A 72,089-nucleotide genomic window follows, 5' to 3' on the forward strand; every position below is an offset into this window, starting at 1 on the left:
CCGTAGTTATTCAATTTTTTTGTATATCTATATAAGAAACTACTAAATATAACATTTTATATTCCTACGTGACATGTAAAATCTTCTGCTTCCCATGACTGTACTTGCCTTTTTTTTTTCCCCTACAGGTTGCTTCTGAGTTATGCAGGGTCACCCCTAACCCCACTGGAAATGAACTCAGTTCATTTAAAGTGCTACATTGCAGAGCAAACAGCAAAAAAGTACTAGGTTCTTTTCCTAAGCTCTACTTCCTAAGGAGAGGGATTTGGGGGTCTTGATTTTTCATCTGCCAAATGGAAAACTTTCTTCTTCTATACACCCAGGAATTGCTGACCTGAAGATTAGAGAATTTAGTGCTCGGTTGTCATAATAAAACAGTTCCCAGCAGAGGTCTATTGATATTGTGACAAGGACAGACCAAGATTATCTAAGTACTTTTACGTACAGTTGCTATACTGAACTTCAACTTTTGGTAATAAAGTATATGCTGAGAGTTTAGAGTGATTTTAAGAAATGCCTGAATAATTCTACACATGACTAATCAAAGAAAAAGCTTGCTTGTCTAGCCTTAAATTCAAGAGTGAAGATATTTCTTTTAATTAATATGTATTTTTTACTCTGTCCACAAACCAATATTATAATAAATGAATTTTTCTCAACCATGTTTTTTAGAATTTATTTTTAATTTTTTCAACTATTCATTTTGAAATATTTTCATACTTAAGAGAAAGTTGAGAAAAAATAGAAGAATTCACATGTGCTCTTCACCCAGCTTCTACAAATGTTAACATCTTGTGTAACCACAGTACCATTTTCTTTTTTTTTTTTCTTTTGTGGTACGCGGGCCTCTCACTGTTGTGGCCTCTCCCGTTGTGGAGCACAGGCTCCGGACGCGCAGGCTCAGCGGCCACGGCTCACGGGCCCAGCCGCTCCGCGGCATGTGGGATCTTCCCGGACCGGGGCACGAACCCGCGTCCCCTGCTCGGCAGGCGGACTCTCAACCACTGTGCCACCAGGGAAGCCCCACAGTACCATTTTCAAAACAGGAAATTAACTTGACATAGTACTACTAAGTAATCTGCAGACCTTATTCAAATTTTGTCCTGTCCTACTACTTTTTTTGCTCAGGATTCAATCCCAGATCTTAGACTGCATTTAGTTTTCATGCTTTGTTAGTCTTTAATCTGGGCCAGTCCTCAGTTTTTCTTTGTCTTTCATGACAATGAAACAGTAGTTTTTCTTTGCCTTTCTTTGACTCTTTGAAGAGTATTGGCCAGTTATTTTGTAAAATGTTGCTCATTTAGGTTTGTCTGATGTTTCCTCATGATTATATTCAGGCTATGAATTTTTGGCAAGAATGTCACAAAAGTGACATCGTGCCCTGCTCAGTACATTCTATCAGGAGGAATATAGTTGACGTGTTCCATCACTGGTGATGCTAACCTTGATCACTTAGTTAAGATGGCATTTTGCCAGGTTTCACTGCTGTCAAGTTACAGTTCTTCCCTTTGAAATTAATTAGCATCTAAGAGAGGATACTTTATGTAAATACTCTGCTTTTCATCATACTTTTGCCCACTCATTTTAGCACTCATTAATTATCTTTGCCTGAAATAATTATTTCTGTTGCTAAATGCTGATTTTCTATTGTCAACATTCCTTCTACATATATTAATTGGGATAATATTGTAAGAAATAGTTCATTCATTCAATTATTTATTTACTATTTATTTATTTTAACATCTTTATTGGAGTATAATTGCTTTACAATGTTGTGTTAGTTTCTGCTGTATAACAAAGTGAATCAGCTATATGTATACACGTATCCCCGTATCCCCTCCCTTTTGCGTCTCCCTCCCACCCTCCCTACCCCAACCCTCTAGGTGGTCACAAAGCACTGAGCTGATCTCCCTGTGCTATGCAGCTGCTTCCCACTAGCTATCTGTTTTACATTTGATAGTGTATGTATGTCCATGCCACTCTCTCACTTAATCCCAGCTTACCCTTCCCCCTCCCTGTATCCTCAAGTCCATTCTCTATGTCTGCGTCTTTATTCCTGTCCTACCCCTAGGTTCTTCAGAACCTTTTTTTTTAGATTCCATATATATGTGTTAGCAAACGGTATTTGTTTGTCTCCTTCTGACTTGCTTCACTCCGTATGACAGACTCTAGGTCCATCCACCTTACTACAAATAACTCAGTTTTGTTTCTTTTTATGGCCGAGTAATATTCCATTGTATATATGTGCCACATCTTCTTTATCCATTCATCTGTTGATGGACACTTAGGTTGCTTCCATATCCTGGCTATTGTAAACAGTGCTGCAATGAACATTGTGGTACATGTCTCTCTTTGAATTATGGTTTTCTCGGGGTATATGCCCAGGAGTGGAACTGCTGGATCATCTGGTAGTTCTGTTTTTAGTTTTTTAAGGAACCTCCATATTGTTCTGCATAGTGGCTGTATCAAAAAAAATCTACAAACAATAAATGCTGGAGAGGGTGTGGAGAAAAAGGAACCCTCTTGCACCATTGGTGGGAATGTAAATTGATACAGCCACTATTTATTTACTTTTAAAATGATCAGTTTGGCTTGACTCTCTAGAGACCATCAGTTAGGAATGGTTTGTGAATGAGAATTAATATGACAACCTTTGGGTACTGTAATCTCCATTCCCCCTCCCCACCCCCCCAAGAACTGCTTCCTTTTGTGATATCTGAGGAGCTGATTTTTTTTTTTAATTGTCGCTGATCTGGAAAAGAACTTGTATGGTTTTGTAGAGAGGATCATTGAGAAGATTCATCTCTCACTATGAATCTGTTTGCATCCATGGATCTGCACTGTGGCTGAACATCTTTCCAAGAAAAAGACCTTGAACTCTGTGAAGGCATATACAACATGTGTGATGGATGTGGTCCTCATGGGGACCAGAGTTTCAGAAGGAACAATGTGGGGCATGAGAGCAAGAGAAAAAGGAGCCTGATCTGGTAAGTCAGACCCAAACAGAGTGCTAGCTTCAGAGGAGGTATAGATTTTAGATCGCTGATGTAGCACTTACCTCTGATGTAGAACACAGACCTCTGGCTTTAGTGTGACTCTTGGTAAAAGTTGCTTAGGGTATTAATGAAAAGAACTGTGTGTGTGGGAGGGATAAATTAGGACTCTGGGATTAAAATATACATGCTATTATATATAAAATGGATTACCAACAAGGACTTACTATGTAGCACAGGGAACTACACTCATTATCTTGTAATAACCTATAACGGAAAAGAATCTAAAAACAAATATATATCTAAAAAAGAATATATATATGAAACCGAATCACTTTGCTGTACACCTGAAACTAACACAACATTGTAAATCAGTTGTATTTCAACTTAAAAAAAAAAAAGTTGTTGAGAGCTGGAATAACAGGCACTCACTCATTGCTGGCAACAGTGTAATATTTTGTTACATAAAAAAAAACCCTCTCAAATGTAGTATGTTAATATTTGCGTAAAAAGAGGGTGAAAAAATAGATGTACATTTTTGCTTGTTACAGGAGGGCAATTAGTGGCTGGAGGACAGGGATGGAACAGGTTTTTCATGGTTTACCCTCTTGAGCCATGTGATCCTATGCACTACTTTTCTTAAACTAAAAAATTTAAGTTTAAAAAGCAAAAGAAGGGCTTCCCTCGTGGCGCAGTGGTTAAGAGTCCGCCTGCCGATGCAGGGGACACGGGTTCGTGCCCCGGTCCGGGAAGATCCCACATGTCGCGGAGCGGTTGGGCCCGTGAGCCATGGCCGCTGAGCCTGTGCGTCCGGAGCCTGTGCTCCGCAACGGGAGAGGCCACACAGTGAGAGGCCCGCATACCGCAAAAAAAAACCCCAAAGACAAACAAACAAACAAAAAAAAGCAAAAGAAGGGGGAAGAGGAGCAGCATTTATTAGCCAAGGTGGAAGCAGCAGTGGCTCCCCACCACTGCAGGGATAGGAGGGCCCAGGTGTTAAGCACACCTCCCATTTGGGGGCCACAGCAGTGATAGCTGGGTCAGCAAGGCCTGGCCTAGACCCTAGGAATCAAAGACATTTCCAGCCAGGCTTAGCATGGTGGTGCTACAAGCATAGGGGCAGAATGTCCCAAGTTAGAGGAAGTAAGAATTGGGTGCATTTCACCTGTATTAGGAATGAACAAACCTGTTCCGATTGATCATTTGGAAAAAGCAAACACTCTGGAGGTGGTGAGTTCCGAAAGCCTCGGTGCGCTTGCATGGACAAACTTCTAGCAGCAGGGTTTTCTAAGTATGGTTCCCTCTGGTCCCCTCCACCATGCTTAACATCCCCTCTGCTTAGGCAGGGTGAAGAGGCACATGTGGGAAGGAGCCCTCAGCATCAGCCAGAACATGTTGGAAACACATCATTTCTTCAATGCTCTCAGGAATCGGTATGGGGTTTTAAAATGGCTCAAAGCTTGACGGGAAGGAATGGGTAGGAGGTGATAGTTCATACTCCTTTTCCACCCAGACACTTGAATTATTATTCATTTTCCTGTCTCAACCTGTTTTGATATTAGGATTTCTTCTGCTTCAGTTGTCAAGTTCTCTTACCAAACAGAGCTCATTGTTCACAGATCAGTGAAGCGCTATTCTCTGCTTGTAACCTTGGAAATGGGGGGAGGGAGTATTTTGAAAATGACACAACAGAGTGTAAAGCTATGAAACAAGAAAGGGAGCCTCAGACAGAATACAACAATCATCTGAGAATTAATAAAAGCCACATGTAGAGAGATACTTTCATTATTTTCTATTTTTCTTTTGGGTTTTCATGCTTTTGATTTTCCCAGTTTAGCCACAGAGAGTGTTTGTGGGCATGGAAAAGCATGTTGGCTGGGTTTCCTATAAGACTTTCAGTTTTTACAAAACAGGCAAACAAAACCAGATTTTGTCATACTAGCATCTCAAGGCCTAGCACCTGGGTCCTTTCTTCACTAAAAAAATTTTAAAAATATATACACACATACATGTATGTATGTTTGGTTGGATGGATGGATAGATAGGCAGACATATATAGATAACATAGAACATTAACTGCTAGGGATCCTATACATCATAGGTCAATGCCTTCATTTCACAGATTAGAAGATGGAGGCTTAAAGAAGTAAAATGAGAAGTAAAATGACCAATTGTAATTCAAACTTCTATCTTCCAGCTCCAAGTTAAGGGCTCTGTCACTTGTGAAGCATTCCTTTTAAGGAGGGGTTTTCTAGTGGAGTTAGCAAATACTGTGATTCCTTGATGGTTTCAGATAAGTCCCAATACCTGATACTCCTTTGGCAGGCACATGGGAAGAGAGTGGTGCAGCAGTTGCTATTTTAACCTCCAGCAGCACAGGAATAAAAGGAGCTGATTCGGACATTCAGCCATTCATCCTTTTATTGAATACATCCTCATGCAGGACTGTGTTAGGTTCTGTGAGGAATAAAAGATGAATAAAATTAATGGTGTATAAGAATATTTATAGTAAAATCCCAGAGAGAGAGGGAGACAAGGAGTGAGTGAGCTTTGCGTATACACCAAAATGTTAACCATGCTCATTCCTAAGAGAGGTAATTAAAGGCTACTCTCTCCTACCTTCTTCTTTCTTTCTTTTTTTGTTAATCTTAAATGTTTACATTCTGCATAATAAACATGCACTGCTTTTGGAATAGGGAAAAAAGTTATTTTTAATTTAAAAAATTGACTAAGACATGCTGTGTGGGTTCTCCAGAGAGCCAAGTGGGCTATGGTTGAAGTGTCCTTGGTGGTCTCTCACCTCCCCCAAAGGTCTGGCTTCTGGGAAGCCCTGGCTGGGTGGAAGCATGGACGAGGAGGGCATTGTTCTTGTATTCCCATGGCCCTATCTTACCCCAGCTACTGCCTCTTGGGCAGCAAGTGCTTTGCATTAATTCTCATGGTCACATTACTCTCTTGATTGTTATACTTGTCCATGCTAAATAAGGGACAAACTGCTGTCACTGGCATAGCATGGAACAACAGAGACACACTCACTGGTTACCTAAAAAAGAAATAAATGAAAGAATCAAAAACATTTAAATAATCTTTTCCTAACTTAGAAAGTGTAAAAGATGAATTTTTTTTTTGAGAGAAAGTCAGCTGTGTTAAATCTCATACAAGTATTTCAGTTTAAAGGCACAATTGTCCATTGTTCACAGGGAAAAACAAAGTGCTTGAAACAACGAGAAACTTTTAAGCATACTTTATGTTATCTTGTTCTTTAACTTTGACATTATAGTGTTATTGGAAATACTGTGTACAGAGTGAAAGTCTTTTTATTTGAAAAAATTAAAACTAGTGCATGTTTCGCTGTCCTTGGTTACTATAAATCATTTACTAGTAGTGCCCTTGGTCTTCCGCAGTCTCTCCACTACATGAAATCGGCAGGAATGGCCAGCAAGCGTTTGGGAACAGAGAGGTACCTCAGTTGCTATACCATCTCCAGCATCACGTGAGAGAAAAGAGCTAGTCACTACTTTCCATCATCCATCAGTTTACTGAACCTACCCTGTAAGGACTGTGTCAGGTACTGTGAATAAAAGAGTTAATGATGTGCAAAAATAAAAATGATGAAGCAATTATTTTTCCTTTAGGTTCCATATAGTTCTGTGGAGTTAGTTTTGCTTTTGGCCTCTGAAAGTTCTCATTTATTTATCTCAAATGTTTACAAAGTGCTAACATAGGATTCAGAAACAACTGGGCCAGTAAACTATTTTCCTTATTCTTTAGTGCAAAACGGAGCAAAAAACCCCAAAAAACAAAACAAACCAAAAAAACCCTTTCATCCCTCCTGCACACAAATTTAATTATATTATAATCAAGATAACAATCTGATTAATAAAGTTTCTTCCAGTTCTAATTGCCTTGATGCCGTCATTTGAGCCACTGCACTGACTTGAAGCAAGACATCTTTTTTGTTTAGCTGCATGATTCAATAAATTCCATTGATGAATTAAGGCAGTTTGAGTTTGATTTTCTAATAGTGTATGTGTGTGTAAGTCAGGATGCTGGCAGGACACAAATGGCACACTTAAACCAGATAATTGAGGAGAGTTTAATGAAGGACCAATTACACAGGTGTGAGTGGGGTTAAGGGAAACCAACAAGAACTAGCAATAGCAGGAAACCTTTTCATCCCCCAGCCTGAAATGACAAGAGGAGGGGCTGGTTTCCCACAATCTGGAACTTAGGAAGGGCCATAGCTGTTGTTTCTAGAGAGGGCTGCCTGACAGGAGCTGTGGGCTTTATGAGGAAAGCAGACTTGCAGGAAAGTAACCCAAGGAATAAATAAACACTCTAACTTATCTTTCCTCCCACTCCCAATGGAGAACATTCGTCATCCTGTGACTCTAACATATTTTTTACAAAGTACTTTGGGATGTTAGAGACAGTGCATAAATAAAAGAATGATCATTATGATCATTGTTACATATAATTCAGTTCCATTTGTTGAGCATTCATTGTTGTGGGTACTTTGAAATAGTGCAAGAAATTTAGATTCCATAGTTGCTTTCAAGGGGCTAATACCCAAAAGAGTGAGATGAGATATTACAAATGAAAAACAAAATTAAGGAGCTAAAATATATGTACAAATTCAGGCTTTAGGGATGAACCAATCTGTATCCAGCTCATAGGTATTGGGCACAGGAGCCAAAGGAATCAATGAAACTGAGTGACTCCCAGGAGTTTGAATCTTATTAGAAGAGACATGCTCTTCCTTTCTATCCTGTGATTTGAGAATATTAGGTCTTGACTGCTAGAGGCATTTCACTATCAGGAGAAGAGGCCCTGGAACTGCTCAGAAGCCACTTCTATAGAACTTAACATTGGAGTCAAAGGAAGGCAGCACAAAGAGAAACTGGATCCTCGCTGACATCATTTGAACTGCTGGATAAGCCTCGCCTGAAGCCGAACATTTAGACTTTTTAGTTACAAGATCCAACAAGCTCCTTTTTATAGTTTAAGCCAGTATGAATTGGGTTTTCTGTCATTTGCATCATAGAATATCCTAATTGATACACCACCCTAAAACAAGATAATTGAAAAATTATTTCAAATTAAAGATTTCAAACATGAAAAGTGAGTCTTCACAAGAATACTTGCATTTTATTGTTATTCTTCATCCTAAATTTTAAAAGAAAGACCTGATTTATGAATTAACAAGTGTTTTAGGGATAGTAATTATAAGAAGTAACCTAAACAGACCATTCACTTTGGAAAGTTCTCTATGAGGGAAGCAATGCTTAGAATCTATTCCGTACATGATTTACCTAAAGAGTTGGTGAGTGTAGACAAAGGCTGGTGAGTGATGATTTTTTTTATGCCTCTAGCATGGCAGCAGTCATCAGGCCTGGAATAAAGACTTTTTTTCATATTCTCCCAGGACTAAAAATGTTGCCTCTTATAGATTTATTCTTTGGAATTGTTGATATCTTTCTTATATACAGCCTATACAACCAGATTTGGGATGGTTCATTCTGATTCCTGTGCTGTGAATATTTATTTGTTTACTCAATTAAATGAGTGGTTTTAGTGGTAGCCACTGGTGTTAAAGCACGAAGAGCCAAGATGATAATTTAGGAAAAGCTGAGTGTTAAAGGATTCTAAACCAACTATTAGACTACAATAATAACTCCAATCTCATTAACACAATGAACCACCTGATCATCATCTAATTCATAAAAAAAAACCTAACATGGACCAAATTTCTTTCTGCAGCTTGGAATGAAGCTGTTTCTATTTATTCAGTGTCTGGGGACCTAAATGTATGAAAAAGGTGTTGCCTTAGTAGAGGTCTGCAACTGAAGTTTTGAAAATGTCAGGGAACTGTTTCCCACTATTTATTAAATTATACAAATGCTTTTCATAAACACTTATCATACCTGTTTTGAAAGTAAAAAAAAAAAATAACTGCAGCAGAGTTCTGTTATCAAGGCAAAACACAGCACTGCATTTGACATAACTCCAACAAATATTGTGCTTCCTTCACAAAACTGGTTGGGTTAGTCTCACAAATGTCAAGAAACAAGTTGAGCGTTCAACAAATTATCTACCTGTCCCATATAGAAAGCACTGAAATTTCTAGCTTCCACAGGACATTATGCAGTGTTCAAAGAGCAGTTGAAAGGCATTTCTAGTCTGTGATTCAAGGCAGTTCGTGGCCCAGCCTATTAGGAGAGAAACATCCTTTTTGAAGTGAAATTAGCTCTTCTCTATATAGGAGTGTAACTGTGAAAAAAAAAGTTCAGAAATTTGGCTATTTCCCCTACCCCAAAAAGACAGAGGGGCATCTGAGATTGCTGACTAATGTTTTAGACATCAAAGAACCCAAGAATGTTGAGAGAAGACTAACAGAAAATGGGCCTATGAAGGTGTTATAAACTGTGTTCCTCCAAAATTATGTTGAAATCCTAACCCCCAATGTGATGGTATGAGGAGGTAGGGCCTTTGAGAGGTCATGAGGTCATGAAGGTAGAGCCCTCAAGAATGGGATTAATGCCCTTCTAAGAAGGGTCATAAGAGTTTGCTCCAGCTTTCTGAGTTCTACCATGTGAGGATACAATGAGAAGTCAGCAGTCTGCAACCTGGAAGAGGACTCTTACCAGAACCTGACCGTGCTGGCACCCTGATCTTGGATTTCCAGCTTCCAGAACTGTGAGAAATACACTTCTGTTGCTTATAAGCCACCCAGTCTATAGTATTTTATTATAGCAGCCTGAACTAGGAAAAAAGGTGATAAATTTGTTTACAGTAACAAGGTATTTGAGATCCTTGCTTTTGGTTTTGTTTCTTTTTTAATTTATGTATGTATTTATTTATTTTTGGCCGCATTGGGTCTTTGCTGCTGCGTGCGGGCTTTCTCTAGTTGCAGCGAGCGGAGTCTACTCTTGGTTGTGGTGCACGGTCTTCTCATTGCGGTGGCTTTTTTTTTTTAACATCTTTATTGGAGTATAATTGCTTTACAATGTTGTGTTTCTGCTGTATAACAAACTGAATCAGCTTTATGTATACATATATCCCCATATCCCCTCTCTCTTGCGTCTCCCTCCCACCCTCCTTATCCCAGCCCTCTAGGTGGTCACAAAGCACCCAGCTGATCTCCCTGTGCTATGCGGCTGCTTCCCACTAGCTATCTATTTTACATTTGGTAGTATATATAAGTACATGCCACTCTCTCACTTCGTCCCAGCTTACCCTTCCCCATGTTCTCAAGTCCATTTTCTACGTCTGCATCTTTATTCCTGTCCTGCCCCTAGGTTCATGAGAACCATTTTTTCTTTTTCTCTTTTTTTTTTAGATTCCATATATATGTGTTAGCATACGGTATTTTTCTCTTTCTGACTTCACTCTATATGACAGACTTTAGGTCCATGCAGTGGACCTTCTCTTGTTGCAGAGCATGGGCTCTAGGCGTGCGGGCTTCAGCTGTGGTATGCAGGCTCAGTAGTTGTGGCTCACGGGCTCTAGAGCACAGGCTCAGTAGTTGTGGTGCACAGGCTTAGTTGTTCTGCAACATGTGGGATCTTCCCGGACCAGGGCTCGAACCCGTGTCCCCTGCATTGGCAGGCAGATTCTTAACCACTGTGCCACCAGGGAAGTCCCTGCTTTTGTTTTATTTGATGAGAATAACTTCTTAGCAAAATGAAAGAGATAATAATCTAATTCAATTAAACAATCAGTAAACTTTTTGTCACTCTAACTAGCAAAATAAAATCCACCCCTTAGGGAATGAGCCATTCCTTAGGGAATGAGGGTGGTAGTGGTGAAATACATTAGAAGTTTAGTTTAAAAAATATATGTGCACAACCTAAAAGCATTCTGATTTTTTTCAAAATAGCACCCAATGATGTTCAAGTGAACTCTTACCTTTCCTGGGGAGATTAACTTTTCACAGCTGTACAATGACATCTCAGGATTCTTAGCAGATACATCGAAGACCTTGGACCTCATGTTGTTGGCTTATGTGAAGACACATTCACTTGGCAGAGGACAGGCTGGAGAAGTACAGTAAATTGACTACAACTCTCTATAAAACAGACCTTTCATATATTTGTAATGAGATGACAATGTATATATTTACCATAATGAGGAATAGCATTTGCTTGAAGTATATTCTTAGTATTGGGCAGAACAAAATATTCCATAAATTAAAAATAACATATGTATTTTTGCATATTCTATTTTATTAAAAAATATTGGAATCCATACATATTGTATAAGATAACTCTTTAGTAAACAGATTTTTAAAAAACTTTTATTGTGGAAAAGTTCAAACATATACAAAAAAAACGGTGAAGAGTACCATGGACCTTATATACTCATATATACTCACAACCCAGCTTCAACAAGTATCGACTCATGGCCAAACTTGTTTCACTATACTCCCACTGACTTACCAAACCCTCATTTCTCAATGGATTTTTTGAAGCAAATTCATGTCATGATATTGTTGGGAGAGAGACTCTTCTTTGGGCCTCTTAAGTTCCTACAGATCTTACTGGATGGACCAAGATGCCAAGGCCCTGACTGCTTTCACCAGGCCCATTGCTCAAGGTTGATTGTGTACTCAGTAACTTTAAGAAATGAGGTAACATCTCCTCCCCACCCCTCCACCCTCCACTCCCACCCCTGGACAAACAGTAGGTCTTTCTTGCTCTTACTGTTTGCTGTAAGACTAGTGAGTTCCCCAAACTCAGTGTTCCACAGCTGTGAAGCAACCCACTGCACGTGCAGCCATCCATCTGTGTTACCCCGGTGGCACCGAAAGCAAGGGGACCCAAAACAAATATGCTAATGTTTGTGCTGCTTATTGTGTCATGAGTAATAAAGTTCTTTGTCTCTGACCCAAGGGTCTTGAGTATTCTGCCAGGCTCCATAAAATAATAAGTGGATAATTTATTAGATTGTAGGTCAAGTAAAATCGAATCCCAGATCCAATATATATCATTTTATCTGTACATATTTCAGTATACATCTCTAAGAGATAAGAACTCAAAAAAAAAAAAAACAACTTAGGTAAGATGACTAAGTTCTAGAGATCTGCTACACGACATTGTGCCTTAACAATATTGTATTGTGCACATAAATATTTGTTAAGAGGAAAGATTTCATGTTAAATGTTCTTACCACAATAAAAATGTCACTATTATTGCATCTAAAAAACAGACAATAATTCTTTAATAGAAGTGAATATCATCAATCATGTTCAAATTTCCCCAATTATTTCTCTTTTTTTTAAACAATATATTCAATAGGCATCCAAATAATTGTATTGGTGATATGAACCTTTAAAAAATTTATTGTGGTAAAATATATATAACATAAAAGTTGTGATTTTAACCAATTTAAAGTGTACGGTTCAGTGGCAATAACAACATTCACAATGTAGCACCACCATCATCACCACCTGTTCCTAAAACTTTTACATCTGGGTGATTTAAATCTTTAGTATCTTTTAATCTATTGGTTTCCCTTTTCCCTTTCTCTGTTTCTCCTTGCAATTTATTTGTTGAAGAAAATCAAGTCATTTCTACTACACAGTTTCCCCCAGTTTGGATTTTGCTATATTCATAACAGTTTCATAAGCTTCCATGAGGAGGCATATAATGTCTGGTTGTTTCTCTTTTTGTGGTGTTAATAGTCATTTATGATCACTGTTTAGGTCCATTAGTTTTTAGGGGTGCAAAGTGGTGATATCTGAATTCTATTATTGCTTTTTTTTTTTTTTTTGCGGTATGCAGGCCTCTCACTGTTGTGGCCTCTCCCGTTGCAGACACAGGCTCTGGACGCGCAGGCTCAGCGGCCACGTCTCACGGGCCCAGCTGCTCCGTGGCATGTGGGATCTTCCTGGACCGGGGCACGAACCCGTGTCCCCTGCATCGGCAGGCAGACTCTCAACCACTGCGCCACCAGGGAAGCCCCTATTATTGCTTTTTAATAGCTGTTTAATACTTCCATAGAGGAACAGTTACATAGTACTCCATTATATGGATGTTTATTCCCCTTGTCTAAACAGAATGTTTCATAAGTCAGAAGAGCCTATTTAGCAAACACATTTTTATTGTGATTGTTTTTCAAACATGAGAGAGAATTTTGTTGTTGTTTTTGCTGTTCTTTATTTTATTCTCCCAAAGGGTACACAGTACAATCAAGACTAAAGTTGAATTTGCAGAAGAGTTAAAAACTATTTCTATATGATAATATGAGTAAAGTTTTCACCCTTCAAAATAATTTTGATTACTAAAGTGGGTCTTTTGTTAAAAGGTACCCTAGAGTCATGAATCTGGAAAGAATAATCTTAGTGTGGACAAGCAACTTCAGTCTCCTTTCCTTCCAAAGAAGAGTGCTTAGAGCTGAGGAGAGCCTCCTTTACGTGGTTCTCTTTTTATGCATGGTTCTAAAATTAAGCACAGTGCTTTTTTTGGTGATAGTACATGCCAGGATGACATAAGGACATTTTCCTTAGAGTAACATTGAGACACATCTGTTCAAGTGAATCAGTTACCAACTCAATTGACTCATTTAGCAGGGAAAAGAAATTCAAAAGCCATCATATGGATGGAATCCCATGATCCCTTTGCCACTAAAAGTATTAATTAAGCTTTCTTTTTATCCCATACCATAACACCTGTTAACTCACGTTTGGCACCTTGTGAAACTTTTATATGCTGGGAATAACAGCAGGTGAAAGGTTATGTGACAAAATAGTTCTTAAAATTTTGAACTTTGAAAGTATTATTTCTCTCTCTGAGCCTTTCTCTCTCTTTCTCTCTCTATCCCCTCAAAGTTACCAATACTCCCTCTTTGGTCCACAAGCATGTTTGATAGTATAATATAATTTTATGTCAGGAAAAAACCCTGTTGTTTTCACATTAAAAATGAAAGAAAGCAAAGATCAACTAAATCAACATGGCTTGTGGGGAAATGACTTCAAAAGCCCATCTTCCAAATCAAAAAGTGAACATGGGAAGCACGCTATCTATGTTTATCAATGCAATTTGTTTGTTTGTTTTAGGAATCTATTGCTACAAAACAAATTATTCCATTAGTGGCTGGAAACAACACATACTTATTATCACAGTTTCTGTGGGTCAGGAACCCAGGAGCGGCTTAGCTGGGGGCCTCTGGCTCAGGGTCAGCCACAGGGCTGCCGTCAAGCTGTGGGCAGGAGCTGGATAGTCATCTCAAGGCTTGACCTGGGGAAGAGTCACGTGGCTATTGGCAGGCCTCAGAAGATCTATTGGCGAGTTCAGTCACACCGTCCTCTCCACAGGTCCGCCTGGAGACAGAAAAGCTGGCTTCCTCCAGAGCGAGCAATCCAAAGAGAATGAGAGAGAGGACCTGTGACAGAAGCCACAGAAGTGACACCCCGTCATGTCTTCCATCTTCTATCCCTTAGAGTCATAACTGCAGCCCACCCCAAAGGGGAGGGGAATCACACAAGGTATCAACATCAGGAAGCAGGGGTAACTGGCATCCATCTTAGAAGCTGCCTACCACAGTTTATATTTTTATTTTATTTTTTCTATTTTTTGGCTGCGCCCCCATGGCGTGGGGGATCTTAGTTCCCTGACCAGGGATTGAACCCGTGCCCCCTGCAGTGGAAGCTCAGAGTCTTAATCACTGAACCACCAGGGAAGTCCCAGTTTGTTTATTTTAAATATAAATTTTAAAAACAGAAAATACGTTCTCATAGTTAAAAATTTTAAATGTACCAGAGGATATATAGTCAGAAGTCTCCCTCACACCGCTGTCACCCAATACCCTCCTTGAGCAAACGCTTATCAGCTCCCTGCAGATCCTTTCACAGTCTTTCTGTTCAATGTGAAGTTGAAAGAGTGGGATTCCACAGGGCACGCGCGGAAGCTGCCGTCATCGTCTCCCCTCGATCTTGCCAGTTCAGTACTGCTTTGAGGAGGTAACTCTTCCCCACCTCTTGGGTGAAATAGGAGGTGGTCACTATGCCCTTTCCTCTCCGTCTCAGGTCATAAGGAGTCCTCCAGTTGTTTTTAGTCATAACATGGTTTCATATCAGAAGGAAAAAGCTGAGTAACAGTCGAACTCTGAACTTTAAGGTTCGAGCTTCTGCCCGTTCCTTTCTCCAGCTTCCTTCAGGCTGAAAGCCTGCCATGAGAAAAGCTGGGGCCTTGTGCTCAGCTCCTCTATTTCTCTATTTTGTACTTCACTTTCTCTTCTTCCTCCTTCTGGCTCCACTGGGTTGCCTCTGTCTCTCTCTGGGCTGGGGGATGGGAAGCCAGTGAAGACAGTTAGGAGCTCTGTTTTTCAGTGTCAGTTTTTCTGGCTTCTGCACAGATATCCTCGTGGAAACATCCAACTATAGCTTTCTTTTTTTTTTTTTGAAAATCAGAAATAGACCTCTTTAATGAAGGTCGTCAAAGGGTACAAACTTCCAGCTGTAAGTACTAGGGATGCAATGTACCACATGATAAATTGAATGAACATGCTGTACCTTATATATGAAAGCTGTTAAGTAAATCCTAAGAGTTCTCATCACAAGGAAAAACTTTATTTCTTTCATTTTGTATCTATAAGAGATGACGGATATTCACTAAACTTATTGTGATAGCTATTTCATGATGTATTTAAGTCATATCATTATGTGGTACACCTGAAACTTATGCAGTGCTGTTATGTCAATAGTATCTCAATAAAACTGAAGGGAAAAAAAAGAAATACACCTCTTTATATATACAAATTTGATGTTTGCAAATTCTATCCTTCATCTAGTATTTGCTTCCAAGGATACGCCTCCAGCCACTTTGTGATGTGGTCACCTCAGGAAGCCTGGGCAAGGCCTCCTCCCCGAGAGCTCAGGAGGGTGGGCTTTCTCTCCCTCTGATCCGCCATCTGGTCCTGGGAAACCCCCACACACCCTTCAGAATATGCCAGACTTTTCAGAAAACCGATTAAGACTGTTCTTGCTCTGTGAGGGTTTTAATTTCTCATAGTATCTCGCTCATTTCTTTTAGGAATGATCATATCCTGGGAACAAGGAACGTCCAGTGTATCACTCCAGGAATTAAAATCCAAAAGAGGGTTTGTATCTGTTGGTTGATTGAATGCTTGTTTCGTGTGGGTAGGAAGTGAAAGACTTTTCTTGTAGAATATACTTTCCATATGCTGAGATACCTTAGAAGACAAAATATAGTAATTACATCTATGAATTCTTTCAATAACACAGCATATTCTGCTAAGCCACAGGTGGCAGGGAGGCTGAGGTAATTTCAGGCATGGGACATCTAGAAGGACACAATTCTAGGATGTGGTGGGCTTTTTCTTTTAGAATCATAGTGTTTACATTGTAAAACTGGATATCAAGGTGGTAGGAGCTTACCAGTTCCTGTTCTTGGTTCTGCTGTGGTTGATCTGCACACACAATTATTTTACTCTGAGTTCACTCTAGCTCCTCCTTTCCCAATGGTCCCACAAGGGTTCCCAGACACCCTACTTCACCTTCACCAACACCCAGCCCGTCCTTCTCCAGGTGAGGCTGGAATTCTTTAGAACCTCAGCACACAACAGGCCTTCAGTGGGCTTAGTGTTGAGACATAAATAAGGCTGCGCTGGCACTTGGTGCCCTAGTACTAACCAGCGGGCTCCTACACAAACCTGATGCCGAGTGGGACCCAGGAGATTTCTATATTGTTCACATTGTTACAGCTCAAACCCCCAGCTCCCTCCATTCTAATATCTTTCTCAAATTCCAGTAACTTTTTCTTCTCCTACCCCTTTCCTTGTGTGCTCAGTCCCGGTCTACCTTCTACGTTTCTGTTCTGGAGGGTAGGTTTCCTTCTTCTTAGCAGTTCTTGCTGTAATGGAATTTTGCCCTTGAGTCCCATTTTGGAGATTGAGATTTTGTTATCCACCGATTCCTGCCTGCTCACCTTCTGGGACGTTCAGATGTTACTCAGAACCTTCCAATTTTCCTGCTTCAATGGGACCCCTGGAAATTCCCAATCCCAAGGACTCTACAACTGTTCTGCTTGGTTGAACATCTGGCATCAGCTGGACCTTCCCCCTCCACCTCCCCCCCACCCCCAGCTTCTGTGGGAGTCCTGTCCTGTTATACTGGTAGATGGGGCCTGGGATATAATAGCTCAGCTGGGCTGCATGGAAGCACTTATATATATCAGATAGGAGCATAAGAATGCTAGCAGCAAGTGAGGAGAAGATTAAGAATGACTTGGGGTTGGCCACATTGTAAGGACAAAGCAGAACAAAAAGTGCAACGAAAGTGACAGACCAAAGCCAAAGAAAATTAGATTTGAGAAAACACTGCAGTGGTACTGTAAGTACTCCAAGAGGTATAGTTTCCTCACGAAAGAAAAATCAATCATTTAAAAGTGAATATTATATTGTACCAATGTTAATTTCTTAGTTTTGACAAATGTGCCCTGTCATGTATTATGTTAACATTAGGAAAAGCAGGTGAATTCTCTGTACTATCTTGGCAACTTTTCTGTATCTAAAGTTATTCCAAAATAAGAAGTTGAAAAAAAGAACATCAATGGAAACACTGAAGTATTTGCATTAGAAATAAAGAACTTCTTTACCCTGAAAAGTTTAGGAAAAATAAAAAGGTTTTTGAAGAACATTCTGGAAACTCAGCTCCTGGTCTAAGCATGTATTGTGAATAAGTAAAGTACTGTATAAATTCTGAAAGAATTAGTTGAGGCTTCTTGGTTTGACTTTTAGGAAACTCACTCTTTCAACAAATAACTATTGACCTATTACGGGTTTTGCACGTTCTAAGGTTGTATCTGTCAACAAAACAGATAAAGATCTCTGCTCTAATGGAGCTTACATTCTAGCGGGGGCAGAGGGAAATCAAAAATAAATATAACAAATAAATAAATTATATTGTGTGACTGAACGTGATGGGTGCTATGGGGAAAAAGAGAAGACCAGAAAAAGGGATAGCAGTAGTATGTATGGGGGCTGGGCCGTGTGCAATTTTAAGTAAGGTGAACCAATCAAACCTCACTGAGATGGTTTGGTGGAGCAAAGATGAAGGAGATGAGGGAACAAAGCATGAGGATGTTGGGGGAAGAGCATCACAGGCAGAGGGGGGAACAGTGTAAAGGTGGAACCTGTCTAGATGTTCGAACAGCATTCAGAGGTGAGTTGACAAAAGCAGTAACTGGCAGGGAGAGACTTAGAAGATGAGGTCAGGAAGGCAAGGGTGGTGATGGGTGGAGAGGACTGCAAATAATATAGGACTTTGACTTGGACTTTGAAAGAAATGGGGAGCTATTGCAGACATTTGAGCAGAAGAGTGACATGATCTGTCTCATGTATTAGAAGAATCATTCTTTACTGCTGTGTGAATACGCTCTGGGTGGGCAAGGGCAGAGCAGGGAGAAGAGTTAGAAGGCTAACGCAGTAATCCAACGAGAGAAGACAGTGCCTTAGACCAGAATGAAGCAGTGGAGGTAGTGATGAGAAGTGGTGCTCTGGAGCTGGCTTGTTCCAGCTCTTGAGACCAATTGTTATAATTTTAGGAAATTTGCAAGCTAATTGCTAAAAATGCCATTATTAAAAATTAAATTATATAAAGTTACAATTAGATATATTATATTGCAAACTAAAGTATTAAATACCCCAAACCTATCACTTAATTATTTTTACCTACTTATTTTACTATAATTGTTTATTATTATCTCTGCTCTTGAGGTTGTTTACACTTGTGCTATCCACATGGTGAAGATAGTCTGAAATGGGGAGCTGCTGTGCACCTCTTCCCAATTCTGTATTCAGTGACGCTGCATGTGGAGTTTGTCAGCCATGGTGGGAGGATTGACACCACAGAAATTGACAAATGCTACGAATTGGGGTTCATTTTTAAAGACAGCAGGTTGTTAAACATTGGCCAGCACACCACTGCTTTGTGCCTTCCCAACCAAAACTAGGAACGTGTACCAATGCCCCGTCCAAAGTTTTCAGGTTCCCTTTTTTTTTTTTTTGCAGTACACGGGCCTCTCACTGTTGTGGCCTCTCCCGTTGCGGAGCACAGGCTCCGGACGCGCAGGCTCAGCGGCCATGGCTCACGGGCCCAGCTGCTCCGCGGCATGTGGGATCTTCCCAGACCAGGGCACGAACCTGTGTCCCCTGCATCGGCAGGCGGACTCTCAACCACTGCACCACCAGGGAAGCCCTCAGGTTCCCTCACTTTTATCATGTCCCCAACAACAGAGGGAAAAAGCTTAATAAAGAGGTATTGTTAATGTTACAACAAGATAAAGGTAACGTATTTCTCTTAAGCTTCATACCATTAACACATGTTTAGTTACGAAAAATCACACTACCTGCGATTGGATCTTTAGTGCCGGCCCCAGCTTTAAGCCCATAGTGCTTCGAAGATGCCCCTCTGTGAGTAATGGCAAAGTTTCTCCATCAATTGCATGATCTTTAAACACCTTATTAAACACAAAAGATGTCAGCTTTGTTTAAATGTCTTTTTTTAAGACCTAACCTATTCTCATGAAAGCAACTTGAGCGACCTTTCTGAAACACAAAGCTAAGCACGCCACTCCTCCTTAAAACCCAGACCGTTTCCGGGATGAAGTCACAATCCTTCAAGTCTCAGTGGCCTGATCCCTTCTCCCTCTTCAGTCCCCTATCCTGCCATCCTCACCTTTCCCACCTTGGCCCTGGCCTCTGGCCACTAAAAATTATTCTCAAACCCCAACCATGTTAAGTTCTCTCTGGCTTCTGGTCCTCACCTGGAAATTCCTCCTTTGCCTCCCTCTCACCTTGTTGCCCCTCAGGTGGTAAACTCCTCACCGTCAGGTCTCACTTTCGATGCCTCTTCCTCTAGGAAACCGTAAGGCCCTCCTGTGTGTTCCTACCATGCCCCGTAGCTGCCCTCTCCAGCATGGTCACGCTGATGTGGAATCCCTTACGGTGCCCCTCTTCTGGACTACAAGCTCCGTGAGAAGAGGAACCATATTTGTCCCATTTCCACTGTGTGTTCCGTGCCTCGGAGGGCATGCCTCAGGACCAGCAGAAAATTGGATTCTTCTTGGGAAACTTCTGTACCAGGAACTTTGTGTTCTAACAGATTTTAGTTATTTACAAACTATATTTATTAAGTAATTATTTCTTTTCCTATTTTAACTGATCAAATTGTAGAATGGCTAATAGAAGTAACTTAATTTGGGCCAAAGCAAAAAAGTGGACAGTTTGGGTTAGTCTCTGTAGCCTTATTTTGGGGAAATGTATGATATTTCTTAGGTTGTCTGTTGTTTTGAAATATTTTGAATAACTTAAGCATACCTTCTACCACCTTTGAGAATTCCTAGGGCCCCAGGTACCCTTGGCCGAAAATCATATGGCCCAATAGCCTCAATGTAGAGTAATTATGATGGAAAGAGCTAGATTTGGAGTCACACACACATTTTTTTAAGCAGTCCTCTAGCCACCTTGAAGTTCAGCTTTACTCAGCTGCAAAATAGAGCTAATATCTCCTTTGCAGAAGTATGGTGTCGATTAAATTTAAAAGACAATCTAAATAATTTACTTAGCACTGTGCCTGGCACATAGTCTGTTGCCAATAAAGAGTAGGCGCTATTATTATGATTTTTTGTAAATGAGAGAACCAGCACAGAAAAGGTTAAGTGAGTTGCCCAAAAATCATAGCTTGCCTGTTAGAGAACCTGTAAAATAATGTATAGTTCATGATTCTGATCCAGAATTTTCCCTGCTTAACCCCACTGCCAATCAGCAAAAGGAGTGCTGATAAAAATAGTCACCTATATTTATGGTAGAAAATTTACCTAATTTCTCCTTCCTTTGTAGGGATTCCATTGAGCAGTGAAGGGACCATGAGAGATCATCCAAAGAAGGAGAAATCACAGAGATAAATTTTCACACAGAGGTAGGCTGGCACCCAGGGCCTGAAATGCATGAGAGCCTAACCTTCAGTCCTGGTGGGTGGACCCTGGGCCTGAGGCAAGGATGCAGAACATGCCTCTGTCATTCAGAAGATACCCTCACTTCATTCTCATGAGAGCAGCTTGGGCCAAGTGCATGGTATAAATATGCATGTATTTTTAATAATTTCATTTATTTTTAGAGAGAATACTTTCACTGCTGACTTATTTGAACTAGACATTGACTTTGAACAAAAAAAATGTGTTACAGGGTATCCTGGATGTCCCTAAATGGCTGAACCACCCATCCTCTCTTCATAGCTATTTAAGATTTCATTTGCAAGGGGCTTTGGATTTTCACTGCGGTTATTTTTTCCTGAATTTCCTTTTTCAACCTGCAGAAGGTGGGTGGTTGGAGGTTGCTGCACCTAAGGCAGAGGTGAGGAAGAAGAGGACAGAGAAGGGGACAGGGGGTGTGGCCCTGAGTAGTCCCAGGGGCTGTGAGTAAAAGCGGATGGCACATTGCAGACAAGGGTTCCTGTGAGAGCTGTGCACAAGCAGTGCTACTTCAGAGTCTGTTGCGCTCAGACGGCACCCAGCTGCATCCAGGGGGGTGCTCCCCATTTCTGTACAGAACACTGTCACCGAACACAGCCTGGTCATGCCCAGCAGAGTGTGGCATCCTTGCTGTTGAGGTCACCAGCAATTGCTAAGAGGGGAACTGACTTTAGTGAGGAAACAAGAGCAGGACTTGATCCTAAACACATTTGAGAAACACTTAGAAATAACTGTACCACTTCTTGGGGTGGGGAAGGAAGCACCAACATCCTGTTGGTAAGAGGTAATGAGTCAGCAAAGTTTGGGGTCTTCGTGTTTATGTGACGTCTTTATACCCATAAGGGGACATCTGGGATTATAAAGTATGAAATACATGTAACATTATTTATTACAAGAGTGGTTATTATAAACTGCATTTTTATGACTGTGAATCACTGACTGATTAAAAATAGTGAGTTCAAACAGATTCAATCCATCAGAAGTCAGTAATCAAATGTTCGTTATACATGGGGTTGCTTCTTTCTGGTTATCAGAATTTGGTAACTTCATTGTACCACTTGAAAAGCGGCATAGATACATTTAAAAAGTGACTTACCCACGGTTAATGACTAGTAATAAAATAATAAGGTTATACTCATTGAATAGGCAAAAATAGAACAAATTTTTTTAGCAGGTATGCAAAAAGACAAAGTAGGTGACTTGAAGAATACAACCTGCCTCATAAGTAACTTGAGATTCTGCTTTCTCTAGAAGCCTCTGAGGCAATGATGAAATTAGAATCTACTGAGTGCCAGGCACTCATTTATGCTTACAACAATCCTTTGAAAATGTATTATACTATTATCCTCATTTTACAGATGAAAAAAACCGAGACACCGAGGAGGGAGGCAATTTGTCTTAGGTCACATGTCCAGAAAGTGGAAAAGCCAGGATTTGAACTTGTACTTTCTGGTTTCATAAGCCATACTCTTAATCACTACTCTATATGACTTTTCCATTGGTCCAATAAAAAGAAAAAAGGAAGAAAAAGAGAAAGGGAAAGGAAGGAAGGGAGGAAGGGAGGGAGGGAGGGAGGGAGGGCGGAAGGAAGGAAAATTTTTAAAAAATTAACAGCATTACACTGAAGAAAATATCACAAAATGAGATCTGAAAAAAGTTATCTCTAACATCAGTTACTTATGATGTAGTTAAATCATAATGTCCTTTTCTTGCTTTGTTTTACTTTAAAATATAAACCAAAGATAGTTATACCAGATTTAGTAGGCACATTGTTGCTTGGAATTGTGTTATTAAATCGCTTGAAAAAGTAAATTATATGCATGAAAATGTAGCACTGACATAAACTTCAAAAACTTGGCAACCCACCATTTTTATCTCCAATTTTCCCATATAAGTGAGGCTAGTTTTACTTTTCAAGTGTCCTGATAGTTCATTATAATTTAAAAAATAGTATTTATCTACCAGATTAAATTATGTGTGTAGGCGTTTTTATATATTGCCCCAGAATAAAAACGGAATTTTAAAATAGTTAATTTCCAACTTTTCAGATGTATTTCCTTCTTGTCCTTTTTAGAATAAAGTATATATTTCTGTTATGTATGATAAGTAGCCTAAAACTTCTGATACAGAAGTACATGCCTCCAAATGTTTGCTAAATGGATGAGCAGGGAATACAGTAGACACCGCTCCTTCTTCTTGGATGTTTGGCCTCTGAACCTCCTAATTCTGGGAGAATTCCACATCTCAGGAGCCTTAATGGGACAGAAACTAAAGCCAGACACTGGCTTTCCCAGCCTCCCCTGAGGCTGGGGTGGGCACATGACCCAAGCTCCACCAATCAGAGGCTTCTGTTCCAGGGGAGCCAATGACATACAAAGGGAGAGATTATTAGGAATGCTCTCTGGGGTCAAAATCAAGTTCAACAGAGCTCATTATGAAGGAAGTATATTTCAAAGTGTCTAACTTTTAAGAAAATACTTAAATGTTGCATCACCTGAGCATAGTCTGAACAACCTGGAAGGCCACTAATGAAGTTGTACACGTCATTCACGGTCCATTTCTGAATATCTTCATCCAAAGATAGATTTTCCTTGATTGTAAGAAGCACATGTGTTCCTTTAAAACAGAAAGAAAATTATTTTGTGGGAAAAGGGAAAAGGGGGAAGCTAAGAGTACAGTTTCATGTATAGTTACATTCATTTCCTCATGTTCTATTACCACAGAGCAGTCCCTTTACATAGATCTACACATAACCCCCTTAAAAGATAGAGTTACTGAGAGATGATTTCTAAAAAAGCTTAGCTACCTCCTTTCTTTTCTTCCTCTAAAGGATCTTTAATGACAACCTTATCATAAATAAAAACAAAGTTCCAGCTTCTCTCAGATTCCAATAGAAATACCCTGTGGATTTCATTCTCCAGATTAATACTACCATGTTCTATGATGTTACATGATTTATCATGCTCTCTAAGCCATGTGAGAATTTAGCTACATCTTCATCAAAATGGCAAATTAATATTTTGTCAGGGAAGCAGTCGGTATGGTGGCTAGATTACACATATCCAAATCCCTGTGTTTTAAAATATTTTTATCTAAAGAAGTTCCAGTTTTAAACTATTTTTTATCTAAAGAAGTTCTTGAATACTATTCAGTGTGTCTTTTTGGGGCAGGGGGTAGTGTGTTAATACTCTTAGGTTAGAGAGTATCATAGCAGTAGTGAGCACTGAAAGAGCTTCTGTTTGTTTATTTTTTCTACACTTAAATACAGGGGAGATTGAATTCATACTTTTAAGCAAGAAGCCCCTCTGTTTTGTGTTGAAGAGATTAGATTAAATCAAAAATTAAATTAAAATGTTAATTAAAAATTCTGGTAGGCTTTCCCATCCTTCTCATATTTACCTTCCTAGCCTTTGCTGAAATTCTCTATATAGCAAATATATAAACACAGATACATTGCACTGTTATGGCTGACTGGAACTAATGTAATAAATTTTTCAAGAGGAGGTAATTCTAAGTAGGATCAAGAAGAAGGAGGATAAAAAGAAACACAGTGGTTACAGCTCACCATGTAATAACTCCAGGGACTTGATGACCTGCGGTTCATGAGGATTAGCCCCTGGACTCCTACCTGGCAGAGACGGTCGAGGAACTGGCGGGTAAACCTCATTCTTTTCACCACAGGCTGCCAAAACCTGCTCTGAAGCCTTCTCCTTCCCATTGTCCCAGGCCTTTTCTTCCAGGGGAGTGCCATGAGCTCCCCAGGGTTTTCCATGGCCGCGCTCCAGCTCTCCAAAGGTGTGGGCAAGAGCTGTAGATGGATTTTCTTCAGTTTCACCCAACTTGTGATTGTTGAGAGTGTCTGTTTCTGGGTCTTTTGCATACTCATTCTCTTCACAGGGAATTGCACGGGTTTGGCCTAGGGGCTTTTCTTCTACTCCACTTTTAGAACTCTCGGTGTCACTGTCTAGAACTTTCTGATTCCCTGTACCTCTCCTGAGACGACGACATTTCTGCCCCCAGCTCTCTAGAAAGTGCGGACCGGTTGCCACTAGCATGGGGTTTCCCTGAAAGTTTCTCAGGGCGCTTCTGTGAGCATGCAGGTCACTGGCAGGGAGCATGCTCCTGCCATGGTCGGTGGCTGGGCCAGCTGGGATACTGAAGCCATAAAGGAATGGTACCCCTAGGCCTGCTAGTCCCTTGGAATTAACTTTTTCTATTCTCCTTTGTTGGTAAATGGCATGCATTTCCATTTCCATCCTAAAAACAGAACAATATATTTTATAAACCCAACAAAACCATTAGAAATATCATTTTAATGGCCCTCTGCCTTCCCTATTGTAGCACCTCTGCTTTTCTTTTGAGTCCTTATGCTACTTATCTGAAGTCTGTTAGGTGTAAACACGAATCTCCCAGACAGCCACTGGGAAGGAGAGTCTGGAGTAAGATCAGAGGTGAAGGGTTTGGCTGAATCTCACAATGGAAGTCTAAGGCCAGTCTTTAGAGCACTGTCTCTAATGGATGTGACAATCTTAGCAGGGATGGGGAGAATGCAGCACAGCATTAGTTTCTTGCCAGAGATTAATCCTCAAAGAAATTAAAGTTTTGGGAAGAAGTTTTTAAACCTTACAGTACAATTTTAGTGAGACTCAAGAAACACGGAAGTCTCAACTGTTAAAGTTAATGCCAGTGGTAAGGGTTGGGGAAGGGAGAAGGGGGGAAGACTTGCTGGTATTTTTGCTTACTTTACTTTGCTTATTGGTCATCACCTGGACCCCTTAATGTGCAGCAATGAAAAAGTTGACTGATGCTTTCTCTTGCCCACAGCAATAACCTAGTCATCACTGCTGTGTGTTTCTCCTGGCTGTTGAAGGCCACTTTTAGATTGACAGGGGGCTGTCTGGGCTCTAATGGCATAGTTTGAAGTGGGATTGGCAAGCTTGGCTCCTGTCTTTGAGCAGAACTGAAGTCATTTAAGACAGAAATGCCAGTATGAATTTCAAAGGAATCACAGCTAGGCATTTTAATTATGAGACATTGACAAGCTACTGTGATCTGCAGACTTAGCTTCACTGTGTAATTTCTAATCTTGTTTTTATCCTTAAACAACCTGTGTACATGTTTGTATATGTTTCTTTTTGTAATATTCCTGGAATACTTTTTGAAAGTAATCAGTGTGTGTGTGTGTGTGTGTATATGTATATATATATATATATATATAATCAGTGAATACATATACACAAATATAACAATATATACAAAAACAATACACAAATACAATAAATGAATGAATATAAAGTATATATGTAACAAATGAATAAACAAACAAGTGAATGAATAGAAAATAAAACAACATTGTTACATTACCTGGCAGTATGCTGCCTTTGAATCATTTCATTCCTTCTAGCCATTGCCTTTATGGATTCAGGTGGCAAAATGCCCCAACCTTAAACAAGAAAACCACCATCCCACCCCACAAACAAATTAACAACATCCACTTGAAAATAATGAAAGAAAATATAATGATTTAAAACAGTATCTGCAAAAAACCACCAACTGAGCACAGTGTTGGAAATGGTATCAGTTCATAGCTGTTCAGAATCTTAGAGTCACTTTGGTGATGGCATGATAACACCAGATAATTTTTTTCTTTTTTATGGCTGCGCCTTGCGGCTTGCGGGATCTTATTTCCCTGACCAGGGATTGACCCCAGGGCCCTGGCAGTGAAAGCACCGAGTTCAAACCACTGGACTGCCAGGGAATTCCCCAGATACTTTTTTTCTTTAAGTATGGGTCTCATGACTGGCAATGTTTCCCTACCATACTTCAAAAGGAAAAAGATGAAATTAACTGTGGATCTCTTGATCGCTTGCTTTTTCAGTAAATATTGATAATTTTTTTTTGGAAGAAAAGAATTAGCTGACCTTAAAAAAAAAAGTAACTAAGTGCTTCTTTATGCACTGAAATCCCTGGAAATAATACAGTGGGTTTTTTTTTGTTTTTGTTTTTTTTGCGGTATGTGGGCCTCTCACTGTCGTGGCCTCTCCCGTTGCGGAGCACAGGCTCCAGACACGCAAGCTCAACGGCCATGGCTCACGGGCCCAGCCGCTGCGTGGCATGTGGGATCTTCCCGGACCGGGGCACGAACCCGTGTCCCCTGCATCGGCAGGTGGACTCTCAACCACTGCGCCACCAGGGAAGCCCCAAATACAGTGTTTTAAGTGGATAAAATATGAAGCTCTCTACGTGGACTTTTGGGTGTAGCTGAGGAAAATACTTTTTACAAAACAATTTCAATGGAGTTGAACAGCAATTACATTCTGTGTCAACCTTCCAATATGTCTTAAGGTAATGACAGCATCGTCAGAATTCAAGGCTCTATTCTTGCCTGGTAACTTCATGCTTATATTGATTTTTTCTTTCTCTGGACTCCTAATGCACTTAGAGTCTATGCTGGTGCTTCTCAAACCATCCCTTGGTGAAGGACTATTTTTTTCTTTTAAAATTTCCAACCCATCATGGACCAATACTTTCAAAAAATACATAAAATGACATTTTAGAAAATTGAAATGAAAACAAGAACAAGTACAAGCACAATTTAAAACGATTAGATTAACAGACATAAAATTACCCTGTCAGGTTGCTGTGAAAGTTTCTAAGCCTTACTCTCTGTTTATGCATTTATTTGTACAAACACTTCTCAGACCAGCATAGGTCTACAGACCACACTGTAACAATAACAGATGCACAAATTATACTTATTACAGAGTTTTGTTCAATGATAGTTTTACTTGTGTAAATCTGTTCTCCCCAACAAGAGGGCAAGTATCATGAAGGCTAGAACTGTTTTTATACTTGCCTTGTACCAAGCTAGCAGAGCTCGTTTAACTCCTATTAATAATAACCTATCTTGAAATACACCATACTGTATCTATTTTTAAGAGATTCTCTCTCAGTTGTAAAATTCAGAGGTTAGATGACGTGGCCTCTAAAAATCCTTCTGACTCTAAACCTCTATATTTTTATAGTTCAGGGCCTTTGAGATATTCTCCTTGAGACAGCTGGCATGCATAAGACTGCCAACCCACGGGGTAATGCCCAAGGATGCAGAGACTGTCCATGTGAGAAGATCAGTGTAGCGGGTACAATTCTCATTACCTGGATTTTAGCACCCTATGAAATGTGGACTCATCAAACCTATTTCAAGTTTCTTTCTCTTTCCCAAATAGTTGACATCAAACTTAGTGCTAGTCCTGTTGTAATAATCCACTCCCTACCTAACATCCCAAATTTTGAAACAGATCCCTGTCTTAATCCCTATTTTGCTAACTTACTTAGTGGCTCAGTTTCTATAGGACTGAGGCCCTACCTTGCCCTTGCTTACTCTCTTACACGTCAGCCTTGAGGTGGGAGACTGACCTCTGTTCCTGGGACAGGTTGTCAACCTGCCTGTTTGTATCCAACTATTGGCAGTTTCTGGATTCTTCATCAGTAAGCAGCTCTTTCTGAGTCAGCAATGCAGCTATTTCACTGGCCTGCTTAATTGCTGCCTGTAACTTCGGGCTATAGATTTAACCTGGTTCTTGCTGCCAGATGGGGCTACCATCCAGGTTCAGCTGATGGGCCTGTCACACTCCAGTGGGTGTGTCTAGTTTCAGACCTGGCCCCTGCTCAATCTCATCGAAGTGGACCCACATGCACTGCGGCAGACAACATGCTTCAGTCCAGGCAGGCCAGTGTCTTCACTGGCCCTGGCACCAATCTTGTTTCTTTCTGTCTCAGGCTTTTCACTCACATTGTTCATATCTAGTGGGTTGGCAAAAAGTTCATTTGGGTTTTCCTGTAACATGGAAAACTCGAATGAACTTTTCGGCTAACTCAGTATTAAGAGTTGTTGGAACTGGAGAGCAGGGACAAACAGAAACTCACTGAATATAGTTTGGGGGAGATAAGATGCATCAATCTGATCTTCAATCTTATTCCCTCTTGAGCCCCTACACTCATGTTTTTACTGACACCACTCTGCTGAAATTGCTCTTATCGAGATCATCAATGACCTCCACAAAGCTATATCTAATCATGTATTCTTGGTCCTCATCTTACTTGGCCTTTGAGTGGCACACTTGACACAGTTGCTCACTCTTTCCTTAAAACACGTTCTTCCCTTGGTTTCCAGGCCTCCGTCCTCTCCTGGGTTTCCTCCCACCTCAGTGGTTGCTTTTTCTATATCTCCGTTTATCTTCTAGACCCTGTTGGTACATCCCAGGGATCATCCTTTCAACTTGTAACTCATCCTTTTAACCCACTCTATGGATGATCTCATCTAGTCTCATATATCCCGATGACTTCCAAAATTATATCTCCAGGTTGTCTCCAGAAGTCCTCCCTGGACTTCAGCTGCCTTCCAGACATCTCCCCCATTGATTGTCTATTAGGCATCTCAAATGCCTATGATATCCCTCCCGCCCCAAGAACTCTTGCTTTCATGGTCTTCCTCAACTCAGTGAAGAGCAACTCCACCTTTCCCATTTCTCAGCCAAAATTTCTGATGTCATCCTTAACACCTCTCCTCTTTTCACATCTCATATCTAAACTCTGAGAAAATCTTGTTGTTTCTACCTTCAAAGTATTTACAGAATCCAGCCACTTCTTACCATTCCTACTGTCACCACACAGGGCCAATCCATCATAATCTTTTGACTATTCTAATAGCCCATTAACTCCCATCAGTTTAACTCCAGAACTTTAATCCTATCAAGTTTGTCCCCAACACAGCAGCCAGAGTGATCCTGGTAAAATGTAAGTCAGACCATGTCATTCCTTTGCTCAAACTCCTCAAAAGCTTTCCCTCTTCCCCAGAATAAAAGGCAGGTCCTCACTATGGCCTATCAGGCCATATGTAAACTGCCCCAGGGCCTTTAACTCTCAGACCTCATCTCCTCATGACCTCATCAGTTCCTGCCTGTAAGATAAGACAGATAGTAATTGCAGATTTTCATGTTATTCATCAGTAAATTGATGGTTGGAGGAGTTAAGCGACTTACACTTGGTTACACAGTGGTGGAACCATGATTTAAACCTAGGTAGTAATTATAGAAACTACAAGTATAATCACCATACAGTTTTGCCTCTAAAATTTGGCAGTAAATTTGATGGCAAGCTTAATGCAGCAGTCCAGTTCACAGTGGCTCCACAGACGAGAGCCATCTGTTGCTCATACCTGAGTAGACATGACTGGACAGCACGTTCGGCATATTTGCATTTGGTAGAGCAGAGAATCCAAATTGGGAAGGAACATAAAACTGTCTTGGGTCAGTTGGAGCTACAGTGGGAGGCAGTAAATCTCTAGGGAAAAAGATACAAATTAGGATATTACTCAGCCATAAAAAGAAATGAAATTGAGCTATTTGTAATGAGGTGGATAGACCTAGAGTCTGTCATGCAGAGTGAAGTAAGTCAGAAAGAGAAAAACAAATACTGTATGCTAACACATATATATGGAATTTAAGAAAAAAAAATGTCATGAAGAACCTGGGGTAAGACAGGAATAAAGACACAGACCTACTGGAGAACGGACTTGAGAATATGGGGAGGGGGAAGGGTGAGCTGTAACAAAGCGAGAGAGAGGCCTGGACATATACACACTACCAAACGTAAGGTAGATAGCTAGTGGGAAGCAGCTGCATAGCACAGGGAGATCAGCTCGGTGCTTTGTGACCACCTGGATGGGTGGGATAGGGAGGGTGGGAGGGAAGGAGATGCAAGAGGGAAGAGATATGGGAACATTACGTATATGTATTCACTTTGTTATAAAGCAGAAACTAACACACCATTTAAAGCAATTATACCCCAATAAAGATGTTAAAAAAAAAAAGAAAAGATACAAATTAGGTAAAATGAAAATGGAATTGTACAAAATTTCCATTGCATAGACAGTGAGGTTTTTTTTATTGCCATATGGGATTCTATCATCTCTTCCCAAAATGAAGTACAAAAGTCCTGCAGTCTCTATTGGCTTAAGTAGAAATATGATGAGAAAGCTTAGGAGGAAGGGCTCTACTAAGGAAGGACTAACTCAGCTGCCAACACAACAGAGAAAGCAGGAAAGGGAAGTTTTAGGGATGTCAGGGGAAAAAAAAGATCCAATCAAATCAGTACCAACGTCTGATTTTCCATTCTTGACCACAACATTCTTTCCTCATTTGATAAACATACTGTGGCTTGAGTTTTGCCATCTGGGATCAGTGACTACCTGGGTGGACAATTTATTTCTCCACACTTCAGTGGTCTCTAGAAGTCCAACTCTTTTGTTCATGCTCCATGAACAAGCATAAATACTGAATTTTTCTTTCTCCTCAGAATGTCAGACTATATCAATATATTCAAAAGAAGGGAAGACAGGAAACTGCCAGAGTGTACAACCAAAATACTGATAACTTCACTTTTATTGCAAAGAAAGAATTGCTCTATCACAGGAAATCCAGGATACCCAATTGTTATGGACTGAAGTGTGTTCCTAACCCCTGCCCCACCATGCGACTGTCTTTGGAGCCACGGCCTTTAAGGGGGTAATTAAAGTTAAATGAAGTCCTAAGGGTGGCGCCCCAGTAGGACTGGTGTTCTTATAAGAAGAGGAAGAGACACCAGAAGTGCTTGCACACAGAGAAAAAGCATGTGAAGACACAGAGAAAAAGGCAGTCAAGTCTGCAAGCCAAGGAGAGAAGCCTCAGGAGAAACAAAACCTGCCAGTACCTTGATCTAGGACTTTCAGCCTCCAGAACTGTGAGAAATAAAATTAAGCCACCCAGTCTGTGGTATTTTGCTACCACAGCCCTAGCAGACTACATCCACGTTTGCACCTATGCGATGCCTGTCACATAGAAAGTGCTCCTTAGCTATTTGCTGAGTGAGGACGTCAAGCAGGCCTCAAAGGGGAAGTGATGCAAAGTTTGTTGAAGATGTGGCCGGCAGATTTATTGCACCACAGTTCCCTGAAATAACATTAGACAATAAAACAACACTGGGATTAACAGCATTTGAAACCTTAATAATATCCATTTTCTCCTTTGACTGGAATATGGTATTGAAGAGAGATACCTATCCACACTTGGAGGTTCAAATGGTGAGGGAACCAGTGGAATCCTCTGATGCCCTGATGCTGTCAATAAAGGGTTCACGGCCATCATTGGGTTTATCATCAATATCTCTTGCCACTGATGGAGTTCTAAAAAAAACCAGATAGATATGTCAACAAACACCTCTACTTTTTGTGAACTATTTGAATTCTTCTTGAACACGATGAACACCTTTTGTATTTTCCCAACACTTGGGAAGACTAACTACAGCAAGGTTTCAGTTACACAAAAACCCCTCCATTGTTAAGTACCCAGATACAACTGTAGAACTCCGTGTGCCTTTGGAATTTGTTGGAGAGTCCACAGGTAATACCATACCACACTACAAGCAACACTAATAAAATTAAACCAGTTTTGCGAGATTCCAGAAATACCATCTTCTTTTATTACAACTTATTTTGATGTTTATATTTCCAGAAGTACAAATGCACGTATGCTCCCATATGTTAAATTTTTGGAAAAATATTCCTATTTAGTTCATAAGATTAAAACAGAAAAGAGGAGGAAAATCTTCCTAATGGCCCAAAATACGTCTAATTAAAGTGAATACAGGCTGACTGCATGTGTCTAACTAGAACAAGTGACCAAGTTATATCCAAACATACATAAACACAAGCATTCATAACTTTATCTAGAACCTAGTGATCAGAAAAAGGGACCATTATAAAAGGGGTAAAATTTTGTCTTATATTTTCTTATTAATTATTAACATCTTTTGAATAATTTTAAATATTAAATGAGTGTTAGTCAAACAGGTCACTTTAGCTTCTTCATCCTCAAGTTACTTTAAAAAAAACTGAGATAACTACAACTATGTTTGAAAAAAAAAGGAAATCAGGAAGAAAATGTTCTGCTTCTCAAAGTAGTGATGTTTTTTTCTTTCTCGTGTGCATATTTGATTTAATTTTTAAGAGTTAATACATTCATATGGTTCCAAAACTAGAAATACAATGGTATTTAAAAAAGCAGTCACTTCTTTAGCTTCTTTTCCAGGCCTAAACCTACGGATCAACTTCGAAATTCAAGTCCACAGGTCACCTAGCGTTGGCTTTCACCATTCATATACATTTTTTTCAAGTTTTGAATGTGGATTTCTTTTCACTATTTCTGTGAGGTCGATATAATTTCTTCCCTGATAGCGGCCTCAGAGTAGTGACCAGTCAGAATCAGGATAAAATTATTTGCCAGATGCCTGCCAGCCAGGGTGAGATGCCAAGAAAGAACTCAGGCCAGGTGTGTCAGCTGTGGGCTTGCATCTCTGGTGAGGACACTGCTCCTTGGCTTAGAACCTCAGGTCCTCCGCATCTGAGATTTGGTGCACAGCCACCTTTTTTCACCTCGTCCATTACACAACAGAACAGTGTGGGACACAACGTGGGGTTTCCTTTTGAAATACTGTTGAACTTTGATTTGTGTCATGAATTGACAGTCTCTGGTAGAAGTTTGAACTTACCTATGAGAGAGATAGAAACTTTGAAGCTGTGACATATAGTGCTCATCTTGCATTTTATGTGATGCCTGAAACAAATCTGGAGGAAGGAGAAGGAAGAAAAGGAGTGCAGAAACCCTCCAGAGCAAGCATTGCCTAGAGGCTGACCACCCCGCTACTTCACATGTCACCACAGGGAAGTACCATGGAGACTACTCACCAAGAGCGGATGAGACTATCTTACTTTGGGATTCCTCCAAAGCAGGCCTGAGACAAGGACTTGAATGAAGGTAATTTATTTGGGAGGTAATCCCAGGAAGCCCACATGAGGGAGTGGGTGAGACCAGGAAGGGAAAAAAAGCCAATAAGGGGTGAGCTAATCTGTGAGTTACCACTATGGACAACCTTCTGAGGACCCTCTAAGAAAACTTGTAGTACACACCTCATAACTGTCCCAGTGGAAGACACAGAGCTGGCCATTTACCCACTGATTTCTGTCAGCCACTGGTGGAGGGCAACGTTCTCCCTTGCATCTGGGTTATGCCGGAGCTAGATCCAACAAGCTCCTACAGTGCCGGAGAAAGCCTTCAGGCTGAAGCAGAGAAATGCACGTGCTTGAGATGGGAAATGGCCTCTATGGTTGCAGGTGAACTCAGAAAGGGGGTATGGGTAAGGCAGCAAGAACTGTTGAGGCCACGTGATTACTTTCTAATGTCATTCCACTAATCGACACAAATGCCTTTCTTCTGGACTACCAGGTTTGCCAGGCATAGGCACATTTCTACGAGGTTCTGTAGGGTCCATTGTCTGCAACAACACAGCTGGATTTTTTTCACTGTTATTCATGTGTTCAGTGAAATGAGTGGGGGACTTAAGGCTATTGAGCCAATGGAGTTGAAGAAATGAGGCATCGGAGACAAGCCTCATCTAATTTACCATTAAAGCCCTCCTTGGTACCATACCTGTCCTGGATTCCATGGTGCCTGAATCTGACTTTCTTTCTTTTTGCAATGCCAGGGAAATTGAATGTAATCTATAAAATTCTGTTACACTCTGACATGGTAATTTATTATTTTTAATCAGTCTACCAAATTTTTTCCTAAAATGTAAATTATTCCCAAGTCTACAGAAATGTCCCTATGTCATGAAGGTCCCTGGGAAGGACAATGAGTCATTGGCACCTACCACACCTGAGTGTTACAGTTCTGGGCTCCACCTGGCTTCCCTAGTTTCTTTTCATCTTTACACCTGTGAGAAAGTGCTTATTTACTTACCACGACATCTATTAGTGCCCAAATTTTCTTAAAAAAAAATTATAGCCCTGTGCTATAGACTGTCTCCCCTCAAAATTTGTATGTTGAAACCTAATCCCCAAAGCGATGGTATTTGGAGGTGGGGCGTTTTGGAGGTGATTTAGGTCATGAGTGTGGAGCCCTCATGTATGGAATTAGTACTCTTAGAATAGAGACAGCAGAGAGCTCCCTCAGCCTTTCCTCCACATAGGACACAGTGAGACGAAGGCCATCTACGAACCAGGAAGCAAGTCCTCACCAGACACTGAACCTGCTAGTGCCTTGACCTTGAACTTCCCTGCCTCCAGAATTGTGAGAAATTAATTTCTGTTTATAAGCCACCCAGATTATAGTATTCTGTTATAGCAGCCTGAATGGAGGAAGGCAATTTTTAATGTTGTGCCTGTTATCTTTTGAATGTCCCAAATTTTATATATGTATATTTTATAATTATATATATACATATATATATATATTTTAACATCTTTATTGGAGTATAATTGCTTTACAATGGTGTGTTAGTTTCTGCTTTATAACAAAGTGAATCAGCTATACATATACATATGTCCCCATATCCCCTCCCTATCCCACCCCTCTAGGGGGTCACAAAGCACCAAGCTGATCTCCCTGTGCTATGCGGTTGCTTCCCACTAGCTATCTATTTTACATTTGGTACTGTATATAAGTCCATGCCAGTCTCTCACTTCATTCCCAGCTTACCCTTCCCCCTCCCCGTGTCCTCAAGTCCAGTCTCTACATCTGTGTCTTTATTCCTGTCCTGCCCCTAGGTTCTTCAGAACATTTTTTTTTTTTTTAGATTCCATATATATGTGTTAGCATACGGTATTTGTTTTTCTCTTTCTGACTTACTTCACTCTGTATGACAGACTCCAGGTCCATCCACCTCACTACAAATAACTCAATTTCATTTCTTTTTATGACTGAGTAATATTCCATTGTATATATGTGCCACATCTTCTTTATCCAGTCATCTGTCGATGGACACTTAGGTTGCTTCCATGTCCTGGCTATTGTAAATAGTGCTGCAGTGAACACTGTGGTCCATGTCTCTTTTTGAATTATGGTTTTCTCAGGGTATATGCCCAGTAGTGGGATTGCTGGGCCATATGGTAGTTCTACTTTTAGTTTTTTAAGGAACCTCCATACTGTTCTTCTTTTTTTTTTTTAATAGACTATTTTTAAGAGCAATTTTATGTTCACAGCAAAACTGGGTAGACAGTACAAAGAATTCACATATACCTCTCCCACACACACACATAGCCTCCCCACTATCAACATCCTGCACCAGAGTCTTACATTTGTTACAATGATGAACCTACACTGACACCTCACTATTACTGAAAGGCCACGGGTTCCCTTAGGGTTGGTTCACTCTTTCTGTTGTACATTCTTTGGGTTTTGACAAATGTATAATGACATGTACCCACCATTACAGCCTCATACAGAATAGTTTCACTGCCCTAAACCAAATTATATTTTAAAGCAAATATCATCAGACACTTCCAAGGAAGTACTCTGGGGTTGACCAGACCTTTCACTTTACCAGCTAGGTAGATAAATACTTGAAGCTCCAAATGTGTGTTTCTACAAACTCACCGTTTTGGAGTTCCTCAGTCATGGATCAACCCGTGAGTCTTTAAACATTAACATTCACATTTTCAGGGTATCCTCTTCTACATGTTTAGAAACATGTAGACAATTTTTGAACCAAGGTCACTTTGCTGTGGCACGTGAAATGCTCCTGAGTCAAAGCGTAGACTGGGACATCCGTTCTGAATGCAGAGCGTGTCTGATGATCCCCAATGCAGGAATGCACTGGTGCTTAGGTTTGCATTCAGGCTGGATTTCTTTGACCTAGGGCTCTGATCCTGGATGCCCAGCACTTTAGGAGGATGAAGACTCCTTAATCTCTGTCTTCAGACTCTTACCCTCAACAAACCCTTCCAGGCAGCACATAGAAGATTTAGCTAGTGCTAATTCTGTCTCAACTGATTAGGGCAATAGTAGTAAGACATGAACTCCATGAACTTGCCGAACCATGAAACAAAGCCCTTGCCGAATCAGCAGATACTTACTGAGTACTGACTGCTACTATGGAGAACGCTTGCCTGTCTTATGCATCGCAGCCAGGTGCCAATTCCATTCCATTTCTTTACATGGCTTTACTATGACCATTCATTAAAGTCAATACAATTTGAGTTTGGCCAACCCTGAATTTAAGCAATTATATATAGAATACTTATTGCACGTATGCTGCATGAATTCTGGGATTATATTCATTAAGATAAATTAATTTTTAAGTAACTGCTGTATTCGGTAAGTTTTTACATTTGAAAGGTAGATCAATAGAATTAAATATTTCTATAATTCTGAGAAAAATAAATTCTTAAAACTAGAGGGAGATATTCTTAAAGGTTTTTCAGTTATAAAACAATCCTTAGTAGCTTCACGTATTCACTGTTCTAAGTATCCTGTATTAATGTGTGCTGCAAAGCATGTTAATACTAAAGTGTAATTCACTTGTCCTTAAGTATATTTTCAGTGTTTTAAAATAATAAATGGGAAATCTTTTTTTAAATTAGGAAGGCCAAGAGAGCTGCCCCAAAGCATTTCATGATCAAATACTTTTAGCAGAAAAACTAGCTGCGAGAAGAGACATCACGGCAGTTTTTCATTGCTACAGTTAGAAGTGTGAAAAAAGTCTATTTTTATATCCTATAAGAAAAAAGTTTTTAAAAATTATATAAATGTTAATTGTATAAAATAAAAATAATTGTATTGATATTCAAAATACATTTGTTAATTGAAATAAAGTTTAAGGTAAGGCTAGATGCATAACTGGCATAAAATATTTGACTGTTTCTAATTGTAGATACATGTATTTCCTGAGAAGATTACACGGGAATTCTAAAATTATCTGAGCACTTATCTCAAGTGGAAGAAATAGTTACATTTAAAATATCTTCAACCCAAATGTGCAGCATGGTCATTTATAACAGGACAAATGACATTACTCCTTAAAATCTGAGCAGCTGATATCACCTTCAGCCCCTATCCCACATCTTCTACAAGGCTCTGCCCAATCCCGGGGATTTCATCTTCGTGGGTGCTCGGGTTCTGAGTTTACGCCACTGTGGGCCTCCCAGTCTACTCCCTTAAGCTTTTCCCTCCTCTCTGCTCTACACTGACGCAGAACGCAGTCCACTTCCCTCGATATCCATATAAAACCACTAACACAAGGTAACACGTGTGTGTAGCTGACTTTACCAAGGTCTTGGTCGATTGGGGAGCGTGTGTGTCAAATCCATCTTAAAACTGAACATCAGACTTTTCCACTGTGAAACAGTCCTTTGGGCAATTTTGACAATGCAGGCTCTGGCTTCTTGCTCTTTTCTTTTTTTTTTTTTAAAAAAACCTTCTCTCAGCTGCTACCCCAATAACTCTAAAGCAATTGTTCCCACTTTATTTTGCAGAGACCACTCTAGCCCCTCTCCCTGAGTCCGCTCTTAGCCTTTCCTCAGTGGGCCTTTGACTCTGGTCTCTTCATATCTTCCTCCCCAACTCCATCTTTGCTGAGGGTAGGGGAGTTTAGAGATTTCTACTTGTTTGAATTATACCACTAACATCTCACTTTAGAAGGCAGCTAGACTTAATTTTGGTTTTAAATAACAATAAGCACTCTCCCTGTTATACAAGCACATTATAAATGAGTTAGCACTATAGTGGCAAGTAGTATTGACAACAAAGACAGTTAATACTGAAGCACTTGGTAGTGGCCCGAAAATATATTTCACTTTTACTGAAGGCACATGCTTCAGCACTCTTCTAAATGCATCTAAATGCACATTCCCTAGAAAGTGTTGTTGATGACAGATGGCTTGCATGTGCTTCCCTCACCTCCTATTTCTTTTCACTGTGGAAGCTCATTGTCGTCAGATCCACCCATGTCTTCTTGAAATGAAAAGTTCTAGGTCTATTTGCAAGTATTATAATGAAAAGGGATAAGCCTCTGTCATCAATAAGCAAGTAGAAATTATGTAATTTCTTTTCTTCTTGAAATCAACATAATTTAAGTGCTACCACAGTTTGTATACATTGTGTTCACTTTCTTCCAAAGATTGTGAAGTAAAACCCATTATATATAAATCTGTACATAGACTAAAGTAAAATTCTAGCAGTGCTCAATTGAACTGAATTTTAGATATTTCACTTAGATCTTTTTAAAGAAAGAGTGAAGAAATATTAAAATGAGATGTTTTTCATGATTATCATTGATTGTTCCTCAATTTTTTTCCCCCAAATTTTCTACTCTGTCATTTCATGGTCCATACCTCGTGACAATTTTTTTGCATACAGTTATCTGCAGTAATGGGAGGCCATTAAAGCAAGAATGGGGAGTAAATGTATAGCTGTATCACAGAGGAGCAGGTACTTAATCTATTTAAAGATAATGAAACACTTAATAACTTTATATAACAACTTTGAAATGACTATTTCAAATAAACTTCCTTTTACTTAAAAAAACTAAAGCAAGGCAGTATTTACTTATTTATTTGGCAAATAAATCTTTACTTTACTGTCAAATAAATCTTTACTCTTTAGTAACTTCAGCCAAATAAGAATTTATTAGCTAACATACTGTTAGTAATGAAGCCAATAAAATTTATAGATAAATCTAAGTATTTCTTTATACATATTTATTTTTCCCAAGTGTATCATGTTTGTTTGTTTGTTTGTTTTCTTTGCGGTACGCGGGCATCTCACTGCTGTGGCCTCTCCCATTGCGGAGCACAGGCTCCGGACGCGCAGGCTCAGCGGCCATGGCTCACGGGCCCAGCCGCTCCGCGGCATGTGGGATCTTCCCGGACTGGGGCCCAGCTGCTCCACGGCATGTGGGATCTTCCCGGACCAGGGCACGAACCCGTGTTCCCTGCATCGGCAGGCGGACTCTCAACCACTGCGCCACCAGGGAAGCCCAGTATCATGTTTTATAGTATACCCAGTAGTAGGGAGGAATGTATACCCAGTAGTAGGGAGGAATGCTGTTGATGCTATTTACACAAGAATAATACAAGAATATTTCCTTACGTCTTCATTTTTCATTAGACCCATACAGAACCGTATTCCTTTTAAGATAAAATTTTCCCTTTATTTTTATGTGCAAACATGTTTTCTGAAAGTAACTAGCCTCAGTTTGGACTAATCAACGTGTAGATTTGTGTACTTACATCCACTGTGAAGACCTCTTGGTTTAGACATTGCTCAAAGAAGAACCATCCAAAGACTTTCTGTCTTTCAATTGCAGAAGCTTCTCTGACTGCAGGCTGAAAAACACATCGGACAACGGACAACTGTGTCAGACTGTCTTAATTAATTCACCTTGCCTTAAATACGAACTCAACTAAGTTGATTAGTCCTATTTCATGACAGAAACGCTGCCCTCTATATCCTCTACAGATAGGAGAAAAGACGTTAAGCCCCAGGAAAGTGCACCACAGTGTACATAAACCTGTCTCAGAGTTTAGCCTTTACTTTAATCCTTCCTTAGCCTTTAAGATGCTTTGTGGGCATTCAGTTAATGCCACTCTTCAATTTAACACAAAAGTAAAATACTCTGCGTATAAGTAATAAGGTTTTCTTTGATAGAAATAGAACTATTTTATATTTCCAACAGATTTTGAGTGGAAAAGTTCCTTTTGCAAGTAGGAAAAAAAAGTTATTTTCCACAGAGCTGCAAAATTAAACAAAAGATGGCAGTATATTTAAGGAAGAAGCTGCTAGAATTGACAACTGTACTTTAATTCCTATAGACAGTGAAAGAAACTTTTCATAATCTGTACGAGAGCTATGATCCATATAAAAGAGAAAATATGGAATTTTGAAATAGACCTGTTCTATTTACTAAAGAAACAGTTGAAACCTTGAAAAAGAATATCCATATTTTTCTATTTCTAACAATTTTACTGGTGGAAAGTACGAAATAAGAATACAGTATGAAAGGGCTTCCCTGGTGGTGCAGTGGTTGAGAATCTGCCTGCTAATGCAGGGGACACGGGTTCGAGCCCTGGTCTGGGAGGATCCCACATGCCACGGAGCAACTAGGCCCGTGAGCCACAACTACTGAGCCTGCGCATCTGGAGCCTGTGCTCCGCAACAAGAGAGGCCGTGATAGTGAGAGGCCCGTGCACCGCGATGAAGAGTGGCCCCTGCTTGCTACAACTAGAGAAAGCCCTCGCACAGAAACGAAGACCCAACACAGCAAAAATAAATTAATTAATTAATAAACTCCTACCCCCAACATCTTCTTTAAAAAAAAATATATAGTATGAAAAAATTACAGTTGAGTTACAAGTAATGCTTTCGGCTTCTAGTGTGACGATAACTTGCTGCTTTGTTGACACACATTTTTAGCATTGGATATTGAGCTCATTATAAAAAATACCACATGGGACGTATTGATTGCATTTTAGGGTGATTGTTCATGAAGCAGTCATCAACAACAGGGACTTAAAATGACTAACTAACAGACCCAGTCAAGTCCCAGGCCCACCGTGTATGAACTGTACGACCTGGCCAAGGTATTAAACTTCTCTGAGCTTCAGTTTCCTTATCTCGGAAGGGCCTCATAGCGTTTTTCTGAGATGTGAAGGTGACAAAATAGAAAAATTACATGGATAGCTCCCGCTGAGCACTAGCCATTGTATTAGAAAACTACATGACATGAAGTCCTCTGTTGAGGATCCACGGGAGACAATTTTCTCAGCCCACAGTACTAGGAATAATTGAGTTTTTCCCTGAGAAATCCGGCCAAAACAAAATCTCAAGAATCATGTAACGTGATTTATTTTTTTGCATTAACTGCTAGGAAGCTCAGGGCCAAATTTGTGGCCTGCTTTTAAGCATGCATTTTAAAACTAGAAATTATCTACGGCTTCATCTTGTTTTTCCTAACATTATTTTCCTTTTGCCTTGATTTCTTTACTAAAGTGTTTTCTTATTGTATTATATGCATACTTTGAAGTTTCTGCCAACAACAGATTTTCATCACTCTGGTAGTCTTAAAGTTAGAAGAGGGACTTCCCTGGTGGTGCAATGGTTAAGAATCTGCCTGCCAGTGCAGGGGACATGGGTTCAAGCCCTGGTCCGGGAAGATCCCTCATGCCAGGTAGCAACTAAGCCCGTGCTCCACAACTACTGAGCCTGCGCTCTAGAGCCCTCAAGCCACAACTACTGAGCCCGTGTGCCACAACTACTGAAGCCCCCGAGCCTAGAGCCCGTGCTCCACAACAAGAAAAGCCACCGCAATGAGAAGCCCTCGCACCACAACGAAGAGTAGCCCCTGCTCACCGCAACAAGAGAAAGCCCGCATGCAGCAACAAAGACTCAACGCAGCCTAAAACAAATAAATATTTTCAAAAAATTAGAAGAGCTTGTCCCTGAAAGGCTTGTTTATACTTTGTTCAGTGGGAACTTATAAATGCTTTGCTTCTATTCATACAACTTCCTAAAGGGTAATTAGGTTCCCAGCCAAGGCATAAGCACCTGTCTAACAGTGTAATAGCAGTGCTTGTTTCAATATGGAGTTACCGGAGACTTCTGGGAAGACGGCGGAAGAGTAAGACGCGGAGATCACCTTCCTCCCCACAGATACACCAGAAATACATCTACACGTGGAACAACTCCTACGGAGCACCTACTGAACGCTGGCAGAAGACCTCAGACCTCCCAAAAGGCAAGGAACCCCCCACGTACCTGGTTAGGGCAAAAGAAAAAAATAAACAGAGACAAAAGGATAGGGATGGGTCCTGCACCAGTGGGAGGGAGCTGTGAAGGAGGAAAAGTGTCCACACACTAGGAAGCCCCTTCGCGGGCGGAGACTGCGGGTGGTGGAGTCGGGGAGCTTCGGAGCCGCGGAGGAGAGCACAGCAACAGGGGTGCGGAGGGCAGAGCGGGGAGATTCCACCGCAGAGGATGGGGGCCGACCGGCACTCACCAGCCGAAAGGCTTGTCTGCTCGCCCGCTGGGGCGGGCGGGGCTGGGAGCTGAGGCTCCGGCTTCTTCGGTTGGAGCGCCGGGAGAGGACTGGGGTTGGCGGCGTGAACACAGCCTGCAGGGCATTAGTGCACCATGGCTAGCCGTGGCTAGCCGGGAGGGAGTTGGGGGGGGGCGGTGTGTGGACTTTTTCTTCCCTCTTTGTTTCCTGGTGCGTGAGGAGAGGGGATTAGGAACGCTGCTGGGGGGAGCTCCAGAGACGGGCGGGCCGCGGCTGGAAGTGCGGACCCCAGAGACGGGCGTGAGACGCTAGGGCCGCTGCTGCCGCCACCGGGAGGCCTGTGTGCGAGCACAGGTCACTGCCCACGCCCCCCTTCCGGGGGGGCCCTGTGCAGCCCGCCACTGCCGGGGTGCCAGGATCCAGGGACAACAACCCCGGGGGAGCGTGCGGCGCGCCTCAGGCTGGCGACGTCATGCCGGCCTCTGCCGCCGCAGGCCCGCCCCGCACTCCGTGACCCTCCCTACCCCGCCGGCCTGAGTGAGCCAGAGCCTCCGAATCAGCGGCTCCTTTAACCCCGTCCTGTCTGAGCAAAGAACAGACGCCCTCCGGCGACCTACACGCACAGGCGGGGCCAAATCCAAAGCTGAGCCCCTGGGAGCTGTGAGAACAAAGAAGAGAAAGGAAAATCTCTCCCAGCAGCCTCAGAAGCAGCAGATTAAAGCTCCACAATCAACTTGATGTACCCTGCATCTGTGGAATACATGAATAGACAACGAATCATCCCAAATTAAGGAGCCGTGTGGATGAAAGGCTCTTGGTGCTGCAGCCAGGAGTTGGTGCTGTGCCTCTGAGGTGGGAGAGCCAACTTCAGGACACTGGTCCACAAGAGGCCTCCCAGCTGCACATAATATCAAACGGCAAAAATCTCCCAGAGATCTCCATCTCAACGCCAGCACCCAGCTTCATTCAACGACCAGCAAGCTACAGTGCTGGACATCCTATGCCAAACAACTAGCAAGACAGGAACACAAACCCACACATTAGCAGAGAGGCTGCCCCAAATCATAAGTCTACAGACACCCCAAAACACACCACCAGACGTGGACCTGCCCACCAGAAAGACAAGATCCAGCCTCATCCACCAGAACACAGGCACTAGTACCCTCCACCAGGAAGCCTACACAACCCACTGAACCAACCTTAGCCACTGGGGACAGACACAAAAAACAACAGGAACTACGAACCTTCAGCCTGCAAAAAGGAGACCCCAAACACAGTAAGATAAGCAAAATGAAAAGACAGAAAAACACACAGCAGATGAAGGAGCAAGATAAAAACCCACCAGACCTAACAAATGAAGAGGAAATAGGCAGTCTACCTGAAAAAGAATTCAGAATAATGATAGTAAAGATGATCCAAAATCTTGGAAATAGAATAAACAAAACGCAAGAAACAGTTAACAAGGACCTAGAAGAACTAAAGATGAAACAAACAATGATGAACAACACAATAAATGAAATGAAAAATACTCTAGATGGGATCAATAGCAGAATAACTGAGGCAGAAGAACGGATAAGTGACCTGGAAGATAAAATAGTGGAAATAACTACTGCAGAGCAGAATAAAGAAAAAAGAATGAAAAGAACTGAGGACAGTCTCAGAGACCTCTGGGACAACATTAAACGCATCAACATTCGAATTATAGGGGTTCCAGAAGAAGAAGAGAAAAAGAAAGGGACTGAGAAAATATTTGAAGAGATTATAGTTGAAAACTTCCCTAATATGGGAAAGGAAATAGTTAACCAAGTCCAGGAAGCACAGAGAGTCCCATACAGGATAAATCCAAGGAGAAATATGCCAAGACACATATTAATCAAACTGTCAAAAATTAAATACAAAGAAAGCATATTAAAAGCAGCAAGGGAAAAACAACAAATAACACACAAGGGAATCCCCATAAGGTTAACAGCTGATCTTTCAGCAGAAACTCTGCAAGCCAGAAGGGAGTGGCAGGACATATTGAAAGTGTTGAAGGAGAAAAACCTGCAACCAAGATTACTCTACCCAGCAAGGATCTCATTCAGATTTGATGGAGAAATTAAAACCTTTACAGACAAGCAAAAGCTGAGAGAGTTCAGCACCACCAAACCAGCTCTACAACAACTGCTAAAGGAACTTCTCTAGGCAAGAAACACAAAAGAAGGAAAAGACCTACAATGATGAACCCAAAACAATTAAGAAAATGGGAATGGGAACACACATATCAATAATTACCTTAAATGTAAATGGACTAAATGCTCCCACCAAAAGACACAGATTGGCTGAATGGATACAAAAACAAGACCCATATATATGCTGTCTACAAGAGACTCACTTCAGACCTAGAGACACATACAGACTGAAAGTAAGGGGATGGAAAAAGGTATTTCATGCAAATGGAAACCAAAAGAAAGCTGGAGTAGCAATTCTCATATCAGACAAAATAGACTTTAAAACAAAGACTATTAGAAGAAACAAAGAAGGACATTACATAATGATCAAGGGATCGATCCAAGAAGAAGATATAACAATTGTAAATATTTATGCACCCACCATAGGAGCACCTCAATACATAAGGCAAATACTAACAGCCATAAAAGGGGAAATCCACAGTAACACAGTCATAGTAGGGGACTTTAACACCCCACTTTCACCAATGGACAGATCATCCAAAATGAAAATAAATAAGGAAACACAAGCTTTAAATGATACATTAAACAAGATGGACTTAATTGATATTTATAGGACATTCCATCCAAAAACAACAGAATACACATTTTTCTCAAGTGCTCATGGAACATTCTCCAGGATAGATCATATCTTGGGTCACAAGTCAAGCCTTGGTAAATTTAAGAAAATTGAAATTGTATCAAGTATCTTTTCCGACCACAACGCCATGAGACTAGATATCAATTATAGGAAAAGATCTGTAAAAACTACAAACACATGGAGGCTAAACAATACATTACTTAATAACGAAGTGATCACTGAAGAAATCAAAGAGGAAATGAAAAAATACCTAGAAACAAATGACAATGGAGACACGACGACTCAAAATCTATGGGATGCAACAAAAGCAGTTCTAAGAGAGAAGTTTATAGCAATACACTCCTACCTTAAGAAATAGGAAACATCTCAAATAAACAACCTAACCTTGCACCTAACGCAATTAGAGAAAGAAGAACAAAAAAACCCCAAAGTTAGCAGAAGGAAAGAAATCTTAAAAATCAGATCAGAAATAAATGAAAAAGAAATGAAGGAAACGATAGCAAAGATCAATAAAACTAAAAGCTGGTTCTTTGAAAGGATAAACAAAATTGATAAACCATTAGCCAGACTCATCACAAAAAAAAGGGAGAAGACTCAAATCAATAGAATTAGAAATGAAAAAGGAGAAGTAACAACTGACACTGCAGAAATACAGAAGATCATGAGAGATTACTATAAGCAACTCTATGCCAATAAAATGGACAACCTGGAAGAAATGGACAAATTCTTAGAAATGCACAACCTGCCAAGACTGAATCAGGAAGAAATAGAAAATATGAACAGACCAATCACAAGCACTGAAATTGAAACGGTGATTAAAAATCTTCCAACAAACAAAAGCCCAGGACCAGATGGCTTCACAGGCGAATTCTATCAAACATTTAGAGAAGAGCTATCACCTATCCTTCTCAAAGTCTTCCAAAATATAGCAGAGGGACAAACACTCCCCAACTCATTCTACGAGGCCACCATCACCCTGATACCAAAACCAGACAAGGATGTCACAAAGAAAGAAAACTACAGGCCAATATCACTGATGAACATAGATGCAAAAATCCTCAACAAAATACTAGCAAACAGAATCCAACAGCACATTAAAAGGATCATACACCATGATCAAGTGGGGTTTATTCCAGGAATGCAAGGATTCTTCAGTATACGCAAATCAATCAATGTGATACACCATATTAACAAATTGAAGGAGAAAAAACATATGATCATCTCAATAGATGCAGAGAAAGCTTTTGACAAAATTCAACACCCATTTATGATAAAAACCCTGCAGAAAGTAGGCATAGAGGAAACTTTCCTCAACATAATAAAGGCCATATATGACAAACCCACAGCCAACATCGTCCTCAATGGTGAAAAACTGAAAGCATTTCCACTAAGATCAGGAACAAGACAAGGTTGCCCACTCTCACCACTCTTATTCAACATAGTTTTGGAAGTTTTAGCCACAGCAATCAGAGAAGAAAAGGAAATAAAAGGAATCCAAATCGGAAAAGAAGAAGTAAAGCTGTCACTCTTTGCAGATGACATGATACTATACATAGAGAATCCTAAAGATGCTACCAGAAAACTACTAGAGCTAATCAATGAATTTGGTAAAGTAGCAGGATACAAAATTAATGCACAGAAATCTGTGGCATTCCTATACACTAAGGATGAAAAATCTGAAAGTGAAATTAAGAAAACACTCCCATTTACCACTGCAACAAAAAGAATAAAATATATAGGAATAAACCTACCTAAGGAGACAAAAGACCTGTATGCAGAAAATTATAAGACACTGATGAAAGAAATGAAAGATGATACAAATAGATGGAGAGATATACCCATGTTCTTGGATTGGAAGAATCAACATTGTGAAAATGACTCTACTACCCAAAGCAATCTACAGATTCAATGCAATCCCTATCAAACTACCACTGGCATTTTTCACAGAACTAGAACAAAAAATTTCACAATTTGTATGGAAACACAAAAGACCCTGAATAGCCAAAGCAATCTTGAGAACGAAAAACGGAGCTGGAGTAATCAGGCTTCCTGACTTCAGACTATACTACAAAGCTACAGTAATCAAGACAGTATGGTACTGGCACAAAAACAGAAATATAGATCAATGGAACAGGATAGAAAGCCCAGAGATAAACCCATGCACATATGGTCACCTTATCTTTGATAAAGGAGGCAGGAATGTACAGCGGAGAAAGGACAGCCTCTTCAATAAGTGGTGCTGGGGAAACTGGACAGCTACATGTAAAAGTATGAGATAGATCACTCCCTAACACCATACACAAAAATAAGCTCAAAATGGATTAAAGACCTAAATGTAAGGCCAGAAACTATCAAACTCTTAGAGGAAAACATAGGCAGAACACTCTATGACATAAATCACAGCAAGATTCTTTCTGACCCACCCCCTAGAGTAATGGAAATAAAAACAAAAATAAACAAATGGGACCTAATGAAACTTCAAAGCTTTTGCACAGCAAAGGAAACCATAAACAAGACCAAAAGACAACCCTCAGAATGGGAGAAAATATTTGCAAGTGAAGCAACTGACAAAGGATTAATCTCTAAAATTTATAAGCAGCTCATGCAGCTTAATAACAAAAAAACAAACAACCCAATCCAAAAATAGGCAGAAGACCTACATAGACATTTCTCCAAAGAAGATATACAGACTGCCAACAAACACATGAAAGAATGCTCAACATCACTAATCATTAGAGAAATGTAAATCAAAACTACAATGAGATACCATCTCACACCAGTCAGAATGGCCATCATCAAAAATTCTAGAAACAATAAATGCTGGAGAGGGTGTGAAGAAAAGGGAACCCTCCTACACTGTTGGTGGGAATGTAAATTGATACAGCCACTGTGGAGAACAGTATGGAGGTTCCTTAAAAAACTACAAATAGAACTACCATATGACCCCGCAATCCCACTACTGGGCATATACCCTGAGAAAACCATAATTCAAAAAGAGTCATGTACCAAAATGTTCATTGCAGCTCTATTTACAATAGCCCAGAGATGGAAACAACCTAAGTGCCCATCATCGGATGAATGGATAAAGAAGATGTGGCACATATATACAATGGAATATTACTCAGCCATAAAAAGAAACGAAATTGAGCTATTTGTAATGAGGTGGGTAGACCTAGAGTCTGTCATACAGAGTGAAGTAAGTTAGAAAGAGAGAGACAAATACTGTATGCTAACACGTATATATGGAATTTAAGAAAAAAAAATGTCATGAAGAACCTAGGGGTGAAACAGGAATAAAGACACAGACATACTAGAGAATGGACTTGAGGCTATGGGGAGGGGGAAGGGTAAACTGTGACAAAGCGAGAGAGAGGCATGGACATATATACACTACCAAACGTAAGGTAGATAGCTAGTGGGAAGCAGCCGCATAGCACAGGGAGATCAGCTCGGTGCTTTGTGACCGCCTGGAGGGGTGGGATAGGGAGGATGGGAGGGAGGGAGACGCAAGTGGGAAGAGATAAAGGAACATATGTATATATATAACTGATTCATTTTGTTGTGAAGCTGAAACTAACATACCATTGTAAAGCAATTATACTCCAATAAAGATGTTAAAATGAAAAAAAAAAACAATATGGAGTTACCTTTTATAATTCTTTTTTTCCGGTAGCTTAGTTTCTTCCAAGTTCAATGGTCTCCTTCTGATTTTTTCTTTTTTTCTGCTTTGAGATGGCATGGGAGTCCGGGAGTGGACAGCTTGCAGTGTCCTTGTGGTGGAGGAGTTGGGGGAGGGATCTTGGAGAGTACTGAGGGGCCACATACTGTCCTTTGGTTCTCCTGATGCCGCTTCAGGCTGGAGGCTCTGCTGGCTTCCCATGTGGACACCATCCTATGGTCTGCTCACCCAGAGTCCCCACCTGCTGACTCAACATCTGACACAGCAGAGCCCCTGAGGTTTGGCTGTCCCTTCCCTGGCTTAGGTGGCCCTCGCTATAGCCCTTGACCACAGAGTTATTTTTGCCCTGGCATTGGTGACCCTAACAAGCTTCTCAGGCAGAGTCTCTGCTACTCTAATGTTGCCTAAGGGGAGGCAGGCACCTCCTTCCACACCACGCTGGGTTCCTCAGGAAAGCTAACTCAGGTTCTCTCTCTGCCTGGCCTCTTGGCACTCCGAGGTTGTTCCAGGGCACCTTGCTGGAAAGTCTTCTTCCAGGAAACCACACGAGATGTGCGGCAAGCGTGCTTCTGTGCTTAGCTTCCCCTCTACTCGTCTAACACTGTTCTCCTCTCCTGGACCCTAGAGTACTCTGGGCGCTCCCAGAATCGAAAGCTAGGCCACTCTCTTCCTGCCTTGCTGGGACTTTCCTGATATACAACCGTGAGCAGGTCCTCCAGTCCTGGCTCTTGTTATGCTAACCAACAGAGATGATCTGGAATTAAGTTATCCATTCTCTCTCCACAAAGTCTAGTTTTAAGGATAAAAGTCTCAACTAAGTAGATGAAAAAAGGAAGTGTGGGACTCAAAGCCAGACCACCCTAGCCTCTTTGGTGATGGGAGTTCTCACACACGTTCCATTCCTGTGGCCATGAGCCTCATGACTCTGCTGCTGAGGGGTCATAAGTGGCTGCTGGCTTTATAGCTTCACATTTTTGTATCACCTCCATCTATTTAAAAAAATATAAAGTTAGCTTTCAGGTTTTGTTTATTACTAAAGTTCTTACTGACTTACTGTCAGTGACTTATCTAATTGTGGTGAGGATACACTGAAAAATAAAGTTTGCTTTAGAACTATTTTATAACCTCACTTGTTTTGATACTGACACACTTCTGATCCACCATGCACTTCAAATTATTTCCTCCTGTAGTGCTGAGAGATCTTTTTCTGTAAGATAAGCATCTAAGTATAGAAACAGAATGTAATACGATTAATTTCAAGGACACTTTTTCCATGTAAACAAAAGACTTACAAAGAAAGAATAGGAAATATTCCTTCTTCATCTGTTCTTCCCTTTCTTTGCCCAGAACTTCTATAGTGATTATTTCATGATCTAAGGAAATTGTGAAAACTTCAAATCTACTGAGTTTGTAAAAAACTGGAACCTCTAACTTAATAAGATTGTGATTCTTTGTTAAAAATATGGAGACTTGGGACTTCCCTGGTGGTCCAGTGGGTAGACTCCACGCTCCCAATGCAGGGGGCCTGGGTTCGATCGATCCCTGGTCGGGAAACTGGATACCACACGCATGCCGCAACTAAGATCCCACATGCCACAACTAAAGATCCCACGTGCCAAAACGAAGACCTGGCACAGCCAAATTTAAAAAAAGAAAAAGATAGCATTAGATATGTTCTTCTGAAATTGTTACGTGCTACTTTATAATGCTTCTAACAATTAAAAGAATACTGTATTTGGTATAAGCTTTGAATAAATGAAAGTATTTGCTTCTGGAAATAACTGAGTTGGAAATAACAAACATTTTCCATCAATTTGCATATACTCATATCAATAAAGTATATTATTTTTATAATGGCAATTTCATTCAGTCAGTGAGCTTTGGTTCACCTCTTGCTCGTGTATATCATACAAGTGGATAACAGTTTGGAAATGGTAAGATAAGAAAGACAATCAGCAGAGGTTTTTGCTTCTTTCAATACTAGTTTTAATTGTTATTTTCCTTAATTTCCCTAATTTTATTTTATTTTTTTAAAGATTTTTTTTGATGTGGACAATTTTTAAAGTCTTTATTGAATTTGTTACAATATTGCTTCTGTTTTATGTTTTGGTTTTTTGGCCGCAAGTCATGTGGGATCTTAGCTCCCCGACCAGGGATCAAACCTGTACCCCCTGCATTGGAAGGCGAAGTCTTAACCACTAGACCACCAGGGAAGTCCCAATTACCCTAATTTTAGACAGTCTCACTTTCCTTAATATTCCCATTCAAAAATAAGATTACTTTTTTTTTTTTTTTTTTTTTTGCGGTACGTGGGCCTCTCACTGTTGTGGCCTCTCCCGTTGCGGAGCACAGGCTCCAGATGCGCAGGCTCAGCGGCCATGGCTCACGGGCCTAGCCGCTCCGCGGCATGTGAGATCTTCCTGGACCGGGGCACGAACCCACGTCCCCTGCATCGGCAGGCAGACTCTCAACCACTGCGCCACCAGGGAAGCCCCTACTTATTATCTTATTACATAAAATCTTACTAAGATTTAGAAAGCCATGAACGCTGAAAATAAAAATAATACTAAAATATTATCTCCTGCATTGCAAAGTACCTTAAAAATATCATTTGATCTTAAATAGTGATTTTTAATGGCCATAAAATGCCAAACACGATGAGAATTGTATGCTGGAAACATGGTTCTTGCTTCTGGCTTATAATCTATGACTTTTTTTTTTTAATCAAAAGCCCCTTGTTTTTTGCTACATGAGTCCCCTGTTCCTCCCTCTTCACTACTGATATAGCATAAGAACAAGCATGAAAAATAACTGCCAAGGTATAGGAAAGAAAGTAGTCTAGGAAACAGAAGAAATGGCATTTCATCTTCAAACAGGAAAATTAACTTAAAAGGATCATTAAAACAATTGCACTTGTTTGTTGATGGTGATACTTTCTTTGGTACCAAGAACACAGGATAAAAACTCCTCCAGGGAATTTGAATCTAGATTACTTGACCATACCACAAACACTTCTGGAATTTAACACATTTTTGTTATGTGGATATTAATTGTAATGGAATTCGATCCCCCCATATTATTTGCATTTCTCTAAATAATAAAAGTATTTCCAACAAAAAATGACCATGAAAAATGAGAACTACAGTTACTGTGCTCTTATAACTTCATAAAATGTTGAGCTCTTGTGCTGAGTGTCACCATGATTCATGGGTAATATATTTTTACTGCCATTAGAACACTTGCAAAATTAAGGTAGAATTACCTCAGTTGACTGCTATTAGCCAAAGCTCCAGGATCCAGTGCCAAAAATAAATCCTCGTAATGATAGACTTCAACAGTTGTACAAAGCAGGCTTTTAAAGATTGGTTTCTGGAAACTAAATATTACTTGCTGTGACAAAGGGCCTATCATTAATAGATATCTAGCACAGACCATTAAATGGACAGATTCCTTTTAACAATGTAACAATGCTTATAGAATTAGCATAGTAACACTAGTGATACTTTTTTATTTCTTAAAGTCTTCTTTTTGGTAAAGAGCCTCTGTAGTTTTACAAATATTACCCCATTCATACTTAAAACATCTAGTTTTTTTTTAGAAGGCAGTAAGAGCATTTGATCAAATCCTCCAAAGGTGCAGTAACTGTACTTCACACATGGCGTATCGTTGATGAAACCAGAAGCGGTCTTGGGTTCCCTGACTCCCCTCCAGTTTACTGCTATGACTCCTGGCTTGAGCAGTACCCTGTTTCAAAGTAATCTCAGATGTCAATATTTTATCCTGTTTCAAAGCAATATCAGATGTCAATAATGAATCAGTTTTATGAGTGCCACATGGCATGAAATATCTTTTTTTGAATTGTGGTTTAATACACATAACATAAAATCTACCATCTTAACCATCTTTAAGTATACAGTTCAGTAGCAACTTTATTCACATTGTTGTGCAACCAAGTCTCCAGAACTCCTTTCATCTTGCAAAACTGAAACTCTATACACATTAAACAACAACTCTCCATTCCCCTTCCCCCAACTCCTGGCAATCACCATTCTACTTTCTGTTTCTAGGATTTTGACTATTCTGGGTACCTCATATAAGTAGAATCATATTGTATTTGTTCTTTTGTGATTGGCTTATTTCATTTAGCATAATGTCCTCTAGGTTCATCTGTGTTGTGGCATGTATCAGAATTTCCTTCCTTTTTAAGGCTGAATAAAATTCCATTGTATGTATATACGATCTTTTGTTTATTCATTCACCCACTGAGGGACACTTGTGTTACTTCTATCTTTTGGCTATTTCAAATAATGCAACTGTGAAAATGGGTGTGCAAATATCTCCTTAAGACTCTGCTTTCAATTCTTTTGGGTATATACCCAGGAGTGGGATATCTGGATCATAAGTTAATTCTATTTTTACTTTTTTTGAGGAAATTTTATACCTCAATAAAGCTGAAAAAACATTTATAAATACTGAAAGAATATTCCCTCAATTTTTTATGCTATTCGCTAAGCAATGGCTTAGAGACATGATGTGCACTTCTAAAGTTTTCGTCTGGATTATTAACATTTTCTCCATCATCTTATTGAGGCTACAATCAACAAAACATATCGAGCACTGATACAAAGCATTTTCTGATTTCCATGGCGTTCATACTCTCACCACCACTGATTTCAAGCCACCTCCATCTCTGAAGGGACACACAGCAGCATTATACATTGCTTCCACCATTCTAATAAGTAGATGTAAACAACCTCAAAAGCATACAAAATAGTAAAATGTGGTAAAATAATTAGCAAGTGATAAGTTTTGAGCATGTATTACCTTATTTTTAATATAATTGATTCAATAGTGTGTGTACATAACTTGATTTTTAATAATAGCTATGTTTAACAGCAAACTTGAAAAATTCCTACAAATTTAATCATCACTATTGTGAGTTGGTACAAGCTGGCTCCAGCACATCTCTGTTTAGACCACTTCTGCTCTCAGCCATGAACAGAGTCCTGCCCTCCTCCAACAACGTAAGCATTTTGTTTGGGTTTCTAAAACAGTGTATAACTTTAGCCTTTCCTTAAAATCTTTCAAGTAAGTCTCAACTAATTGGTATTCCAAGTCCTTCTCAATCTGGGCCCTGTACACCTAACCACAATGTTCCCACACCTCGTTAACGTGAACCTTGCTGCACTTCCAGTGGAGCCGGGTGCCTCCCAGCCCTGTCTTCACACAGCCCTTGCACATTCTTGACTCTGGGCCCTGCATCCTCTCAGTTTCTCTGGAAAGCCTTCCCCTATCCTCATACAAGTTCAATCCCTCCATTAGGGCCCAGCTCCAATTCCACTGACTCTATGAATTCTCTGGCTACCTCAGTAACTTCTCTTACCACTTTATTATACTTATAGCTTCTACCATAAGATGCGTCTCTTAGTGAAGTATTATTTTGTACTGATCTTTTATTGTTGTCACATGTTGTTCTTAATTTCCCAATTAGAATGTACTGGAAATGTATAACATCTTCGATTAGAATGTAAGGAAAAGACTCATGTTTTATACCTCCTGAGTATCCTTCCTATATGTATGCATATACTCAAAAATATTCATTGAGCATCTACCATAATATCAGGGGCTATGCTAGGCATTAGGGATAAATTTGTAAAAGTCCTTGTAAAGGATCAAGACACAAGTTTATCTTTGCCTACCTCGTTGACAAGGCACACACTAGGAAATAAAAATAATTAATTAGATTAAGTTTGGGGGTAAAGTATATAAATAGAACCACTGAATTTCAGAGCTAGCAGGGATCTTAGACCAGGGATTCTCAATGGGGACAGTGGTACCTCCTCAGGGGTTCTGTGGAACCCAATGGAGGGTTTTGGGTTGTTAGGTTGTTTAGAGAATGCTATGGCATTTCTGGGTGGTTCCAGGGATAGGCAACATCCTGCAATGTGTGGACAGTCATGCTCTACAAAGAATCACATTGTTTCATACACAATTTTAAAGTGTTTTGCTGGGAATTTATGAAGATGAATTATAATTAGCAGAACTTCGAACTGAACTCCACTTTACATGAAGAACTTTCTCTTATATGGTTTTTGGCATACACTGAATTTTCCAGATATTCAACTAGGATGTAAGTTGAGGGAAAATTGCTTTCTTCCATTCCAAATTTTTTTGAGTTGTTCATCATTCCAAAAATAATCATATCATAAACAGCAATGTCCTTCATGCTATTTGAGTCACTAAATCAACACATCATATCATTCTGCATTCTTAGTCATTATATGTCTACATCTCTCTCTATAAAATCTTACAACATGCTAATCTGTACAATATACTAATTTAGTCCTGATTTCAAAAAGTCGAGTACTTTAAAAACTCAAAAATATTACATTGACTATAAATAACATTAGATATAATTTAAATATGTTGATATAATAAAGTATTAAATAATGTAAGCACACATAAAAATTAAATAAAACATTTTCAATATAAGTGGGTATAAGCAGCTGACTTTTCACGTATCTTACAGTGTAGTTGTGCTGAAGTATTTGCATGTTAAAATACATATGACTTTTTTAATGTTATTTTCCTTGTTTTTCTCCTTCCTATTACACTTAGGACATTACCTTGGTTTTCTGGAAGTGTGTAAGCAGGTTATATAATCTAGGAATTCCACGTCAGGATGTTAAGGGGTGTTCCAAAATGTTTGTTATGAGAAGGGGGCTTCGGGTCTGATGAGGGTGAGCACAGCAGCTGCAGGACCACACAGACGTGAGATCGCTCCAATCACTCCAAGTGTTTTTATCTCTGCTGTGACCCTTGTTTCATTGCTGTGGGGTTTTGCTTGCCCTCCTGCCCTCCTTGAGAGCACCCGCACCCCTGGGATAGGGTCTGTGTTCTCTTGAATCTGAGAGCATTAGGCACACTGAAGTCAGGTAGCAACATGCATGATGAAATGGATGTTGAAATCATGGTAACTATAAAGCACAACAGAAATTTTGGCAAATAAAGCGAGAGCTTGCCTGACATGTCACCTACAATGCAATTTTAAAGATAGTCATAAGGACAGTATCTTGGAAGGATAATAATGACTAAAGGAAATAATGTCATTGGTGTTGGGTGTAGTTCTAAGAACTGGGGCTCAGACCCCAGGGGAATCAAGCTAAATTTTAGTGCCTCCTGTCCATGCTAGCTCGTGTCAGAACCGTGTCTCCTACAACAGAAGGGAGGTTTTAAAATTCATCACCTAAGGGAAGGTTCTAAATACTTTGTAGCTTTGAGTAGGTTTGGAAAATGATTAGAGACGAAATGCTTGAAAACATGTGTAGGAAGCGTTGAGGGAAAAACAGCCTGGCCCTTATTATTATTCAGCTGACACACACCACTGCAGCTTCCCCAGGCACCACCCCCTGCCCCATCACCAACACACACAAACACTTAAACACCTTAGTCACCATTTTGCACAAGCGCTGTTCTGTTTTCATTTCTTTGCAGTGTCCCCCTCTCAGGTTTCCAGTCAAAAATGCAGCAGAGGTTCACCAAAAAATTAATAATCAAATGTACCCAATTTTTATCTAAACAAAATCACCCTGGACACAACAGGGACAACCCCTGACCAAAGATAGGTGCTTCGTGCTATATCCTGGGGTCATAAACCCAGGTGCTCTCAAATGGAAAAAGAAATATGCTTCAGAGGGAAAACAAGCTGCAGCTAGTCTCCATGTGGATTAACCAGGGACCGTGATTTCGTCCAGTTTCCCCACATGGGGAGGGCCCAGAGGAGACTCTGGGGCAATCAGGGACCAGCCAGGGAGCCAAGACCAGTCAGTCAAGAAGAGGAGAAGTGAATTGCGAATACAAGCAACTGCTGGCATGTCAAGTGATTTTTTTCTGGGATGACTTATATATAATAGAAAAATAAGTAATTTTGCCTTTTTGTCCCTAGGGTTAATGCATCAGTTTTTCTTGTTACTAGTTTTTCCTACTTTCTATTCAACGGCTGTTGCCCTTCTAAAGACACACTGTGAGAAACAAGGGTGAGATATGATCGTTTCCATCTATTAGTGCAAAATGGTATTGCTTCTCTATGCCTGCCTCAGCAACCATGGCAACAGCCCTTCTAGCTGGGCATCTGCAGCTAGTGTTTCACCCTATCACTCAGGAGTAAAAGGCTGCCTGTGTCCCTGTTCTCAATTAGAGAAAGCTCCTTCGGATCCAAGTCTTTCCAGCCATGCATTTTGGGACACAACTCCAATTCTGTGGACATTCTGTCTTATTTGGTGAGACGGATGAGCTAGCCATACTCGTCAAACTGTGGGAGGTGTGAAGAGAGGGTGACTATGAAATGTAACATTGGAGAAAGCACCCCCATCTTACAAAATGCCAAAGAAATCTGGCAGTTCTGCCCTGGCCTTTGAGAGAAACATGCCAGCGTGTTTTTCATAGGATAACACTGACCTCAAGGTGCCAATCTGAGTTGAGAGAGAGGAAATTCTTTGTCCATAAATGCAGGCAGCTAGGGCCAAAAGGGTTATCAATGTTCCTTCAGCAGAACAGAGCCTGAGGACAGAAGGATGCCTCGGACTTAATACAAGAATGATGGTGACAGCTAACATTTACTGAGTGCTTACTCTGTTTGAAGCCCTATGCTTTATATTTCTTACACATTATCTCATGTATTCATCACAACAGACCTGTGAGGCAGGTACTACTATTACTTTCGTTTTATAGATGAGGATGCTGAGGCAAGGATACAGTTAGGCTCCCACTGCCAGTAAGAGAACGGGGATTAGAACCAAGTCTGCCTGGCTTCACAAGCGTCTCACCTTCACACACAGCCTTAGGTGGGAGTTGAGTGGATTGGAGCAGAACTCCCTCTTCCACTCCCCATCTCCACCCCCAGGTCTGAGCCATTGGAATTTCTGGGCCTTTTCCTGGTTATCCAGCCCCTGGTCCTGTCTCCCCAGGTTACTCATCTTTTTCTTGCAATTGAGGTCTCAGTATGCAATTATTAATATTGTGTGGTGACCTGGAGCATAACTGTCTACTCTTTGAAAACACAAGGTGAGCATAAGTTCCTTGAAGTTCTCTGCTAATGATGCTTGGCACTCTTTGGCTAAAGGAACATGAGTCCATAGCTGTCGTCTTTCTAGCTCTAGTTGTGGAAGCACTGTGATTTAAGAATGCAGCCAATCTAGCTGGAACTCTACATATCTGAAAGGGTGAGGCTTTCCTTTGCCTGTTTGCTCTGAGCACAGATTCCAAACAGCAGGAATGATGGTTATGTGAAGATGTTGTTCACCCACTGAAAGCTGAATGGACACCTGGTTTGCACATTGGCCACGGGAAATCTTGAATATCCTGGCCGGTTACTAGGACTCCCGTTTGCATGAGGCCCCCTTGGGGTCTTGGGAAGTGGGATAGTGAATTTTGGGAAGTTACAAACTCCTAGAACATCAAGATGAGTCTTAAACAAAGATGTGATGAAGGCTGCCTTTGATTTAGGGGGACTGCGGTACCCTGAAATGCAGAGGATGTATCATGTCTTGAATGAAGGAAGGAAAATTGATCCCTGGAGAAGAGTTCAAGGGCAATAGAGGAGAGGTGCCTTATTACTTGCCCACATTTCCCTGGATCTGGGAGATATATCCCAAGTCCCTCAAACAAGTAGGCTACCTTTTGAAGGAGGGCTTAAAGAATGTAATAGCCAGTATAAGACCAGGCCACTGGAAGTTAGGCCAAAAAAACTGTGTTTGCTGGCAGGGGAGAAACTCTTCTATAGCTTTAAGGATTATTGCAGTGAAAGGAGAGAGATGAGAATCATATTCCAGGGACAGGGAAGTAGTAGCCACAAACCCAGGCCACCAAGAGCTGGAACAGGCAACATGAACCACAGCTTCATCTGTTGAGAAAGCTTCAGGAGCAAGACCAGGAAGCCTGCCTTATAGCTAATAGGAAAAGGAAGGAAAGCTTGGGGCCTTGGAGTCCAGTGGCTTCCTTGGAAAACTCAAGAGTTTTCATCCCCAAGGACAGGGAGCCTGGGAAAATAAGAGTCACCCCATGTTATGCGTTGAATTACATCCCTCCGAAATTTATATGTTGAAGTCTTAACCCCCAGTACCTAAGAACGTGGCCTTCCAGGAGATAGGGCCTAGTAATCAAGTTAAAAGGAGGTCATTAGGATGGGCCCTAATCCAATGACTGGTGTCCTCATAAAAAGGGAATTTGGGACACTGACATGTACACAGGGAGAACAGCACGTGAACAGGAAGGCAGAAATCAGAGTGATGCTCCTACCAGCCAAGGTACAGTAAAGATTGTCAGCGCACCACTGCAGGCTAGGGGAGAGACATGGAACCAATTCTTCCTCACAGCCCTCAGAAGGAACCAAGCCTGCCCAAACCTTGATCTTGGACTTTTAGCCTCCAGAACTGACAATAAATTTCTATTGTTTAAGCCATCCAGTTTGTGAATCTGTTACTACAGCTGTAGGAAACTAATGCATCCAGTTAAGCCCTCAGAGCACCAGGTACTGGAACATTAATATCAAGGAATGAAAGGGACAGCAGTTTTCACTATCACGATGAGGTTATGCCCCATAAATTGTGTTCTCAGTCCAGGCCATGTTTTGGTGAATGACTAGAATGTCTTCTCCCCTGAAGTATAAGTGTAAATCCTGTAAAATACTACATACACAAATATTCACTCAATGAACACTTATAGGCACTATTATATGCTCAGCAACCATTATCAGTTGAAAAACATGACTAATAAAATTGGGTTAAACACTCAGTTGTCTCCTTTTTAAAATATTCTGATGAATGGATCCATTGAAGCCTGTCTCCAGCATTGCTGCTCTGGCCAGGCCTCCAGAGGTCAGATAGGGATGGAGAGGGGCACTGACTCAGCACATCTGGATGAACAGCAAGGTTTCATTTATTTCAACAACACTTTATGGTTCCTGTACGGAATACTTAACTGAGAGCACTGAGTGCTACAGGATTTCCCTTTCTAGAGTGGAAATCCTGTATAGAACAATAATCAAGATAATCAAGGCCTCTTTTTCTTGGCTTTTCCTTAGAGGTGAGATTGGTCCATTTCATGTAATTTTGTTGGATTCCACTAGAGCCTTTGAAATTCTTGTTTCTGAAGAACATTTTCTTTGGTATGTGGTTTAGAAATACAAAGGGGGATAGTGGTTGGACATAAGCCCTAAACAAATCTTTTTATTGTGGATAACTTCAAACATATACTAAAGGAGACAGACTAGAAGGATAATCCTGAGTATACCAATTATGTTGCTACAACAATTACAAACTCGTGCCTACTCGTTTCAGTGATGCCGTCCACTTCTCCTTCCCCACACTGTTTTATACTGAAGTAAATGCTAGCTATGATATGATTCCATCCCCAAATATTTCTCTAAAAGAGAAAGACCTTCCAAAAATTACAATGACCCCATTACCACACCTAAAATAGTAAGTCTAAGTGGCATCTATTGCCCAGTCAGTGTTAAGTTTCCCTGACGGTCTCATCACTTTTTTTTTTTAAAGTGTTTTTGTTTTTATTTAATTAATTAATTTATTTTGGCTGCATTGGGTCTTCGTTGCTGCACGCGGGCTTTCTCTAGTTGTGGTGAGCGGGGGCTGCTCTTTGTTGCAGTGCGCAGGCTTCTCATTGCGGTGGCTTCTCTTGTTGTGGAGCACGGCCTTTAGGCACACGGGCTTCAGTAGTTGTGGTGCTCGGGCTCAGTAGTTGTGGCACAGGGGCTTAGTTGCTCTGAGGCATGTGGGATCTTCCCGGACCTGGGATCAAACCTGTGTCCCCTGCATTGGCAGGCGGATTCTTAATCACTGTGCCACCAGGGAAGTCCCTCTCATCACTTTTTGAAAAGTTGATTTGTTTGAATGAGAATCCAAAAAATGTTCACTTGTTGCATTTAGTTTATGTGCCTTGAGTTTCTATTAAGCTGTAGGTTCTCCTCTCCCTTCTTTTTCTTCGAAATATATTTGTTTAAGAAAACAGGTTATCTCTGTCGAGTCTCCCACAGTCTGGTTTTGCTTACTGCATTCCTGTGGTGTTAATATGTTTCACAGGCCTCTGGTATTTCCTGAAACCTTGTTACGAGATTTAGATCCTTGATCTGATTCAGAGTCGATATTTCGTCAAAGCTGGTGTTGGATCTCCTACCAGGAGGCACATCATGTTCAGTTCTCTCTCTTCTTGTGATGCTAGTGCTATTGATAGTCAGAGCCTAGATCTTATTTCATTTGAGGTTTGCCAGATGATGATACTTTAAGTCTACTATTCCTTGAGTGTAAGGATACAGCTCATACAGGAAAGGCAGGTTCAAGCTTTATTCTTTTCCAAATATTTAGTTGGTTTACTAACATTCTCCAAAGGTGACCAATGAGATTATTTTTAAAATGTCATTATGACTTTTATAACAAATTTATTTAATGTTTGTCTTCATGCTCAAATTGTTCCATCTTTGGCCAGTTGGTGCTGTTTCAAGTTGGTGTTTGAGTCTTGCACATAAGATTTTTAACTACTTTTGGGAAAAGGGCATAGACACTCTTTCCAGAACTTTCACTCATAGAGCAGTGGTGTCCAAACTTTTTTATTGTTAACTCCCATTATAAAATATTTTCAAGTGTGAATCACCACTGTATTATAAATTATACACATGTACTATTATTTTATATATTATGTGCATAATAACACCCCAAAAGAAAATTTAAAGGATGAGATAAAGCTGAAATAAATAATGGTTTAAAAATGATGGCCACCTACAAGATCACTGGATATGGCTCTCTTAGCCAGTATCTTGGCAATGGCAGAGCGCTCCACCTTTGTCTGGTGAAAGCCAGCCATCATAAGAGAGACCAGGCTGCTGGCCTCCAATACTGGGGCCTGGAAAGCTCAGCCCAGTTTCCTGCCAGGAGTCTGGCCTTGAGCACAGCTGAGATTCCTAAAGTGTCCTGGCACCCCACCAGGCTCTTTCAATGTCCAACAATCTGGTGAGCAGGCCTGAGTTGGGTAAATGTTCAGAAGAGGAGACACACAGGCTGGCTTCACAGATATGGAAACAGAATCATATTCAACTCTCCGAGAAGGAAAAATTTTAAGTTAGAAAGTATGACTTCCTTTGAGAAAGGAATCAGCTGATTAAAAAGAATTGATAAAGCAAATTACTGAAAAGTACTTTTTCATTGCCTTCCTATGCTGATAAACAAAGCCAAAGGATAAACAAATATTTATGACTCAGGCTGCTAAACAGAGGACTTTTTTAAGTAATCTGGTTGAGACAAACTCTCAAAGACTCAAAGATTTTGCTCCATCACGAGTAACAGATTTCCTCAGTTGTGCTTTTATGATATTCAGTTTATGAGGACTCTCTTACTGCCAAATTGTTTTGATATTCCACTAAATTGCAAACCTTCATGCTTGTCAATAACTCTGAAACATGTTTAGAAATTGTTAAACATTAATAAGTAAGGCTGGTGTTGGAAGTAATGGTGGTTTATGAAAGGAGCCTATTGTTATCTCTTCAAGGTGTCTGAATATAAAATCAACTCTGATATTTACAAAAACAATCTTTTGTTCTCCAAAACAATTTAAAAAAGTCAGAACAGCATCTGGCTTTTGAAATGGTACCCACATTCCCTGCCTCTCTTTTGTAAAAGTTTAAAAGCAAACCTGGATAAAAGAAAAATTTCTCCTTTGACAGTTTCTAAATTTGAACATGGAATTTTACTCATAATTTGCAATTGTGGCAAAGAAAGTTAAGAGCTGAAAGGACCTGAGAGAGTAAAATCATCTTTAAGAAGAAGCAGAAACTTCTAAATGGTTCATCACCTGAAATTTTACTCTAAGTTATTCATTTCTATGAGTTAAGGGTAGCTAACCCTAGAAGAATGCAAATATGTCTAGGAAGCAGAATATAGTACTGCTAACATTTTGGGTGAATCAGTCAGTTTTCCTACTGATTGAAGGGACCAGGCAGAGAGAGTTTGCAAATTTTTTGTGACAATCTCTTCAAGAGATGGGAAATTTTTTCACCTACTGACTTTTTTCTGTACAAACACTTAAGCCCTGTTTTTGTAATGCCAACCACTCTTACTGAAAAATAAAATTTGACCAATTTTAGCATCTACACTAGAGATTTATCCCAAAAGTTCAGTTCTCAAAGTTGGAAACAAAAGGCCTGAGCTTTTTATTTCGTCACAATCACCTTCACCTTCGCCTTCAGGAGGGCCGGCTAGCTCTTCAATTATGTGATGATAACCCACCACCCTTACTGCCTCATTTATAAAATACCTCTAAAAATGCTCACCATCACTAATTTATCCGAAAAGGAGACAAGTAAACTACATCATCATGGAAAAATCTATTCTGTGTGATTTCCCAGCTGGATTAAGTACTTAGAGGCCCTGGGCGGGCAGACAGACGTTGAAAAGACAACTGTGCTCTATTATGTAAACAAGTAAAAACAATTTCAAACTATAAAATACTTGTACGGAATCCAGCAAAGCATTTGTATTTCCCACGATGACCACTTCGATTTATTTTTCAAATATAAAATATCAAATTTTTTTTAAAAAAGGTTTTTTGTTGCTTCTCTTTTTGCTGATCAGCATGTGCCTCTTCTTCTTCCCCTCGGCTGACCCAGTCCCATGTGTTTTCGTCACAGAAGACAACTTGCTACATAAAGCTGGATTCGTGTCAGGATTTCAGTTTCTTGGGAATGGGTGTACCAGTTAATAAACAAGTTTTTATTAAGCATTTGCTAATGTCCAGTACTGTGCTGAGTACTGCAGGGAACTCCAAGACTTATAAGTATGAAGGTGGTATTTCATTCAAAGTGTTTATAACCTGGGAAAGAAAGGTGAGTATGTGAAAAATGTCAGTTGTTACACAACATGGATCTGGAATTGAGTATCTGGGAGACACTCTGGAAAAAAGCTGGACTTGTGGGGTTTTTTTTTAATTACTTAAATTTTATTTTCTGTTTTGAGTAAAAATATACAAAATTCAAAAAAGTTTCAAAGATCTTCCTCTCTCCCCTATCGTTCAACTCCAGGTTTCCTCCTCAAAGGCAATTGACATTACTGCCTTTTTGTATATTTTTTCAGCGATATCTCATGCATATATAAATAAATGAGAGTAGATATTTTCTCTCCCTTTGGAGTTACAAATTGTAGCTAGTCTGTGCCTTGAAACACAGAGGTAGTATGGTGTAGCAAGCTATCAAAAGCTGAGGCTCTGGGTAGGGGGCTGAGAGCAATAGATGAGGGAGATTAAGAGGTACAAACTTCCAGTTACAAAATAAATGTCATGGGGATGAAATGCACAGCCTGGGGAATAGAGTCAATAATCATGTAATATCTTTGCATGGTGACAGATGGTGACTAGATTTATTGTGATCATTTTATAATGTACAGAAATACTGAATCACTATGTTGTGCACCAGGAACTAACATAGTGTTGTAGGTCAATTATTCTTCAAGAAACAAACTCACTCACAGAAAAAGAGATTAGATTTGTGGTTACCAGAGGTGGGAGATGGGGGGAGGAGGAATTGGAGGAAGGTTGTCAAAAGGTACAAACTTCCAGGTATAAGATAAATAAGTCCTAGGGATGTAATGTACAACATGATTAACATAATTGACACCACTGCACGTTATATATGAAAGTTGTTCAGAGAGTATATCCTAAGAGTTCTCATCAAAAGGGAAAAACATTTTTTTTCTTTTGTATCCTTATGATATGATGGATGTTCACTGAATATACTGTGGTGATCATTTCACGATGGACCTAAGTCAAATGATCATGCTGTACGCCTGAAACTTATACAGTGCTGTATGCCAACTGTATCTTAATAAACTGGAAGAAAAAAAAAGCTGAGATTCTGGAGCCTGTGTTCCAGTCTTGGCTCTGTCGTTTTTTACCAGTGTGACCTTGGGCAAAAGTCACTGAGACGGGCTTCCCTGGTGGCGCAGTGGTTGAGAGTCCGCCTGCTGATGCAGAGGACGTGGGTTCGTGCCCCGGTCCGGGAAGATCCCACATGCCGCGGAGCGGTTGGGCCCGTGAGCCATGGCCACTGAGCCTGCTCATCCGTTGCCTGTGCTCCGCAACGGGAGAGGCCACGACAGTGAGAGGCCCACGTACCGCAAAAAAAAAAAAAAAAAAAAAAAAAAGTCACTGAGACAGTTCACCAATCTCTAAAATGGAGGAAAGTATGAGTATCTGCCTCTTAAGGTTGTTAAGGATTAAGTGAGCTAAGGTATATTAAATGCTGAGAACACTGCCTAGCATGTAGAAAGCACTGTAACATGTTAGACGTTACTATTTTCACATAATATGTCTTGGAGTTTGTTCCTTATCAGCATAAACAGAGGACTCTTATTTACGATTGCTTAATGTTTCATTGAAGGACACACTATATTGTGCTTGGCCTCGAATGATGAATAATATTTAGAAAATTAGGAAAATAGTGGTGTTACAGGGCATAAGGAGATAGAGAAAAAGTAACAGGTTATCACTATGCACCTTCAATTGGCTAAATTTTATTTATTTATTTGCCGCGCCTTGCAGCTTGCGGGATCTTAGTTCCTGGACCAGGGGTCAAACCCGGGCCCCCTGCAGTGGAAGCTCGGAATCCTAACCACTAGACTGCCAGGGAATTCCCTAAAATTTAAAAGACTGACCATACAGTGTTGGCAAGGATGCAGGAACAAGCGGAACTCTCTCACACACTGCTGGTCAGTAGGTAACATGGTGTGATCATTTTGGAAAACAGTATGGCAGTCTGGCAATTTCTTATGAAGTTAAACACACATCTGTCACATGAGTCAACCATTGCACTGCCAAGTATTCACTTGAGAGAAATAAAAATATATATATGTTACTGGCAAAGCCTAGTGGGTCCCTGGAGAAAAATAAGATGGTATCTACGGGATAAGGTCTAACCTCTTCTTTTGTGCTTAGTCTAGTTTCACTTGCTTTTGGGGGCCGTGTGTAGTGGCCTTGCGCCTCACACATCGGATAAGGGTTCCCAGCACAGAACTGCTGCTCCTGACACCCCAACTTGGCAAGCTGTGTACAGAAGTGCTGCACACAGCACCTCAATCCAAGACAGTGACTGTGGACCGTGCGCAGACATGCTGCCCCTGCACTTCAGTGTGAGGTGCCGTGAGCCACAGAACCTCGCCCGGCCTGCAAGCACTCCAGCCCTCCCTCTGCTCATGAGAACCCCAGAAAGCAACCCAGCCAAAGGCCTTTCAGAGAGAACATGGACTTTAGAGCTTGAGCTCACACCTCTCCATTCTTTGAGTGAAGAATAAAGCCTTCCTTTGCTTCTGAACCAAGCTCAGTCTCATTCTACTGGCATGAAGTACACCAGGCACGAGGATCCTTTTGGAGACCTAACCGAAAAGGGTCGGAAACAATTTCTGGCGATCACAAAGGATGGACTGTGGCCTTCTCAGCCACACCTATCCACCAGGCTCCAGGCTCACCCCAGCTCCAGAGGGAGGATGGCAGAGGTTTTGGGAGGTTTGCATAAGGATGACTGACTCTGATCTTTGAGTTCACCCTGATGGGGTAGAATGGCGGCAGCCTTTGGCCAAATTCAGAGCAACTCTGTCCAGCAACCCAATACCCAGGTGTGGTAAGCACACAGCGTGGCCCCCAGAGTCATCTGGACTGCACCTCCTCAATGAGGGCATCATACTGTGGCAGTGTCGGGGATTGGAGACTGAAACTCACACGTGTCTGCCCACTGCCTCTGGCTGGCTTCCCACGTTACCAGACAAGACGGAGCCAGGCAGTCTTGCTCACTGTCTCGCCAGCAGTGCCGGCCTCCTGACCCCTGTACAAGGCAGCAGCAGCTGCAGCAGGGCTTCTCGCCCTCCTTGCCAACCTCCAGGGGTCAACAATGCATTCTCCATCATCACAGTTTGGTAAAGGAAAGTGGCCTGCCGCGTGAGTCAAGAGGCTAGATGGGGAAAATGCCCAGGTAATAAAGACTGCCTGACAAAACGGAATGAGGGCACAGCATGTGAGTTCAAGAAAAGGCACCAGGGATGCCTGAGTATGAAAGGGGCCTGGGTACAAGACCGGTGACTTGACCGTTTCTGGTTAGTGACAGTCTCCCTGAAGTGGGCTGGGAAGCCCCATGAGCTGCTCGCGAGAACAGGAGCCCCATTATCAGGAAGCCCTGTGAGCTGCTGGCAAGAACAGGAAACACCCACCGTCTGACCTCTCCCTGATCTCTTTTCCTTCTAATCTTCCAAGCTCCTTCCCCCTACTGCCTGTGAGGCAAGCCTTGGATGAGTCTTTATCAACTGAGGCTCCACGGACACTGCTCCTGGTATCAACCCTCGTGATCTGGTGAGTACCCTGATTGGAGGGGAATCCCTCATGCATTTAGCTCTCACTTGGCAGGAAGTCTAAAACTCCTTTCCAGCTGAAAGAAGGAAAGACACCCGCCTCAGCTAAGCTGCTCTGACCTGGAGGCAGTCCCGTCTTCAAGCACCGACTGAAAGTCAAGGGGAACCCCCACATAAGAGCTCACTCCTATTTGGGTCTCTTGAGGAATCCATTAACAGTTTGCTGCTGGTTCCAAATTTCCCAAACTGGAAATCTTATTTGGGTCAAATCTTGTGGCATTTGCGTGCCAATCACTCCAAGAGCCCCGATGGTAGTTGGAAAAAAGTCATAGTAAGGGGTTGAGGGAAGATCCAGAGGGGTTCCTGAATTTGATTAGTGGAATCTTTTAGACCCATGATCCACATGGGCTGACATCTAGAGCCTCCTCAATGTACTCCTAATGCGGGAAGAAAAGGCCATGGTCTTTTAAAAAGCCTGAGAGGAAGCAGACAAAGAATAGAAACAATGTAGGTCATGTTATTTTCAGACCAGGAAGTCAAGGGGTCCCAGATAACAAACACAACTGGGACCACTGAGACAATGGATAAGGGGGTAGAAGGCAAAGGCTAACCAATTATAAAAATATGATCCTAAAGGGAATCCAAGCAGCAGGAAAGACACCTGTCAATTAGAATAAGATGAAGGAAATCAATCAAGAGCCATCGGAAAACCCTTTGACATTCCTAGACTGCCTCAGGGAATGCCTTTGAACATATACTACAACTGACCCTGGGTCATTGGAAGGGAATGCAGACCTGAGGTTGTGTTTCATTTCCCAAAATGCCCCGACATTAGGTGCAAACCTCAGAAACTGGAAATAGAACCAGATACCTCTACCCCTTGCCTGGTTGAGGTTGACTACCAGGTTTTTAATAACTGAGATATAGAGGAAGAAAAGTCACAAGATAAAAAGGTGTGGAGGCAAGCCCATGTCCTGGCTGTTGCCCTTCAATGTCAACTGGTCACACGGGAATCTGGACTAACTGCCCAGACTCCACTGAGTGACCCCAAGTCCCCACCGAGGGATAACAGGCCAAGGAAACTAGGACCTAATCAGTGCCCGTGTACCACGTGTAAACAAGAGGGACACTGGAAGGAGAATGCCCTTGCCACTCCCAAAGGGAGACAGAAATGGCAGATCCTGGCCACTACCCTTGAAGGCAGATGGTCCAAACAGACGAAGAATGATGGGGCCATGGGGCTCCTAAGCTGGTGCTCCAACTGGCCCCCGAGGAGCCCTGGCTAACACTGGACATAAGGGGAAAGCCTGTCAAATTCTTAGTCGACACCAGTGTCACTTACTTGGTTCTGAAGACCAGATCAGGCAAACTCGATTACAAGAGTTGTAAATTTCTAAGTGAAATAAGTCAAACAGAGATAGACAAATATCATATGATATCACTTACATATGGAATCTTAAAAAATGATACAAATGAACTTATTTACAAAACAGAAATAGACTCACTGACAAAGCGGACTCACTGACGGAAAACAAACTCACTGACTCACTACCAAAGGGGAAGGGGGAAGGATAAATTAGGGCTTTGGGATTAATATACACACACTACTATATATAAAACAGACAAACAACAAGGACCTACTATATGGCCTTGTATATACTATATATACTTGAATATATACTATATTCAATATCTTGTAATAACCTATAATGGAAAAGAATCTGAACGAGAATACGTATACATATGCATAACTGAATAACTTTTCCGTACACATGAAACATTGTAAATCAACTATACTTTTAAAAAAATTGCTGGGCTTCCCTGGTGGCGCAGTGGTTGAGAGTCCGCCTGCCGGTGCAGGGGACGCGGGTTCGTGCCCCGGTCCGGGAAGATCCCACATGCCGCGGAGCGGCTGGGCTCGTGAGCCATGGCGGCTGAGCCTGCGCGTCCGGAGCCTGTGCTCTGCAACGGGAGAGGCCACAACAGTGAGGGGCCCGCGTACCGCAAAAAAAAAAAAATTGTTCACCTGGATGTAGAATTCTAGGCCAACAGTTATTTTCCCTCAAAATTAATAAAATATAATAAAATTAGTTTTAAAAAGAGTTGTAAAATTATGGGGGTAACAGGGAAGGCCCAAGAACAGGCATTCATAGAGCCATTAGACAACCCAGTGGTTACTATAAAAACCTGCCACACACTAAATCCTGCCACTTTACTACCTACAGAAACAGAGTCCTTGGAACGTGATTGTGTAGAAACAATAGATACAGTCTATGCCAGTTCCCCCAAGCTACGAAGCGAGCCTCCCCAAACCCTAAAGAAGAATGGTTCACGGACAGGAGTAGTTTTATGAGGGAGGGAAAAAGGCTGGCAGGATACGCTGTATCCTCCCAGACTCCAGTAATAAAAAGGGTTACAGAAGATAGACAAGCGTCCCTCAAAAATGAGGGGCAGGACAAAAGACACAGGAGGGCTTCGTCACTGCCAAAGCCCATTAACAATTCCCAGAAAATAAAAACAGAAGCTGGGTAATAAAAACAAGTCTCTCTCACCTTTTTCTTTTCCTTTGTGTTTAGTCTAGTTCCACTTGTTCATAGGGAGCCGCGAGCAGAGACCTCACACCCAGCACTTCAGCAGAGTTCCCACTGCAAAACGGCAGCACCCGACACCTCAGCTCCAGCCGTGCGCAGAGACGCTGCGCACGACACCTTAATCCAAGATGGCGGTGGTGGCCTGGGTGCAGAGGAGCTGCACCTGGCACTGATACGAATGAATGCCACGAGCAGCACATCTGCGCCTGCCCAGTGAGGACCCCCCCCCCCCCCCCCGCCCACGCCGCCCACCCCGCCCCCTCCACTAGATCCCAATAAAGCAGCCACGCCCAGGGCCTGTCGGCCTGTTGGAGAGAGTGAGTGCTGCGGCCCGAGCTCTCATCTCTGCATTCTCTAATCAAAGAATAAAGCTTCCATTTGCTTCTAAACCGAACTCAGTCTCCTTCTACTAGCACTGGCGACACTGGGCAGGAGGACCCTTGTTGGGGCTTGACTGGGGAGGGTTGGTAACACAAGGACTTGTACGCAAGTGGACATAGCAGCTTTGTTTTCAATTGCCAAAACCTGGAAACAACCCAGTGTCCATCAATGAGTGAGTAGAATAAACAGGTTTTGGTGAATCTATACAGTAGAATACTACTCAGCAATAAAAATGGACAAACTAATGATAAATACAACGTGATTAAGTCTCAAAACAATATTGCAAAAGAGTATATACTGCAGTGAGTTCATTTATATAAAATGCTAGAAAATGCCAACTAATCTATACTAAACAGAAAACAGATTAGTGTTTGATGAGTGGAGGAGTGGGGGTGAATTATAAAAGGAGACTGGAGGGGATGATGAATATGTTTATTAACTTGTGATGATAGTTTCACAGGTATGTACGTGGGTCAAAACCCATTAAATTATGTACTCTAAATATGTGCAGTTTATTGTGATAAAATGTACCTCAATAAAATTGGGGAAGGAAAAAGAAAATAAAATTGTATGTATTCAAAACAAAAGGGTTAGAGCACCCATAACAAGCTAATAGAAAAACTAAAATTTTTTGAATATCCAAATACAGTTCGTTTGAGTATGCATACAAAAATAGCATAATACCAAATAACCTCCAAATCACTTGCATTTAGTTCTATTTCACACTTTCCCTTCCTTGCTCCCATACCCAAACTGAGTATGTTTGTAGGAGAGGAAAAATCTTTCCTTCTACCCTTCTATGGTCTCAGCTGGATCTCTACAAAGACAGATTAATAGCAGAAAAACAAACAAGTTTGTTAACATCTCACATATGCATGGGAAAAACTTGTGGAAAGAGAAGAGTAACTAGAAGAGGTGGCTTAGAACTCCTGCTTTTATAGCTTTCAACAAAAAGCAATAAATTTGTAGAGAAATGACAAGACAAAGGAAAGCAGTTTTAGGTTTCCAAGGGTGGCAAACTGTGGGAAGGTAAACATATAGGAGGAAAATAATGGAGTAAGGTTTGTTTGCAGATTCCTTGGGTTGTCTCTGGGCTCATAATTATGAGTCCAGAATCATCTCTAGTAAAGGAGAATTTATATCCTGCCTTTAGGCAGAAAAGGTGGACAGTACAGACAGGTTTTCCTCTGTTTGCTTCTTCTTAATTGCCTTCAGCTCAAAATAAATTTATGTCAAAGAGGGGTATTTAGGGGTGACATATTCTGTTTTCCTCTACCTTCATTACTCAGTTGGGGAATTTTTTTCTTTTAATTGCTTTGTTGAGTCACTTAATATTTACTTATTGAATTAAACTGTTTTTTTTTTTTCCTTCAGTAGGCGATGGGAAA

At 40.8% G+C, this 72,089-nt stretch overlaps 1 protein-coding gene and 1 long non-coding RNA gene across 2 annotated transcripts; both read right to left on the reverse strand.

Moving 5' to 3' along the window:
* Positions 1-4,744: 4,744 nt before the first annotated feature.
* LOC113623466 (uncharacterized) lies at positions 4,745-11,520 on the reverse strand. Its single transcript, XR_003433944.1, has 3 exons — positions 11,432-11,520; positions 10,902-11,029; positions 4,745-5,450 (listed from the first exon to the last, which is right to left on the reverse strand). It is a non-coding gene; the product is annotated as an uncharacterized LOC113623466 (long non-coding RNA).
* A 3,161-nt stretch (positions 11,521-14,681) lies between these two features.
* SAMD7 (sterile alpha motif domain containing 7) lies at positions 14,682-32,196 on the reverse strand. Its single transcript, XM_027112875.1, has 7 exons — positions 32,078-32,196; positions 30,201-30,325; positions 26,348-26,426; positions 24,612-25,240; positions 23,478-23,599; positions 19,361-19,471; positions 14,682-16,184 (listed from the first exon to the last, which is right to left on the reverse strand). Exons 1-7 carry the CDS (start codon positions 32,176-32,178, stop codon positions 15,990-15,992), a joined length of 1,362 nt encoding a protein of 453 aa, XP_026968676.1. The 5' UTR covers positions 32,179-32,196; the 3' UTR covers positions 14,682-15,989.
* Between the last annotated feature and the right edge of the window lie 39,893 nt (positions 32,197-72,089).

The sequence above is a fragment of the Aethalodelphis obliquidens genome, unplaced genomic scaffold (genome assembly GCF_003676395.1).
Source record: "Aethalodelphis obliquidens isolate GAN/ISIS:26980383/991018 unplaced genomic scaffold, ASM367639v1 scaffold1, whole genome shotgun sequence".
Lineage (NCBI taxonomy): Eukaryota > Metazoa > Chordata > Mammalia > Artiodactyla > Delphinidae > Aethalodelphis > Aethalodelphis obliquidens.

Bases quoted from the DNA above. Each gene is read 5' to 3' on its own strand.
- SAMD7 (XM_027112875.1), bottom strand. From the start codon at position 32,178: ATGATAAACCCAATGATGGCCGTGAACCCTTTATTGACAGCATCAGGG. The intron at 30,326-32,077 runs GTATCTCTCTTC...CTTTTTCCCTAG, and splicing joins GAACCTCCAAGTGTGGATAG to AGATTTACTGCCTCCCACTG. The intron at 16,185-19,360 runs GTAGTGTGATTT...TTGTCTTCTAAG, and splicing joins CACTAAAGATCCAATCGCAG to GTATCTCAGCATATGGAAAG.